We start from the raw sequence: 72,089 nt of genomic DNA on the forward strand, positions 1-72,089 counted from the left end.
TCACAGGTTTAAGTCTAAACATTCAAGAGAGAGCGTTGGTGCGTCCAATTAACGATTGACTATGTACCGTTTCCTGATTTGTAATATTTAAAATTTCTTAAGTGATTACCTTTCTTAAGTTTCTCTTAATTTTGATCAGTAGAATATGCATGCAACCAATGCATTCATTACAAATGCATGTCACAGAAAATATCTAGTGATACCATATTTGTGTAGATCGATGCTCATGCTGTTGATCACTGGACTGTATGCTCCAGTGAGTGAGTCCCAGGAAGACTAAAGTGTATATTTCGGTTTTCCCGAGCTAAGTAGGGGAGTACCGCCAAAAGCTAAAGATAAGCGAGAATTCTTTTCAAAACAATTATAATGTTTGCTTCTTTAGAACTAAATACTTTAACTTAAACTTTTCTCTCATAAACCACATTTGGTGGTTTTCAATATTTACAAATATACATAAATATAAACATGCGTCATGACGATGAGTTGTTTACGTAACAATTTATACAAGTGAGAGATAAAACGTGATTAAACAGTTGCTACCTTTATAACTGAGAGGTCCCCGGGGTAGAATAGGCCTTCAGCAACCCATGCGTGCCATAAAAGACGACTATGCTTGTCGTAAGAGGCGACTAACGGGATCGGATGGTCAGGCTCGCTGACTTGGTTAACACATGTCATCGATTCCCAATTGCGCTGATCAATGCTCATGTTGTTGGTAACTGGTTTGTCTGGTCCACACTCGATTATTTACAGACCGCCGCCATATAGCTGGAATATTGCTGAGTGCGGCGTAAAACTAAACTCACTCACTCACATTATAATTGAGAGAAGGTCGATAAACCATAGTAGCTACAGACCATTAATTTTGACAATCATTTTGCAACACTCATATGTTAGTGTTAATCCTAGAGGTGTTTCTTTGTTTGAAAATGAAAATCTTACGCATGCGAATTCCACGTCATACACCGACAGAGTGATTAATATACAAACAAGTATGGTCATAAGGAATTGCAAATGATGATGCACTCTCAAAACATTTATTACATCAACATTGATTACTCCGATATATCTTAAAATAAAAATGAAGTTCCCCTACTCTTTTAAGTGTATGTATCTGTCCTTGTTACTTCCTACAGTTTGAGTGTTTTCATTGTCTTACACAGGTTCGAATCCGAGATTTTCCCGGCTACTTCATCGTTAGTTTGTCTGCATCATGTAGGTATGTGTTTGTGGCAGGTGAACTAATTTCAAAATCTTTGACAACATGACTATCTGAATGCAGGATCCACATGTACTGAGAGAAACCAGCGTCTACTTGTTCAGAGCACCAACTGCTGTGTGAATGTGTTAAATAAGGGAGTTACGATCGTGGTAGATCAAAGACTGCCTTTACAAGTAGATCAACACGGAAATCCACCGCAAAACCTTTTAACAGAAAAAGGATCCTGTTTTATGTCAGAAATGTGGAAAGGAGAAACTTATATTCCTTATACTTTACATTTTTCAAATTGTACAAACCATCTGTGAACACTTAAAACTAGATGTAGCTTGACAGTGTGTGATTCCCATGAGACGTGAATGTTTGGTTTAGGTGTTCTTTCATGAGAAGACAGATCCTGCTCGGCGAACTTCAATGGTGGATGGGATAAAAGTCATTAATTAATTCATTTATTATAACTTTCATTAAAGAATACTTTGCTAGACAGCAGAAAAAGCTCACATAGGTACGGTCGACAACAGATGTGTCAAGTTTGTTTCGACGTGAAAGCGTGGTCCCTGCGTATTCTGTATTTAGACAGCATTTCTCGGTTAACTCGAACTGTTTATGCACGTCTTTTCAACTTCGACACAGCGGTGTTTGATTGTTCATGCATAGACATGGTGCACCACACCATTTACACTTATTCAAGTGCGGTGGGGTAGTCTAGTGGTTAAAGCGTTCGTTCATCACGCCGAAGATCCGGGTTCGGTCCCGGACATTAGTACCATGCATGTGAGCCCATGCTGTGATATTGCCGGAATACTGCAATACACACGCACGCACGCACACACACACACGTTTTCAAACTTGAACTCTAAATACCATACTATTATTCGTAATAATCATTTCTAATTTGTCATTCTGTCGGATTTATGCAGCCTAGAATGACATTCTAGGTCTTTTTCCATATCGACTAAGCTTCCACGAGACACGTTCGGGGGAAAGTTTACCAACTCGATAAGCAACGCCTGAATCTTCACAAGAACGCTGACGACACTAACGCCTCCGCGTTACGTCATTTCGTGGACATGTAACCGGTTCGTTATTTATATAACGCGTGTATGTATATAAAACGCCCTTCTAAGATGACGTTACTGTGAATCACAAGATAGTATTCCCCTTCCACTAACGATCAATCAAAGTGACACCAAGATATCTGTTTGTTTCTTTGTTTCTTTTCTTGCAATGCATTGAATTTTTCATCGCAGAAAGTACCAGTTATTTTGCAATCTGTAATTTCTATATAATCAGTTCTGGCGTTCAGGGATATGATTCATAATTCTAAGCGAGAAACTCAAGAGGTATTCACGTCTGAAATGCGATCCACTTACGACGCGTAGAAGCAGACGTATTCTTTTATCAATTTTGTTTTTCAGAAGCAAGTATTTAACTATGACTAGAAGTCGTGATGAAGCTTGTCAGCTTGACAGGTATTTTTAAACAGCCTCGTATTCAAGTTACTCACTCGGTAAGTGGAATGTCACGTGATCAAATCAAAGGATGCTTTTACTTTTTGGGTTGTCGTGACGGGACTAACCTAGAAATTAACATGTAAGTAATCAACCGTTTTTTGAAAGACGCAAACTCGGAGTAAAAAAATTATCTGTACTTTAAAGAGTTAAAAGACGAAGTAAAGAGACGTTTCCATGTCGTACATACCATTCCAGGCTCTGAAAACTGATTGAAAGATCGCGCTTGTTTTGTGTCGTTCTGATTTAAGATTTCTTTAAGTACGTTTGAAAGGTTTGCCTTTATAAATTTTCCTTAAGTGTGTTGACTGTGTGAGTGTGTGCGGTCTCCTTTCAGCGTCCATGTAACTCATGGAAGGGCAATTAAATATTTTTAAAAATTAAGTGTGTTATCATTTAAATTTTCGTTCTCCCTTGTAAATATTAATTTACTATATGTTGATCAAATATTATGCTCAAAATACGCACAAATTTAACGTCACTGGACCAATTTAAATATCCGCTCATATTTATTTTGATAAGGTGTATGTTTCATGGATATTGGTGCGATAGACTTGTGGGTAAAGCGTTCGCTCGTCATGCCCGGGTTCGATTTCCCACGTGTAGCCAATTTCTGGCGTCTCCGGAACCCGTGAAAATCAGGGATGGAATAAGTGTTCAGCAACCCATGATTGTCACAAAGGGCGACAAACGGCATCGGGTGGTTAGGTTCGCTGACTTGGTTGACACGTCAGTGATTCCCATTTGTGCAGATCGATGTTCATGCTGTTGATCACAGGATTTGCTGGTTCAGACTTGATTATTTACAGACCGCCGCCATATAGCTGGGATATTGCTGATAGCGGCGTAAAAGTAAACTCACTCACTTGTGTCTTCTTTTGTCATATTGCTGGAATATTGCTAGAACGGCTTAACACCAAACTCACTCCATTCAGATTATCAAACATCAAACTTAAACTGGTAGTGTCGTTAATGGTCGCTCGTTCATATTCGAATCCATCGTCGACAATATGTACGACCTTACCCTGAGGATCATCTAGACCTCTTAAGACCCATGTTCGATTCCCCACATGGATACAATGTGTGAAGCCCATTTGTGGTGTCCCCGGCAGTGATATTCCAGGAATGTTGTTAAACGCGGCGAAAATAAAACTCACTCACGTTCGGGATCACTGCTAGGAAAATTACCAAAATACGAAGTTCTTTAATAATTAGGATATAAACATACTGTGTTGGGAAACCAGAGGTATATAACGGTCTACCATAACCGTGTTATTCAGATTTGAAACAAGTACATGATGTGTTTGAAAATCAGAGGTATATAACGTGATTATATACCTCTGGATGACTTTGATTAACCAATCACAATCCAGTATTTACTGAAGTCATGGTACAATGATATTTTATGCCGTTTTACTATCACGCACCCCTCTCTAGTACAAGGCATACTCGTTAGAGAAAAAGGAATTCGTTGTACTAAGCCCAAACTGAGCTTGAGTTAATCAGGTGCACCCCTCGTTAACCTTTCGAAAAATGTGTCTTAGCTTGCAACACATGTACTTCTTATATATCCTAAGGTGATTGTGTCATACTATTGTCAATCTCGCCCACGCTGCCTGCTGCTCGTGCAACACGCACACTATGACTACGCATGCGCCCAGTATATATTTTCACAAAACCCAGCAGACGTTCCCCATGGTGGAATGCTGCTACACAACACTTTGTGTTTATCAGAAACACAATGTTACCGCCTTGAAAATTGTACTGACCAACCTTGTTTGAAGAGAAGGGATTCTCTGAAAGCAGAGCCAAATATTCTTAAACTTGTAAAACATCAAAATCCAACATATCATTTACTCTCAAGATGTGTTTGATTTTCTTAAAGGTTTTTCTTTCGTTTTTGTTGATTTTTTTTAAAGAAAAGTGTGATAATACACTTGAGCTGAGGTACTCATACATGAAATGACAAAGGATTTGAACCAAGGTCAATCTGACATCATGGAAATAAGGTATGTATGATGTATAGATAATCTGACTCCAGAAAGAGTTCTGCCAGTACCCCATCTTTTCACATAATATATTTCCACCTTCCCAGGTGCATTATTCCAACACTGAAATAAATTCATTGATTGTTTTCAATACCTGTTCTAGTTTGTTAAATGTATATTTAGGGTTGGGGGTGGGGGTACGGGCGGAACTTTTACCCTGAAGCCTAGAAGAAGCAAACATTGGTTAAAAAGCAGTTGGTTGTAGGCTTAATCATTTTTTTACAAGAACTCAAATGGTGGTACTACTTGACTGCAGTGGTGGTACTAGCCTGTCCGTGACTTTGACTAAGGACAGGGTGGCACCAAGTCTTCTGTGGGTTTGTGTTTAATGCTGCCCTCAACAATGTGCGAGCTATATGGCAGCAGCTGATAAATAATCAAATCAGTACCAAACACTCCAGTGATCAACAGCATGATGTTCAATGGGATAAGATGGCGTGTTAACCAAGTCAGCAAGCCTGGCCAATCATGTTAGTCGCCTCCTAAGATAACCATCACTGTATCTGTGAGGTATCCTTGTGTCTGTGGCATAGTATCCAGGTATTAAGGTACTACTACTAGCAGGTTCTCTCACACACTAAGTACATGTTTCTCCCATTAGAATCGCAGAATGTTAACACAATGATAAATAATCCAATTTTACATAACCTGATGTGGCATTTGGGGGACATTTTTCCCATGTCCGTGAAATACTCTACCTTTGTTCTTTCGCTCAATTTAAAAAAAATACAAAAAAACTTGGTTGGTGCAGATAAACATACCCTGTGCACACACTCACACTCAGTACATCAATCACTTGATTATCTGGTCCAAACTCATTACACAACCACTTGCACAGCAGGTGATTATGGGTTTGAATCCCAAGAATTATTTCTAGGTTTGTCTGCACTAAACACTTGTCATGGTTTTCACCAAAGTGACAAAAGTCAAAACACATGTACAATTAATGCTATCGGTCCACATTTATCTGACATGCTTAACTCAAGCATGATACCAAAATGAAAAGATCACATGGATATTGTCATACAAAAGAATGTTTATTTCTGTACACTAAACAGTTACATGTCCAATATGGAACAGTGACCTACAAAAAACAACACTGGGCAACAATCCTGATCTGATCCTCTCTTTCAAAATGTAACTCATAGTTAGACTTGTCCAAGTTATGTTGCCTTCAGTGTTATATAATACTGCATGTTAGCTAAGGCATTTATGTTGGATGAAAGACAATACTGAATAGGATATAAACAACATGTATCTACATAAATAACTCACTGGAGATATATGTAAACAACAGCAGTTCGAGCCTACAAAGGCACCCACAGGAAGCTGTATTCAGGCACTACAGAAGAATGTATTGTACATATCAATGTATTGCGCAAGTCAGCAGTATATCACATATAGGAAATATACAATTGCTGTTACATTTTCAGTAAATTGGGTGCAAATATGTTAAATATTTTTAGTTATTGTTCTGATGTGAGAGTGAGAATATATCAGTAGAAATTAGCTTAAAATCATAATGATATACATTATACATTTACATAGCAACAAATTCTGTTGCCTAACAACCATGTATCAGAGATCCAAACATTCAGTGATGAGTAAAGGACATCACCAAATATGTAAGAAATTGGTAACAAGAAAAAAAAAAAATGATTCATGCAAATTGAAATCACCTCCTAGGTTTGAAAACACAGAAAAAAGACATTAATGGAGAAATAACATAATTTAAAACAAAGTCTCATTCATTGTGAGTTTAAGAAAAAATTACCGGTTAGAACAGTGTATCCAACACTTTCAAAAGAAAGTTTTAATAATTACAATTAATTGTTCTTAATATCCAATTCTTGTTGACTTTCTCAAAAAACAATCATTCTAGCTTACATAATGAAGATTCTTAATCAGAGTAAAATTCAAACCTGAAAGGTCATATAAATAAATCAGATTGATCGCTGTCAAAGCACCATAAACTGAAAAGTTTTGTTATTTCCTGGTACCTCAAGACAACTATCAATAAATGCAATAAAAATGATTTCCCTTTAACTGACTGGATGCATTTCACACGGCTGACTATCTGTACCATAGACAGACAAGATTGATGTTAATTTTTCAAAAGCAATGTTAATTAAACGGCTATGCACATTTGGTAAAGTTTCACACTGCAACACGATAGTCTAGAGATTCCGACATTGTCAAGTATCTGCAAGATCAGATACATTTGGTCACTACTTGATGCTCCCCTCTGTCATGATGCACAATCATGGGTGGGCGTGGCACCTCCACAGGGACAGTGTTGTATGGTGGGGTCACCTTGAACATGCGTTTCTTCTGACACTGCAGCTCTTGGTCAACGATTCGAGGGTCAAACTCTTGCTGGGCCCACTCCTCGAAATTTAACATGCTGGTTGTTCCGTGGCCATGCATTCGGCGCCTGTTGTAGAGACACAGAAATGTATGCAAATCAGAACTCTTAGTTTCTACATGGATCTTGTAATGCGCATGGTCTGTGTTGCTAATTCATCCAACTGATTTTAGAATGGGATGAAACAAGAAAGTCACAAACATATTTCAAATTAATCAAGCTTAAACCCTAAAGCTGAGTTTTTATGCCACATTTTTCTTTCCAAACAATCTTGAAACATACAGCTGATATTTTATAAAGGACAGTCAGTTCTAGTTAAAGGGAGGTAATCAAGAGCCTTTATGGGAAGTGCTCTGTAAAATCACATGTGTTTCTGCATTGATTTATACAGGCATAATTTAGATTATCTTTCGACAACCAGCTTTTACATTTGTCAAAGAAACAACCAGACTTAAAATTATGATCTGACATTTGTAAGTAAATAATACACACGGACTTCATCGTATTCAAAGAAGGTACATGTGAGGATACAAATTACATTAATAACCGCAGAAACAAAATGTTCCAGGTGGTCAGAGATAGGTTAGCTACACAAACCAATCAGTATCTACATCTAGATTTAGACATGGAGGATTGTACAAGATTGCATGTGGAACAGATCAGCCCAAGTTCCACCATAACTGACATTTGAAACTAGCAATTACTTGAATGCCTGGCCTGCTCTGTTAAACTACCTTGCCAAAACATCACCTAATGCTATGTATCAGGTGAATCCCACATTTCATAGACCCAAATCCAAAGATGAAAACAGGTGTCAGTGTTTGAAATGTTTGAGCTGTAGTCAAAGATTTCAACAGAATGAGCCCTGTTGACATGGTGATACCAAAATTTAATCCAGGGAAATCAGTGGAGACACACAGAGGGATGGTTAATGTATCAACCACAGGCTTCCTTGACCTATCCATTACAATCCATGTAAATGTGACATTGCCAATGAAAAGACCATTTACCAGAAGTCAGAGAAACTAAATTATTTACAGGTGTCCATCAGTAACTAGTGCTACATTTAGTGTTCTGTTTGACAGTTACATACACACACATATTCTACATACATCCATAGATTAATCTAAGTGTTATATTATCTGTTAACACTACACGTTATAATTTGCTAACAAACAATGTACAAACAGTACAGTCCTGGTAATAATTCACCTGTATTTTGAAATGTTCTTGATTATTCTAAGTATTACATGTTTATATTGTCTGTTAACACAACATGATATAACTTGCTAGCACACAGTGTACATAATGGTGCTAATTAACCAGTATTTTGAAATGTGAAACTACAAGCTAAAACACATGTTAAAACAGTACAGTACAAAGTTCACAACTTCTAAATTTTAACTTGAATGTACTTTTCTCAAAATGTACTTACAAATGTGCTCAAGAAAATGTTTACAATTTCTTTGAAGAGTTTCTATCACAGAAAAAAGATTCTCTAAAATGTGAAAGATCGTCTGATTCATATATTTCAGAAAATGGCTTTCATTAAATTGATTTCATAAAGAAATTGTGAACAATAGACAAACACCAATATATATATGTCTCATATTACTGAATATGTGGAAGACAATAAGGAATTGCTATGAGTATAGAACCAGCACTGAACTCACTTATGTCTTGGAAATAAGAAAATGCATCAAGAATAAAGATTAATTAAATCCACTCATATTTTCAATCATATTAATGACTGATTTTGAAGAAAAAAATATAAACAATTTCAATAACAAATATTTAGATTTTAGTGGAAGACATCCAATTTCATTTATTACAATGGGAAACAATATAAGATAAGTTACAAAATATAACGAAATTACAGAATGTTCATAAAAATAAAAAAATAAACACATCAACAACATTTGGATGGAACTAATAACATGATCTGCTTTGACATGGATTTTGGGCCTTGTAACTATGCAATTAAACCCAATAAACTGGCATCAAGGGAACTTGCACTGGAATACACGTAGGTACATGCTTCTCAAACCTGATTACTCCTAATCTCCATTCATTGTTTCAGTCAAAGTTTGGGCACATGTGCTTAAGCCCACAAAGATGCCACAATTTGCCAAGGGATATAACTCTGCAGCTGCACAGTCAGAACAATAGTTTCAAACCCCAGATAACCCTGATTGTCTCCAGCTTTGTCAGCTTGATAAATGTTGCTCTTGTGTGATTCACCATAGAAGCAAATGCCTGAAACCTGTATTATTTCACACTTTTCATTAACCATGATCACACACTCCATCAGCTTTATCATATGGAAGTAACTAAATATGGTTCCTTCCATCCCATCCCTGTCAAAACAACACTGAATGCTTTTCGATGTCATACACCTTGCATCCAAAGGAACAAAATCTCATGTCAAACAAACCTTTCACCCCAAGGACTAGGCCCATTTTCCTCAAGTAAGAAAGAAAACATCAGCCTGTCAATTTTCAGTTCCCTCTTGAGAAAATGAACCATGACATGGGGTTCAGATCATGTAAACAGTACTCCATGTAATTATGTCTGATCTTCACATGCTGGTTCCATAACTTGGAGCATCTAGGCTACCTGCTTATCTGTCTTGGAGAGCTCTCTATATTGACTAATGGCATCTGCAGCCACTGCAGACTGTCGGTGCCATGGCGCCCCAGGGGGACCAGTGGTAGAGGGGGCAGCTTGACCTGTTCCAGATCCTGGTCTGTGTATCGTGTTCCAGTCATGCATCGCAAAATGGTCCGTTCTTCCATGTTCCGCTCTCGGCTCTGGGACAGGAGTGGGTCTCGAAGAGCTTCTGTCTCAACCTGTAGGGCAAGAGGTTAATAATATGAAGATAATTTCAGCAAACACTTGCCTGCACAAAATATCATTTTCGGATTCGAACTTGTTTCCTTACAGGATAGTAATACCATATTTCATTTAATAGTTTAAGTTACTACAATCATGTTGGTTGGAACAAAAATGTGATTACTAAAAAGGTACAAACCAGAAAGTTTTAAATAATTTTCGTTGTCTGAAGCTATTTTGGCATAATCTGAAAAATATTTCCTCTGTATTCACTTCATGAAAATTATTTCAAGATGTTTAATGTCCAACGGCTGAATGACTTATTTTATTTCATTAAACTATGGCTGTGTTGATGAAATAGTTTGGTTCATTTTTTTATTGTAAATATAACATGAAAGACAATTAGGTTGCTGACATGTTGATGCTAATCATATCCTATTCAGTACCATTCCTACAAAATTCAATTTTTTCAGGCACTAAGATCACATATACTCTTAAGAAAAGGCAGGGGAACCTGAACTTCGAGTTCTGGTAGAAAGAAAACCCAGTTATGATCGTTACTATGACATTCATCTTGTGTATGAGCATCATTTCACATTATCACCACACACAAACACAATGTATAGGAAGCATGGGCACAAGTGGGAGCCTCCAACACATGAATGGGGTGTCATTATGAATCTTGACATTTTTCAGGCAGGTTGATAAATCACTATAGACCATTTTTTTTCAATAATTTTCTTGCATCTGTGCATGGTTAGGGTTTTCAGACTCACTACTGACTGAAAATTGTAAGCCTGAAAAGTCGTACGCCAGTCACTTAACAAGGGAGATAACTGAACGAACAGCTTTGCTTTGAATGAAATCCATGTGGTGATGCATTCTCAAAACATTCATTATCATTGTATCAACATTGATTCATTCCCATATATCTCCCTATTTCGACAATCATACATTGAAAGTACACTTCCCCTACTTTTTTTGAAGAGAGTAGATCATCACATGTCATATTTGGGGTTGACTTTCTCAGTAAAGTACAGATTCTTGTACTTCCTTCAGAGGGTAGGGAAGTTAAATTCCATCTGAAATGTTAATCCAGACTCTCTGAGTCGGACATCTAATCATATTACCCTGATGGGTGGACATTACCTTGATCGGTGCAGGTCTGTGGCCAGTGAGGGCCTGTGCATAATACTCTCCAGGATCCATAGTGTCCAGGAAAACATGACCCTGTCACACAGATGTCAAAACATGCAAAGCTGTGCAGAAAACATTGAAACAACAACACTTGAAATATGCTGAGTGCTTTTAACATCTACAGAAGCATCATGAAATCTGATAACATCAAACAAAACATAAATGTTTCATCTTCTGACATGATCATTGTAAGAAGGCAAAAAGTAAAAGCATCCAATCTAATGTTTTCAACAGTATATATATGCAAGTGCGTCAAAATAACAAGTTTCAATGTCTTGTTAAATCTACTACCTTTTTGCATGAATTAAAACATATCGATCAAGTTCCCAAACTTTACATAGCTTTCAATATATAATATGTAACACTATTTCTGCTGATAGTCACTGAACGGTCTGATTCATTGTTTGTTTGCTTATAGTGTTAATATCTAGGCATGAGTGACGCAGTTGTCCAAGTTGCTGCCATTTACTATACAGGGTTGTGTCCTTTTGTCACTCAATTGCCCTGTGAAAATAAGTTCAGTTCATCCAGATTGTTTCCAGGTTTGTCATCTTCGCCTGTAGTTCCATTTAAGTGGTAAATGTCTCAGTTCTGCATCACTTCAGGCTTTTCTCAAAAAAATTAATGAGTTTAGAGTTACGTCAATTTTAGCAATATTTCAGCAATATCATGGCGAGGACACCAGAAATGGGCTTCACACATTGTACTTATCAAACTTGGGTCTTTAACGTGACAAACAAATGTGTTAGCCCACTGACCCCTCTCACATTAAGATGTCAGACCGTGATAAAACAGAAATACAGCATTACACCCAACATACTGAAAATATATTTGGACTCACTGAATCCTTAATACACCTTGAGATAATGGTTCCTTTTTGCATTGCTTTTGTAACACATACATCCATGCAATTGCAAATCCACTTAATGATGCATAACTTGCTCACATGCATGATCATTGCAAAAACATGCCAATACAACTGTGAACTACAAATGTTACCTTATCATTCAGAAATTCCAAGTATTGCTTGTGCATCTCTCGTTTCCTGCGGTCAAGATCTGGCCAGTCATAGCCATCCATGACCCCAATGATCTGTTTACGGAGGGGCTCGTACACCTGGTCATTCCACTTCTTGTGCAAGAGCTCCTTCTTCCTGAGATCCAGGAGCTCCTTGTCTCCGAGGTACTCATCCACATCCTGAACAACCATACACAGAGTTAGTGACTACAGTCTTAGGATTAGCAAAAGGGCCAGTTAACAGGTGGTGTTATTCCCAATAAATGTACCCTTGCAGAATTTGTTCTTCTTGGTTAGTGTCAATATATATGCAGAACTTCAACAGGGCCATGATTTTCGGAGCTCTCTTAGTGCTAAGATAGTCGCAAATGCCATGCATTACCATTAACCGACAACTGTCTTAGCGCTAAGAGAGCTTTGAAAATCTAGGCCCAGGATATAAACATTGCGTCTCAAAATCAAAGGGCAGGATGATAACTGTTTTTCTTGTATGTTAATACCCAATAAACTACTGACATAAGTTCTCTATCTTGAACCACAAGCAAAATCTGGAGTTCTAAATACTCCATTATCTATCAAGACTGTTAAGATTCACTTGCATATTCAGTGAATTGAACTGTAGCATTTCATGAATTCAATTTGTTATTCTTGGTCACAAGAACCGAATATTAATGAATATTTACAATTTTTTTTAAGAGAGTGTGTTTTACTTGAACCCTTATGTCCTTTTTTCAAACTGAGATATGCAATAATGGATTATGTACTACCCTTGTGGTAGCACAACTCATGTTAGTTTGTTAAGGCTGCACATGGTATCGTAGACTATAACTTTTACATACCAAATTTGAGTGTCATAAAATCACTGGTTATTGCTGTGACAAATTAACAATGTCAACACAGGCGTTCCATATTGTGCATCAGTCACTTAACTATAATATTGTATTCATGAGTAATTCATATTCATTACCCAACATTCATAACACGTATCATATTTGCGACAGTGTATTTGTTGCAGCACCATTATCTATTCACAACAATGCGCAATTTTATTTTATCAGTGTTGTTTGGGAAGAGTAGTGTTCAAGGTCTACCATGGTGAAATGTGTAAGTTTCACAAAGCACGAGAATTTCATGTCTCAATTTATCTTTACCTTACAGTCCAAAATCAGAATTTCAAAATACTTCAACCTATTCAGTAAACGTATTTTGCCTGAAGCTTAAAAGATGGAATGGTGATTTAGGGTTGGCAAATCAGAAATTTACAAATCTCCTAGCCTACAAACCAGCTATTCATTATTACAGTCTGTATTTCAACATGTACATTCACATATGGATAGAAGAGGGTCTTTTCAAAACAGTTTTTTTTGTCACATGCCACAAATAACAACTTCACACTGGGGCTGGTGGGTTGGTGATTTCTATCTGACCACTGGCGAATCTGCCATATTTGTCAGAGGGTCAGGTGCTATTTGTGAACACTGCTGTGTTATGGTTAAATTGTCTTGTCAGTGCTGGGTGAAAGCAACACCGCTATTGATTATTTTACCTTGACAAAGGTAGTCTCTGTTTCCAGTAATGGTCCATACAATTTCTTCACAGATTTTGATTCAGAGTCAGACTTCTCCTGAAATAAAGTTTGAGAAGGCATGTATTTCAGTATTATTATGTTGCTGTATTTGTTGTGGTAGATGTTTAGTACCTATTGTCAGACTGACAATGTTTATCCACTTTTCACATCAAAGCATTCTGGGACAGGATATCTTATATCCTAACAAATAACCGCATATTATGCCATACACTTTCACTTTACACAATTTTGGAAGGCTTTAGGATAATTTACAAGTCATCTTTATTTTTATTTCTATAGTGTATCAAGTATTCAATTAGGAGATAAACATCATGTGTTGGCCAATTTCCGGGTGTTATTGAGTATTTGAAGCACGGGAATGCATTTGGAACCGACGGCGTCAGCCAACACATGATGTTTATCGACATTGTAAACACAAAAGTAAACCAAAGGGGTTTTAGTGTCTGCACTCGTTTACATCGAATACGGACACAGCAGTGAAGTGTCATCAGCTGGCCGTTTCAGCTGGTTCTCATGGTAGCATCTGGAGTTGCTCATTTGTGACGTCATTCTAACTTTACGTCACAATATGATTTGAATGACGTCACCACTGTTGATGACACAACAAAACAATTGTTTACGTGTCAATACGGGGTGAATAGTCTTTCAGTTTCCGGGAATCTAATACCATTTAATCATGTTTTTCAACCAATCAGATTACAGAATACAGTAACTTTTTGTTTACAATTCTGTTAGAACATTGAATATTTACCTTTCATTAATTCCAATCTCATTGAAATCACATCTTCAAGTCTGATACCAATCTGCCCCCAAATCTGAGGGCATCTGAGAAATGTTCTCACAAGGGACAAGCTGTACTGCCCAACCGACCCGAGAAGGTCCTGGGGTAGAATAGGCCTTCAGCAACCCATGCTTGCCGTAACAGGCGACTAACGGGATCGGGTGGTGAGGCTCGCTGACTTGGTTGACACATGTCATCAGTTCCCAGTTGCGCAGATCGATGCTCATGTTGTTGATCACTGGATTGTCTGGTCCAGACTCGATTATTTACAGACCGCTGCCATATAGCTGGAATACTGCTAAGTGCGGCGTAAAGCTAAACTCACTCACTACTGCCCAACCTAAGCAATTTAAGTGGGTTTCTGACCCAAAATAAAATTTATAAAACAATCACAACACAAAAAATGCTCATAAGTTTTTGAAATCTGTGAGACAAGAAAGTGCAAACAGAGAATGAAAACAAAACAATTTCTTAATCAACAAACCTGTAAGTCTTTTACTGTTTTTTCATTCAACCAATCCTGGATTTTCAGTGACTGACCAATGAGACTTTTTGAGTCTACTCCATTAGTTCCTGTCTGGCGGTGGATGGACACAGATGTATCGGACCTTCTACTAGGTCTGCGTCTACTCCTACTTGCTGACTGGATAAGAAACAATGATCATGATGATACAAGATGATATTTCATTGAGTCTACAATACATTTTAAACAAACAAGAAAATAGCTCCACAACACTATATTTTTGCGCATTGGTTACTGATAACATATACACGGGCCCACGCGTAGAACAATCGGGGAAAATAAACAAAAATAACATTGACATTCTAAAGTGACAGGTGTTTAAATTGTTTCAATCTTACCATGTGAAGTTGCGGTGCATCCTTTTCTTGTGTAAGTTCTTTCACTATATCTTCAGAATGGATCTTAACAGATCCGCCTGGTTGTTTCACACACAAAAGTGAAGACATCGTACATCACAAACACCTGTCACAACATAAAAATGAAAATCAAAACATCACTCAAATCAAGCAAGCGGTGGGGTCGTGGCCGCCATGTATAAACTGATGACGTCACGTGGCAACTGATTGTCCATGATTGTCCAGCAGGTTCTTTGTGTATTTAGTAAAGTATTCTCGTCTACATAGATGCATTTTGTATCTCAGTATATATTGCACATACCAAAGTTAAATTTTGCACATGTGCGATCTGCTGTCGATTCTGAGAATGCATGATAAATATTGATTTTCCGTAGCAACCGATAGTTTAATACATAATATTTTCTTTCCAACTAATTACAGTACTGTATGTAATTACAACAGTAGTTTGTGTAAACAACAGGATGTGTACTTCCATGAATAATTTCATAAATTATCATTATATGGTGCTATTATTTGGTTTTCTTGTAAACTCGTGGACGAGAAATTACAAGAGGCTCCGATTATTACACATATTTGAGTAGTTGGTTGGACTGCGCTTGAATTATTATCACAAGGGAAGTAACTCTCGTTTGTTTATAGTTTTTCTTCACGTTTTCAGAGAAAACTTTGGGTGAGACTTTTATCAATTACGTTTAATGTAATTCAGTTTGGAAACCTCGGTTTTCCATACTTTGACATCAACTAGAGTTCAAAGTCTAGAAAGACCAGTGGGGCCCAAAGCACACGTAACCTAAAGTAAAACGCATCTAAGAGCAGAGGCAATAGACCGTGCTCTCTGCTAAGGCCTTCAACAAAAAAAAAAAAAAAAAAAAAAAAAAAACGGAAAAAAAAGAAAAAGGGGGTAAACTGTATCCCCACAGTTTCCAGTTTGGAGTCAGAATTGTGCATAGGGAAGTCTATCATAATAAGCCAAATTGTCATATCATGTTATGGATTGCTTAATCATACTCGAAAGGAAATCGATATTGTCATGGATAGACAAAATGTATGCCACTAATTGCACTGGAGATACCGCCCTTTATTCAACACAGCGTTTACACCTTTTTCATGTTTTAACTGATTCAGCGAAAATCCTGTACAGAAAAGCAACTTAATGCATGACTGAGATTATCAAGATTGCATTCATTTCTAAATTCTATGAAGTTTTTTGAGTGTCAGATAACTTACTCATTAAATGGTACCATCAAATGAGTGAAAGGTTTCTTCATTAATGAGCGCTATATTGAGAAGTGAAGGTCCCAGTTATGGTACTAATCTAACCTGTTTGTCATGAGAGACAACTATGGGATTAGGTGATCAATGCGTTTAGTTTAATGCTCATTATGTCAACCTCTGGATTGTCTCATAGCCATAATGAACATTGAATATTTATGTTCCTGAAGCAACAACACACTTCACCAAGTCTTTTGTTTTAATATAATGCTTCATTCATATTCAGTTCCAAAAATGAGTTCAGTTCGGGTGAGACATTTATCTATTACTTGGTATAAGGGACACTGAAGTAGATATTTTATATTTTCACATGTCTGTTTTCTCTATACGAAAATTACTATCATACTTTCTGTGGGATCTCATTGTGCCATAGATTGAATGTCTGGGATTGGAAATGTGGTGGAAGTGTTCATAAAATATTGTCATGTTGTCTTTGTACTCCTTCTACTCTGACTTGGTAGACATTTCGTGGCAGTATTTTTGTATTGTGAATTCTTTATTATAAGATAAACAATTCCAGACACAAAGAATTTTAATACAGTTTTAACATGTTTATCATGATAATGTGAGGAAGAGAAAGCTATTTCTTAGGTTTCAATAGAATCCTAAATTTATTAAGTTTCATTACCTACAACATTCATTTTGACTATCTGAGTTCTAAATTGAACGTTTGCAGACTATTATCCAAATAATAGGACACAGGTGCAGCCTCACTCTCAAATTTGTGGCTTATTTCTTTTCTCTATTGCAATAATATTCCAAAAAGTACTAGATTTACAGCTGGGTATATTGATTATCATAAACAGTATATTCATGCCCAAATGTTGGGAAATGGGTTGTAGAAAGAAATTGCTGATATGGCATAAAGCAGTAGTTGTTTATTAATTCTTTGTAAACATTTACAAATGTCAACACATATGCACATATACTCAGAAGACTCAGGTTCAGATATATATTTTTTCGATGTATTAGAGCATTGTTATCCTGTAAATAAAAATATAGCTGAAAAGTAAAACTTCAAAGTGAACTGTTGAATATTTTGTTGACAATATCACATTTTGAGGGCTTTTGACTTGACTTCCCTTTAACAGCATTGAAAATACCTGTCTGCCTGACCACCTTGGATGGGTTATATTTAACACAGACTTCAAGATTCTCAAATTCACCTTCCCAACAGTTAGGTTAATATTTAGACATGTACATGAAGATATTCATCAATTTTAATTTAATTATACTAGGTAAATTAGGTTTTCTTTGTGGTCAAGTTTTGATCTGCTTTGGTCAGGGCTGGCAAGTTTTACATCTAACCAGCTCTGAGGTTTGGGAGTTTTGGGAGTTTCATACCCTGCCTTCAGTATTTTGCTTAATCTGCAGCATATCATTCCTTACATGGGGTAAATTCTGTACTTTTCACTTCTGAATCTGTGTATGGTCACCAGTAGAATCATCCTCTCTATCATTTCTGTTGTGGGATGCACAATGGTATCTGAGCACGTCTGTTCACCCACTGACCTTGACATTATCTTTGAATGTAATGGACTCTTCACAGAATACTACCCAAGTAGAGCATGTTCTGTACACCACTAGTGTAATTTAGTAACAGTCCTCTATGATGTTGGACAAACTGTTGGAGAAGGTAGACAGATAAATACTAACCTATGAATGTTATGGGGTCACAGTATCCTCAAGTCAAGCAACAATTCATGTCATGATGCTTGAGTCAATGTTCCATATGTATTACGATCTTTAATTTTTGCATGTTTTATGTGTTCCATCTAATGTGATGTTTCTGTGAGCAGTCGGACCTGTTGAGATTTGTCCTACACTCTTAAACTTGCAATTTTTATCACTATTTTTCTTGGACAAGTGTAAAATTCCTGGTTGAAACAATTCATAGTCCTTGGTTGAAACAATTCATAGTCTCCATCGGGATTTGAACCCAGGCCTTTGGCGTGAGAGGCCAGCATGCTAACTACTACACCACTGTGAACATGGATTCATTGCAAGTAACAAACATAATTTTAACGTAACAAACTGTCTATCGGAAATCTGAAGCTGATTTTAATACCTTTGCGATTTGAGCCACCTACTGGATGATCCTATTGAGATGATTTAACCACATGACCGTTCCTTCCGTTCAATTATACAAAATGGGTAGTGAAATTGAAGTTTCAGTCTCCGATATCATTCTCAGAATCAACCATGATTTTAAGTATTTAGTTGATGACTAATTTTATGGTCAAATGAGTAATTTTGATCCTTGAAACTACAATTTGCAACTCTGGGGTTGGCATCTTTGCTATAGTGGCAGGATGGGTTAAGGTTATATCATTACTATACTATATTTATCCAAGAGAAATAAAGTGCTTAAATGTTTTGATTATCTGTTTAAAATCTGCATCACTAGCTATGTATGCTTAAAGGTCCTGACCAAGTTGCCTATTTGCTCATCATAAAAAAGGTTTGGGGATAAGAAAACAAATGTGTGTATGACATGGTTGTGGCTGATTGTTTGAGTGGTGATGGTGTATTGTTGGCTCGTGATAGTTGTTGAAGTAGTCATAAAAGCACCATTAATATAGACTTGTCACACTTGTAGCTACAAATGTTTGTCTGTTGAAGTCTTTATGTCAACTTATATGATAATGAATATCATTAATTTTGCACAACAAAACTTTAGTGATATCCTTTAAATACATGAAAGCTTTGATACTGGGACAGATGCCTCCAGGCCTTTGACAAGATCAACCACGGTCCGAGATCATTTTGGCAGTTTTTAGTTAGAAAATTCTGTATGCAAATCAGCGTATGAAGTAAGCTAAATGTCAAGCCAGACATCAGGGCGGGTAGCTTCAAAATGTTTCCAGCTTGAAATAGATTTAACTACACCAAACACCAATGAATTGTGAATTTACTCAGCTGTATGGACCATCTAAATTTTTTACCAGACCATCGGACTGGCTAGCTGTAAATTTAGACTGATCATCACAAGTCTAAGCTAGTCGTGGGCGGTCTGATGGGCCTTGTTTCATCCTACGTACAAATCCTTAATTTTATTCAACCAATTTTGAAAAGAAAGTGACCACATTACACATCTCATTTGCCTTTTGTATCTAAATTCTAAACTTGACGCATTTATTTTTTATAAAAGTGCATATGTAAGGAATATTGATGACAATGTTTGTATTGCATTTTCTTCAGATGAGTGATACTTGTGTGATATAGCAATAATGTTTTGTTTCAGGTCACCTGACCCTTAAGTAAACTTAGATTCAATATGTAGTTGTGCAATATTGACCATCAGTTTCACTGTATGATGCATATTTCACAACTGCATTTAGCCTTTTCTATTTAAGGTATACAGTTTGCACTACCACCATGTATAGTGTAGTAAAGCACACTTTGGCCGTGAATTATTATAAACCACAAGTACATTGCACATGGCATTCCACTGATGCATTGTGGGAATATATACATTGCGAACATTGCCTTGTTACTGTTTGATTTTGTGTCAAACCGAAACATTATACTAATCATAAAATATAAACGTAATGTTTCCACCAATGATGTTAGTCAAATTAAGTTACTACAAACATGGTTCTACAGAGCAGTTACCTGTACGAGACGATGACAACTGACATGCAGCATGATGTCGGTTGCCAAGAGTATGATTGATTATAAGGGTGTGGACTAGAATGGTGCAGTGATGCCTGTACACTGTGATGTAATGCAAAACATGTACATTATCACCTGATGAAGTACTATAGGCTCCTTTGAAGCGTGATCTTTCACCAAAGCATCTCAGAAAGGTAAGTGTAACAGACAATGCATGCAATCACCATTTGATGCTTTTCTTGGTGAAGCATGATCTTTTTACTCTGGTATCTACATCTGCTGTGTACAATTTTATTTTTATTTTAAATTTACACTCTGAATTCACTATTGTACCCATAGGATGCAACTATTTCAGGTGAGCAACAGAACCTCATAAAGTAGTAAAACATGTAATAGTCAGGGTATGACTTACACGTATGGTTTCTATTTGTAATTTGTGTCTTCTTGCTGAAGAGTCTGCTGAGTCTTCATTTCATGATTGACCCATGAAGGTCCTGGGGAAGAATAGGCCTTCCGCAACCCATGCTTGCCATAAAAGGCGACTATGCTTGTCGTAAAAGGCGACTAACGGGATCAGGTGGTCAGGCTCACTGACATGATTGGCACATGTCATCAGTTCCCATTTGCACAGATTGATGCTCTTGCTGTTGATCACAGGATTGTCTGGTCCTGACTTAATTATTTACAGTCCACTGCCATATAACTGGAATATTGCTGAGTGCGGCTTAAAACTAAACTCACATTATTTCCTAATCAAATACAGTCTTAGTGAAAAAGGTGAATTATAACTGCTGTGTGTATTTTTCATATGTGTTGATAAGAATTAATGAAAAAGTGACATATATCTTTACTTCACTGTTTATGGTTTTATAATAATCATGAAATAGTCTATTTATGGTATTTTTGAGTTATGTCTCACATTTTACAATTCCAGAGGAACTCTCCTCTGTGGGAGTACTTGGTGATATACCAATGGATGGCCTTTCACTGTCATACATAAAATCTCTCACCCTGTGTTTACATTGCCTACTTCAGTTTTATTTAATTTTGCAAAGGGGTATATTCTATATAGATTTCATCCTTTATGATAGAATCCCCAGTGGTGATTCTAGTATATTTCATTGTTTGCTGATGAGTAGTGTATAGTTAAATAGAGGCTAGGACAAGTTTATGGATAACTTATGTACTGGGACAAAAATAGTTAGGGATATACGCGAATTTGTTGAAAAACGCGAAAATGTTAAGACTAATCTATTTATTCATTGATGCACTGATAAAATATCAATCACAAAAATACCAATATCCCTAAATTATTTTGTCCAGTATATTTTGTGGATGCAATGTTTTGATTCAGATTCTTGTAAGATTCAAGTTACCATTTCTACGTGACAATGCTACAAGAATCTGTATGAAAACATCTGGCTCACTTCATGAATTAGTCAGTATTATTAGTTAGTACAACAAGGATGACATACATGCATGATCCATGTAGGATTTTGATGTATAAAATGGTACAATAATTTAAAAGGTGTTTTGTTGTGGCCTTTTGGTGATAGTGCTTTGTTTAGAATTATTTTCTGCACCTTCAATACAACAAAAAAAACACTCTTAATAATAGTGATATTGTAAATATAAGTGAATTCCCAAATTTCACCCACAGTGGAATACATACATACCTTGTGAAAAAAACAGAAAGGAATAAAGGAATACTTGTACTTTCTTGTGTTCCCTTATTTGTTTCCATGAGTATATATATAAGTCATATGAAAGTAAAATAAACTAGTTGGAGACAAACTGAGTTTTGGCTTATGTTCCCTGTACAAGGTGTGTAGAGATCGACCTACCTCAACCAGTTAGTCCTTGCCCTGTACTAACCAACCCTGAGCATGGATCATTTGGGATAAATCCATTGACTGAGTTGCCGTCTACGATATGTATTCTAATCAGCCATGTTTAAGCTGCTAAGCTGTCTACAAACATATCACACTAGCTCTGTGATACTGTAGCTTGTACCCAAATATCAGAGTATAGCAGAGCCAAATGTACTGAGTATATACAGATATTTACCAATTTTTTGTTTATTTTGTTTACTTATTGTGTGTATCTGTGAGTATGGATTTCACTGTTTACTTAAACAGTTTATGCAGTTTGTAGATTAATACTGACCAATAAAGAATATTTTTTGTACTTACAAAATGTAACTTTGAAAGGGCTGAGGTAAGGTGTAATTGTAAATTCGTTAAAGTAACTATTTACAAGCTAGTGATTTAAGGACCTTCATTTTATTCCCTCATATTCATCCTCAAGATTTCTGGTTAACCTACACTAACCCTGGGATCCATCCCTGTGATTTGGAAATCACAAATTATATGCCCTTGATTTTCATTAACTATTTATAAGGGAAGTATAAGGAAAGGAGCAAAGAAAAAAACCAAAGGCATTTCAGAATTTTAACAGACCTGAAAACAGCCTTGCCATCAAGAACATTTATTTATTTATTTGATGCATCTGTCAGTTTATCAAATTTAAATTCCTCCCTGACTCGACAAGAGTCTTGCCAAAATGATGAACCAACATTGAGATTTGTTTACAACTCATATTATCATTGGTATCGATACATAAACCTACTAGTGTACCCAGTTAGACTGGCAAACAGAAATCAAGGGCAGGTCATTTGAAATTGATGAAATGGATCCTGCGGTTTGTGAAGGTATACCAAAATACCCTAGCAATAGAGAGGATGATGATGCTTTTAAATACTATGGAAGTTAGTCCAGTGAACACCTGGTTTGGATATCCTGCATGCGTGGAATGTGTGATTCCCTGCTTGCCATCCACTATATTGCTGGACAATTGCTGAAAGTGGTGTAAGACTTGCTTGTTTCAATTGCTATTTCAGGTCTGGTAAGATCATGTTACTGAAAGTGAGGTTGAGGAATGTATCACTTCTCTAAGGCATATGCACTTCAAATGCTGCATGGAGTTGTGTCCCTTTGGTGTTACAGAATCCTAATATCCCAGATCAATGATTGCTTATGATTTTCTATTGGCAACAACATTTACAATCTCATGGAAGCAAAGTGATAAAAACCTAGAGTAGCATTTACTTCAGGTCTTCCTCCCTTACCTAACATTGGTCTCATTACACTTACTATTTCATTAAAGTAGTTATTAATAATATATTTTGTATAATGCATATATATGCCTATTATGTGATGACCATATTCATAAAATAATTAACATTCCTGTGCAACCATCCAAGTAATTTATTAAATACATTGTATAATGCTTATGTGTCATGTGACACTTTGGAACCAGGAAAGAGGTTATGTTTCCATGGTCTGATGGCCATACTCGTAAATTTGGTTAACTTTTCTGTCCAACCTTCCAAGTAATCAAGTTTTCATGATCTCCACATATGTTAGTCCTGCTTTCCCAACTTCCTGACATTGAATTTAAGATTGATTGTCGAGAGACATGTTTCTCAATATTACAAGGGTCTCTTCACTGAAGGTACAGATATTGAAATAACCCAGTGTCTGTGAAGAGCTATTGAACCTTCTAAAATCAATGCGTTCATTTTTTTCAAATCGGCATTGATAGGGAATAGTTCTGAATGAAGCTGTTGTCCTCTTATAGTCAGCATATTGTGTTGACATAATGGGGTTTGTGTGGAGGGACAAGTAGTGGTAGAATGACTACACAAATGGCCAGTGGGTGTTATATGTGATATGTAAGCTGTTTATGTCATGCAACAATATGATTATTTAACACACAGTGGTTAAATGAACCTCGCAATGGGAGTTACTATAAGCTGATGGTCCCATTAGCTGGTCTCCCAATACTTGCTAAACCCATTCTGACTACCCAGTCTTGTGGCTATAGGGTAATTTAACCGCTTCTAATCAAGCGGTTCAAATCTTTATCACCACTATTCAGCCAAATCAATGAAGCAACAAAGGTTCCCCAATGCATTGAACACAAGGATAAAGATTTGCCACCCTTTGTTTCTTAGCATTTAATCTGTGTGGCAACAGTGAGCTTAATATCTCACATTTTCGCCGTATTGATTTGATAAATGCTGGAATTCAGATTAGGTCCTTAGGGTGATTTGATGGGGTGTTGTTAAGCGTGAGTTAACTGTCTTAACAAGTTTTGGGGTAGGTGAATATTGGTGTTAAACATAGCAGGGTCATGCAGGATTGCCATTTTGCTGAAAAAGAAGATTGGGGAACACGGAATATCACAATCAGTTGTGACAACCACCTTGCTTTAACAGGAACGGTGATGTCAACTGTTTCTAGCTCTGTCTAGGGAATAATATTTACATAGACCTGTTTGTGCATTGAGAGGACTGATTGTTTTTATGTCAACAAGCTGTTAGTTTCAGTAGTATGTAACAGCGTGGTGATAGGGTTGGATATCATATGGAATTTATGGGATCAAATTTCTTCTAAGTTGCGAAGGGTAGCTGCTTGTATCAATTCTGAGTCGACATCATTTGTGAGGATTTTGGAAGCAGTGTGTGGACATATTTCTCCTTGGACACATCGGGTGTCAGAACTTCAGAGGATATCTACTGGCAATACCTGTTATTTGTGAATTGAGAGTCCTTTTTTCTCCATAACGGTGACTGAAATTCCACTGGAAGATGGCAGATTTGGATTTCCAGAACAACCCCATGTATCAGATCATGGGGGTGCCTGTAAGTGTGAATATCTTCCTCTCAGGGATTCATTGTATTAGCTCCCTGTTCTTTAACTTCATGTATATTGCTTCATGTGTGTTGCCATGACATTTCCTAGTCTATATAGGGGTGGTGGGGTAGCGTAGCATCTGCTTGTCACACTGAAGACTCGAGTTCAATTTTCCACATGGGTACAATGTCTAAAGCCCATTTCTGGTGTCCACCACCATGATATTGCTGGAATATTGCTAACAAACTAAACTCACTCATTCCTGGCCTATACAGGGACGTTGGGGTATCCTAATAGTTAAAGCGTCCACTCGTCAGTCTGAAGACTTGGGGTTGATTCCCCATGTTGGTTCAATGTGTGAAGTCCATTTCTGTGTCTGCCTGTTACTGAGATATTGCTAGAATATTGCTAAAGCTGGTGTAAAACTAAAGCTCATTCATGACATTTCCTGACCTGTACAGATGTTATCAAAATTTTTATAATATTTGTGATATCATTTTATTTCTGTTTTATGATACAAAGTGATGAATGTAGGTTATGATGATATTTGATATTATATATGTTGAGCAGGTAAATCTACAATATATCAGCATATGGATTATTGTCCTATTTTTCAAATATGTGAAGGGGTTGCTTTTTACTTTTTGAATCACATTTTTTAAACATAGTCTTTTTCTTAAGGCTTTATGTGCTCACTTTATCATTCAGTGGATGTGAAATTGCTCAGACTTTTTGCTTTTCATCGCACTACATACATGTTCCATATTGGGCTCTTCACCAGTCCATGCTTGTATGAAGTTACTAGATGGATCAGCTCCCTGACCTGGTTGATGCACATCATCACCTGAGTAAATTGATGCTCGTGGCATCAATCTCAGTTTGTCTGGTTCAGACATGACTGATTCGAGACAGGTGATACGACGAAGGTAGAGCTGATAATTATAAGTAATTAATGTGAACATTCAATAATGTACTGACTCATGGAAGGCAATATAAGAAAACTTTTAATTACCTTTTTTTAAACCAATCTGAATAATTACTGTGCGCTAATGACAGCTATTATTCAAAATATTTTCTTCATGATTTACAATTTGAACTGAGATAGCAGTAAATGTACATATATATTTAAGTACCTGACTGCTCAGGTCTATCTTTCATGGATTACAAGATTAGATGTAGTAAGCTTATGATATTTATGGCTGACAGTGAGACTCAGTCAAGTAGTGTTTTATTGTTTAGGCACAGTTTTATTGCTGTCCTGTGTGCTGGTTGTCTTATCTACGTGTTGAAGTCTGGAATGTACTTAAATCCCTTGAGACTATCATGACCTGTAGTGTTACTAGTTTTGAGACTAACTCATACTGACTGCAGGAAACAAACACCAAACAACCAGGGTTTATGATTCACACCCTGGACACGCCATGCTCGAAAACCTCATTTCACAATATGCTATTTAACTCCTTTCACAACACAGCAATTCTTGTGATGTTTGATCACAAGATTGTCTGGTACAGACTGGATTATTTACAGAACACTGTCATATAGCTGAAATATTGCTAAACTCGCTCATTCACTATTTATCATCATCATTCCTATTACTATTATACACCAGTGAACATCTGGGTTAGAATGCGTCTTTAGCAACCAGCCCACCGACTATCAATTATCACACAAAATATTCTCCAAATTACATTATAAGTGGAACCCCACTGAACCTGACTTTATTCGGAATTTGACCAAAATATGAAATATCCTAAGGAGTGATTTGGTTTTACACTGATTTAAGCAATATTTACAGCAACATCAGAGAGGAAAGAAATGAACAAAGCATAAGCCTTTCACTCAAGAGTCCACAACCTCCTCCATCCCACACAACAAGCCCTCCAGCCACGTAACAAACCCTCCAGCCACACAACATGCCCTTCAGCCACACGACATGCCTTTCCTTCAGCCACACAACATCCCCTTCAGGCACACAACAAGCCCTCCAGCCACACAACAAGCTGACCCATGAAGGTCCCAGGGTAGAATAGGCCTTCAGCAACCCATGCTAGCCATAAAAGGCGCCTGTGCTTGTCGTAAGAAGCGACTAACAGGATCGGGTGGTGAGGCTTGTTGACTTACAGACTGCCGCCATATAGCTGGAATATTGCTGAATGCAGCGTAAAACTAAAGTCTCTCACTCACTCACAACAATCCCTTCACAACAAGTCCCTCAAGGCACACAGCATGCCCTTCAGCCACACAAGCCGTTCAGCCACACAAGCCCTTCAAGTCATACAATAAGCCCCTCAAGCCATACAGCAAGTCCTTCAGCCACACAAACCCTTCAAGCCACACAACAAGCCCTTCAAGCCACACACCAAACCCTTCAAGCCACACAACAAGCCCATCAGCCACACAACAAGCCCATCAGCCACACAACAAGCCCCTCAAGCCACATAACAAGCCCTTCAGACACACAAGCCCTTCAGCCATACACCAAGCCCCTCAAGCCACACACCAAGCCCATCAGTCACCTAACAAGCCCCTCTAGCCACACAGCAAGCCCTTCAGCCACACAACAAGCCTTTCAAGCCACTCAACAATTCCCTCAAGCCACACAACAAGCCCATCAAGTCACTCAACAAGCCCCTCAAGCCACACAACAAGCCTTTCAAGCCACACAGCAAGCCTCTCAAGCCACACAACAAGCCTTTCAAGCCACACAGCAAGCCCTTCAGCCACACAACAAGCCCCTCAAGCCACACAACAAGCCCATCAAGTCACTCAACAAGCCCTTCAAGCCACACAACAAGCCCTTCAAGTCACACCATAAACCACAATCCCCGATACCACTCTCTGTATTCCATGTTTGACCCCACACCCACCACTCAGGCTCCACAACCACACTCAACATGCTCACATATCACACACCATCCTCAACATCTCCAAGGTATACATTCAGATAAATCTCCTCAATACAGTGGATGCATCAACACCACTGAATTTATTGCCTCCTTATCTAAACTTGGCAACACAAATCATGCAGAGGTACTCTGAAAGAGGTAAAAGTTCTTTCAAAAGTAGAATTCGGACCTGTCAGTTTGTCTGCATGATTTCCCAAAATCTGAGTTGCACTGCAAACAAAGCTTCACAGATGTACTGCTATCCTTGTTGATACTGGCAAGCTCAGTTGTAAAGGCGGCTTAGACCCAGGAGATGTTGAGGATGATCACACACCAGCATAGGACAGAATTAACATTGTACACTCCAGAACCAAACTTCCAAACTCCCGAACCTGGACCCAACACTGCTCTACATTACCCACATTCAACCCCTTTAGTTGACGCTTCAATCCACAAATGATATTCTACTGGAAGTGATAACACAACTGGCCACACATCCATTAAATTTTTAAACTACAAATTTCATAATGCTTGAAAGATGAATGTCTCTAGTAGTGGGGTGATAAATTGAAGAAATGAAGATTGGTTGCAGTGACAAAACGATCAAGCAATCATATTTTCTCAGTATCAAATGCAAACAATTTTGGAACACTTGTTTGCAAGAACAATATTTTTCAAAAGGTTGCTCTTGTCTGTATCTCGGACAGATTTCATAAGCGCTACAAGCTCATTCCAAGTCATGGGTGAATTTATCTTAAAGACTCCGGGAAATTCATGTTCCTAACATACTAATCATCTTTTCAGATGTGAAATTTGTACATGCATTTTGTGCAATTTGCAGAAATTTGAAAGAACTAAGTTTTTGGTATTTTTTGTGCACTAACAAACATAACCTGAAAATTGGATATATGACTCTAACTAGTTATTCACAAAATCAACAAGATTTTGTACCAGACATCTACAGATTGTGTGAAAAGTATGGCGTAATGGAAAATATCAGGTCTTTTCTTGACTACAGTGATTTCCAATGCTATACCTTATGGAAAAAGAAAGTAAAATCTGCAGTGTTCAGCTTTCAATCAAGATCTTGGACTGAGCAGATCCATAGCGACCCAGATTTCCAAGAATTTAAGCAAATTCACTCTTCATTATCAGTTCACCCAGGTTGTGTAGTTGTGCAGAAGAATCCAATCCTTAGGCATTCTGTAGAGTATTTTATGAAAATTTATCTGTTTACAAGCTGCTAAGATCTGAAAAGTATCTTGTGCGAACACTGTGGTAGCTTCTTTTCAGATCCATTGTCCCACATTATAACGTCGTGTGAATATACATCTGAAGTGCGGGATGATCTGTGGTATGAAGTTGCTAATATTGGACCAATTGACCTCAGTGTTTTTCTTCACAATATGTCTGATGGCAATTTGACACTAAATCTATTGTCCTGCAATCCTCACTTTACTTTGAGTGAAAGTGATCGATCACAATTCACTCTTACTGCCGTACGGTACGTGTCCAAGATATGTACTGCGCACTACAAAACACAGACTGTCCACCAGTACTAAGGGAACGATGGAAACAGTCTGAGTCTCTCCCTACTACTGATGTAATCATATTGTATTTTCATTGTATTTCTGATGTGATTTCTCTCTGTATTGGAGGATAATAAAGGAATAAATATACTTTTAAATATCACTTGAGAATAGTAACATGTGACATTTTCATCTCATTTGTGAAAAATCTGTGACACCAATTGATATCAGATAAAAATGGTACATGAAAGTAAATTATGTTTCGGGGTTGCTTGACTTTTTACTATGAGTATATTATTATTCAGAAACTGCAGCAATCATGAACAAAACATTCACAACAAATACCTTCGGAATAACATTTGTTAGCATGGCAATTAAAACTGTCAACTCCATGGCCAGTCAAATCACAAAGCAATGGACAGTCTGTTTGTTAAATGTGAGCAACTGCACATAAAACATGCTGTTTGATTTTTCAACAATAATTGAAGAGCTAATGGGGCGTTAAAGCCTACACTGTGAATGAATATCTAAAATAACTATGTCTAAGGATTGACAGCTCAAAAAGGTGTTTCTGCTGATGAAGATGACATATTTTGTGGTGAAACAATCATCTTCAGTGATCTTGTTTCAACACTCAGGAGGGTGCCCTCACTTAGCACACAATTGCACTAAACAGAGGGTGTCAAGCTATTACAGAAAGATCTGTAGATTTCTAGACCCTTCTGCCCAAATGACAAAACCTGATGTACGTGCAAAATAATGAAAATGCAAGGGAAAACTTAATTTTACTCTTGTCCCATGTGTTCTTTCACTTTTAGGGGCAACTCCACATTTCATGTGGATGGCACTTCCACCCTGTGTGTTATACCAGCATTACTTCAAACTGCCTAACATGTTACACTGACACACAACAATGTGACTGAAATTATACATTTCATTTGTTTGTGAAAACATTAACATTGAAATATAAAGTAATTCTATTGGGTGTTTGAATGTTTCAGTACATTCCGTTACCTAAGTGTGTCTGGGTGGAAATCATCACTGATAGATATAAACCATTCTTGGCAAAGTTTGTTTGCTTGGCATAATCCTCAATACAACTTTTAAATGAAGTCATATCTATCATATCAACTGTCATGTCTTCAAAATGAACTCAATCATGACTGTTACTTTATGAAGCAGCCTTTGTAATCTTTTGACAGCAGGTGCTTTCATTGTCAAATTGAACTAGTTATCTCCATGACTGGCCACAAATATTACATACTTATTAGTTCTGAGTCTGTGACACATGACGTGATTCTGATACCCGTAATCACAACAGGTAACTCTCAGACTCGTCAGCTCACCTGTTCAGGTGTGCTGGTGGCAGGAACTCTGATAGACATTTCAGTGTTCATGGCATGTCCTGTTACTCATTTGACATTCTGGTACTGAATCCCGGGCTATAATCAGTATTGGTTGTAACAAATTACATATTGGGTAGGGCACAGGTCATGAACAAATCTCAATGAGTTTCACCTGTATGTGCATTGGAAGGTGTTTCAATGATCCTGATAGTTATTTTTCTCACCTGCCAGTTTCTCGCTCTGTTACCTGAATGTGCATGTACATTCTGTAAGGACTTGTATACAACACACTGTGGATTGCTGTTTACAACAAGAGGTTAAACACACTGTGGATTGTTGTATACAAGTGGTTGCTTTCACTGAAGACTGTTGTCTATGAGTGTTTGTACATGCACAGCAACCTGCAACAGGGGAAGTGACTTCTGAATACATTGCTGTCAAGGTTTGAGGTGTAGTTTGAGGCAGGACCGTTCCAGAATGTCTGAGAGTGAAGGGGAACCAGTGGCTGTCCAAACTATTGATGTTGTGGTAGGTCAAATCTTGTACTGTCTCTGCCGGAGAGATGGGTAATGATAGTAGTAATATGTATACTGTTACCTTTATTGCCCTTGTATCAAAACCTAAGGTGCAGTTTTCATTCTTACCCAGGTCAGTGGCAGTTGTGACTGTCTGTGACAGTTCATTCTCAGCTCGCTGGGGATCATACAACCCAGCTGCAGTGTCAGCAGTTAACCAGTCACATAAGCAACTCAACCTTCCTAGTCCCTATGTACTGTATGTGTCTTCGAGTTTGACGTGAGATGTTAGTTTTTGTACATGACAAATATACCATGTATTGTTGTTGATAGTAATTATTGTCATTGAGATGACAAAACTTTAGAAATGATGAACTTCTATATTTTGGTGATGGTGAATTTTCAGTATATATTCTTATACTGTCTCCAATACTTGAACTTGAAACTTACAGGAACACTGATATATATGGCCCCCAACAGTCTATAATACTATCATCTAGAACGTAGCTGCTGTGAGATTATTTGCCTGATTGGACATGAGACTTGGCTTCTGTCCATAACCCAGCAGACATTATCTTTAAGACAGTGAGTACACATGCATGTAAACCAAAGGGCACTAAATTTCTTCAACCTACACAAGGAGACAAAATTAAAGACAAAAGATGGCGATCAGATGCCATTATTTGCAAATATTCCTAATGGTGCAAATTGGGGCATTTGGGTAGCCTAATCGATTGGGTGTTTGTTCATCACACTGCAGACCTTGGGGTGATTCCCCCATGGGCACAAGATGTGAAGCCCATATCAGGTGTCACCTGCTGTGATATTGCTGAAAGCACATAAACCAAACTCGCTCGTTCATGGTTCTAATCTGGTCTTAATGAGATATTACAACATTTTGTATTATTACAAATATTCTGTAACTTAATATAATATGTGAAACAGTGTTGAACTTTTTATCTCAGTCATGAAACATGAGATGGAGAAATATTTCTGGGTCCCTGTCAAGGCCATCAAAGTTAATTCATCTATCCTAAATAGAGTGATATATGTACAGAATAACCCCATGAAAATTCACCAGCCAGTTGAGCCAGTAAGTCTGGAGGTTTCCTGGCCCACCTGGATTTTTGCTAGCCATGTACCAGCAGGCCAGCAGCTATTTTGCATGCTGGCTATAAATGATTACTTTGCTGTCGAAAATCCAAACAGGAATTTTGCCTCAGGTAATGCCAAACAAAGATATGTTCGCTTAACTAAGGAATGCTCATCATTAATGTATAGGACAACTGTCTTTGCCATATATGGGTGTCTCAGGCAGCAGGTGCTATAATGGCTTCCTCATCATCCAATACAACCCCCGTGTTTTGCAGGATGCTGTTAAGATGAACCAGCTGCAGAATCTACTCCATGATGCCCTCATCTCCACAGACCATGTACAGCAGTGCGCCATCGTCCGCCGCAAGGACTGCTCCGTGAGGGCTAGCTCAGTAGGCTTCAATGTAAGACTCGCTCATTATCAAATACTCTCATTTATGTTGATATATGGCATGCACTATTCCAGTCCATGAAATAACTCATGGTTTTAGTTTTGCTGCAAAACTTACCATAAAAATACTGCTCATCCTTCATCATTGATCTTCAGTAACCCATGCTTCTTGTAAGAGGTAGCTAACAGGATCGGGCGGTCAGGTTCACTCACTTGGATCACCAGGCACATGTCATTGGTTCCCAGTTGTGCAGATGGATGTTCATGCTGTTGATCCCAGGATTGTCTGGTCCAGACTTGATTATTTACAGACCAATGCCAAATAACTGCAATTTTGCTGAGTGTGATTTAAAACTAAACTTGCTCACTCACTCCTTCATCTTCAGTAGTTCTTCTCAAATGTGCTCCCTAACATAATCGTGTACCCCAACATTGTACAACTCTCTGTTAGAGTGTATCACAGTTATGAATTTGCTTCCTTCATCAAGACATCAGTGTCACAGGTTAGCATAAAGTACATTGTTCCTCCTCCTCCCCCAAATCACTTCTTCGTTTTCTTATGTTTTGTCATACTCCTTTGAACAGCATGTGTGGCCCTGACACTGTTTGATGTGCAGAGTTGTTTCCCTTGAATCTGTCCAAAACCCATGACCATGAGCTCAAATCCCACACTGCCTCTGAGCATGCTTCTAGGTTTCTCAGAATCATACAGGGCTCCAGATAATTTTCTGACATCAGAGGTATGCACTCATTATTTTTTTTTAAATATGGAATACTTAAAAGTTCATATTAGACTATTAAATGGAATTACATAGTAATCTGTTAATTATACGTACAGCAATATGATAACTTGACTGTTTACAAGTCAAGGCATTGTCTTGTGGCTTGTTTCTGAGCTGCATCTTTGCACTCACATTCACAATTTTCACCAATCAATTTTCACTGAGATGATTTGCTGCTTAGCAACTGGGATTCCCAGAACATGACAAGGGAAAGCCCAGTGTGTTGCTGTCAAGTAAATTCAAACGTGGCACAATACATGAAAATCAGATTGATATGTTTTAGATAAATGCATAAATAATTCTAAGACCTTACACCATTGCGCATCTCCTACATTTTCCAAATTATTTCCTACTGCATTGTGCATAGTAATTCTATCCCTACATATGCTGAAATGGAGCCCTGATCATGCCTCTGCTCAACGGTTTCACCAAAGTTGAAAATGACCAAGATTTGAATCACTTCGGTCTTTTTTCTTTCATCAACACCACCTCCATGGTGCAGCGGTAAGATTGTCCTCCCACAGACTGGAAGGTTGCAGCATGAATCACCATCCACGTCATACCAAATTTGTTAAAATATGGTACTTGTTGGTTCCTGGTGCTCAGCATTAGTAGGATTGTTTGGCTTGGAGTAGTGTAATGTGTCTGAGTGAGGTATTCATGCTTAACTGCAGCATGTTATCTCAGTGTGGTAGCACTATAAAATCAACAGGGGCTAATAACAGCAGTCTGACATACAAACGCACGCATGTCGTCAGTGTTAAACCCTTTTCACCTGACGTCTTTCATAAACCCTTAATAGTACTGTAATAAAACTCAAATACTGTTGAATCATACCCACTCCCTCCTGGAGGCTGCCATGCTGAATGCAGCTTAAAACCCCTAACTCCCCCTGTAGGATATCTGATACTAATTCTCTAATCTTCCCCTCATCTGTACACCGACTAGGGGCAAATGTTGATGAACTCCCTCCTGTAGGATATCGTTGACACTATTCTTCTGCTCATCCCCTCAGCTGTACACTGACTAGGGGCAAATGTTGATGAACTCCCTCCTGTAGGATATCGTTGACACTATTCTTCTGCTCTTCCCCTCAGCTGTACACCGACTAGGGGCAAATGTTGATGAACTCCCTCCTGTAGGATATTGTTGACACTATTCTTCTGCTCTTCCCCTCAGCTGTACACCGACTAGGGGCAAATGTTGATGAACTCCCTCCTGTAGGATATCTTTGACACTATTCTTCTGCTTTTCCCCTCAGCTGTACACCGACTAGGGGCAAATGTTGATGAACTCCCTCCTATAGGATATCGTTGACACTATTCCTTTGCTCTTCCCCTCCGCTGTACAAATGTTGATGAACTCCCTCCTATAGGATATCTTTGACACTATTCCTTTGCTCTTCCCCTCTTCTGTACACCGACTAGGGGCAAATGTTGATGAACTCCCTCCTAAAGGGTATCGTTGACACTATTCCTTTGCTCTTTCCCTCATCTGTACACCAACTAGGGGCAAATGTTGATGAACTCCCTCCTGTAGGATATCGTTGACACTATCCTTCTGCTCTTCCCCTCAGCTGTACACCGACTAGGGGCAAATGTTGATGAACTCCTTCCTGTAGGATATTGTTGACACTATTCTTCTGCTCTTCCCCTCAGCTGTACACCGACTAGGGGCAAATGTTGATGAACTCCCTCCTGTAGGATATCTTTGACACTATTCTTCTGCTTTTCCCCTCAGCTGTACACCGACTAGGTTCAAATGTTGATGAACTCCCTCCTATAGGATATCGTTGACACTATTCCTTTGCTCTTCCCCTCCGCTGTACAAATGTTGATAAACTCCCTCCTATAGGATATCGTTGACACTATTCCTTTGCTCTTCCCCTCTTCTGTACACCGACTAGGGGCAAATGTTGATGAACTCCCTCCTAAAGGGTATCGTTGACACTATTCCTTTGCTCTTTCCCTCATCTGTACACCAACTAGGGGCAAATGTTGATGAACTCCCTCCTGTAGGATATCTTTGACACTATTCTTCTGCTCTTCGCCTCAGCTGTACACCGACTAGGGGCAAATGTTGATGAACTCCCTCCTATAGGATATCGTTGACACTATTCTTCTGCTCTTCCCCTCAGCTGTACACCGACTAGGGGCAAATGTTGATGAACTCCCTCCTATAGGATATCGTTGACACTATTCTTCTGCTCTTCCCCTCAGCTGTACACCGACTAGGGGCAAATGTTGATGAACTCCCTCCTATAGGATATCGTTGACACTATTCCTTTGCTCTTCCCTTCAGCTGTACACCGACTAGGGGCAAATGTTGATGAACTCCCTCCTATAGGATATCGTTGACACTATTCCTTTGCTCTTCCCCTCCGCTGTACAAATGTTGATAAACTCCCTCCTATAGGATATCGTTGACACTATTCCTTTGCTCTTCCCCTCTTCTGTACACCGACTAGGGGCAAATGTTGATGAACTCCCTCCTAAAGGGTATCGTTGACACTATTCCTTTGCTCTTTCCCTCATCTGTACACCAACTAGGGGCAAATGTTGATGAACTCCCTCCTGTAGGATATCTTTGACACTATTCTTCTGCTCTTCCCCTCAGCTGTACACCGACTAGGGGCAAATGTTGATGAACTCCCTCCTATAGGATATCGTTGACACTATTCTTCTGCTCTTCCCCTCAGCTGTACACCGACTAGGGGCAAATGTTGATGAACTCCCTCCTATAGGATATCGTTGACACTATTCTTCTGCTCTTCCCCTCAGCTGTACACCGACTAGGGGCAAATGTTGATGAACTCCCTCCTATAGGATATCGTTGACACTATTCCTTTGCTCTTCCCTTCAGCTGTACACCGACTAGGGGCAAATGTTGATGAACTCCCTCCTGTAGGATATCGTTGACACTATTCCTTTGCTCTTCCCCTCAGCTGTACACCGACTAGGGGCAAATGTTGATGAACTCCCTCCTATAGGATATCGTTGACACTATTCTTCTACTCTTCCCCCCAGCTGTACCCCGACTAGGGGCAAATGTTGATGAACTCCCTCCTGTAGGATATCGTTGACACTATTCCTTTGCTCTTCCCTTCAGCTGTACCCCGACCAGGTGCAGATGCTGTTGGACGCCTTCAAGAATCCCCCGCAGACTCGCGAGGAGGGCATCTACTTTGATGACAAGCAGTACAAATGTGTGCGGGCCGACAAGAACTCAATATATGCTAAATGTGTGAGTAGCATCAGGTACATTCCTGTACTATGTCCATCTGGTATATACTCTTCAAAAAAATTAGGGGATCTTCATTTGGTTTTATTTATGATTAAAAATATTTAGGAGATTTATCGGAGTCAGTCAATGTTGATATGATATTATTTTATGTTTTGAGAGTGCATCACCATGTGCACTATTTTACAATCATAGTTATTTGGAATGTAGTTGCTTTTGAAAGATGATTGGTGTATGGCATGTAATTTGCATGTATATGATTTTCATTTTAAAACAAACTACTAGAAACAAACACTAACAAGTGTGTGATGCAAGATGATTTCTCGACCTTCTTGAAAAAAACTCAAAATCAAGAATCAGACTGCATGCACATGTACGGGGCTACTGCGTTGTGCATGTGCATATCATGCGTTGTGTTTAGTGGTGGTAATAGAGGGAAATGGTGGTGCGTTCATAAGATGTCTGTCCTTGAAACGTTTGTTAACGTTTACACCTCCTACCCAAATTGAAACTTCATTATCCCCTAGTTGTTTGTAAGAGTATATATACCGTTTAAACAAAGTAGGGAATATTGGATTTATAAGATTGATAAAAGACAAATGATGAAGTGAAGGAGGAAACAGATGATAAAGAAAATGAAGGGAAAATATGACAGTTTATTCCAGTTTATGGAAATGTTTCATGTGTATGGATATATATTACATTTTTTTCTCATATGAATTGCCTAGTGGTTAAAACGTTCACTAATCAGGTTTGATTCCGCAATGGATACAGTGTGTGAAGCCAATTCCTGGTGTCCCCCACCCCGTCCCAGTGATGGTCATTTTCAGTGCCCCACCCCCAATTCCTTCTGACCCCTTTAATGAATTGCTAATCTCCATTGACTAAATGAAGTTTTACTGGAATTGGTGGAAGTGGTGCAAGTCCTAAACTGGCATAGTTTGTTTACATTGTTTATATGTTTCAACATTAACTTAAATTTGTCAGAAATAAAATTCTGTAGAGATAACCATTTTTCACCTTGCCTTCCTCCCCTGTCGCTGCTTGATCCTGGCTTACCTCCCAGTCTAAGTAAACTTATCCTCAGTACTTTTCGTTACACTCCACCACTGAGTCTAACAAAACCTTATGGGAGGTCACATCAGGTAAGCTTTGAGATTGACCAATCAGAACACAGCTTACCAAATCGCGAAAATGCACATCCCTTCTGAACTTATTATCTTGAAAAGGTTCGTACCCGAACGATTCCGAATGCTATTTAGTGTACGATCGCTTCCGGGTGATGCACATGGCGTACGTACAGCCATGACAACGGTGAGTAAACAGTCTCTGAAAATATTGTTTTTGACAATATTCAAGGATGTTGCGGAAATATTAGCTAATGGTAACCATGCCAACAGAAACTCCAAAGTGTATATACTGCAGGTCAAATAACTGTGTTATATGGTGATTTGTGTTTGTGGAGGGATCTGTGTCAGTGACCTGAATATTTTGAAAGTCCCTCCAATTCCTAAATAGTAGCCGTTGTCTGATTGGTTAAATCTATATAACCGTCTCGCATTTGATTGGACTGTCATTGGTTGCTCAAAGGTTACCTGACGCGACCTTCTACTAGGTTTTGTTAGACTCAGTGGTGGAGTGAAACGAAATACACTGAGACTAAGTTTACTTAGACTGGCTTACCTCCCTTGTTTTCCTCAGCACAAAAAAGGGTTGATCCTGGTGAAAACTGTCTCCCTCCTGCTTGTGGCCACATACACAGACAACATGTTCGCCAGCGTCTGTGTAGAGGCTGTAGAGAAACTAGGTAAGTCGTATAGCACTAACTGTCCATGAATCTCAGATGCCATCCCAGTACCGTGAGATTCTGGTTCAGAATTGGTCCTCACTCCAAATAAGTGTTCCGATTAATTGAAATAATTGAAGATTGGTCACAGTGGCCAGACAACCTAACAATCAATCACATTTTCTCATAGTCATACACAAAGGATTCTGGAACCACTGTAAAAGAGTTTGAAGTACTTGATGTTGGAACATATCTACGACAACGTCATGGCCTGAAAGGTGTTTAATTCGTAGGAAACTCACTTCACTTTCAGAAAAATCATGACTGAATATTTTTTGAAAATGCTGGGAAGGTTATGCTCATGATATACTAGTCATCACTTTAAGGTAGGAAATTGCATCATTGGATGTGAAATTTGCAAATGCAATTTATGCAGCTGCTAAATAAAACAAAAACACAACAGAGAACCAAATAGTTTTTTTACACTATCTCCAATAGCACCCTGAAAAGGAAACTCAAAAATTAGCTTAACCAATTTTTTCAATGATGGTCAATCAACCAATGATAAATCAATCATCATTTGTGAGATTTCAACCAATTCCCAAGACTACTAACAACCACTTGCTTGCAGTAAAAGTCTGAAGACTGATGATATGGGCCCTGTTCCTCAAGGCGATCGTAGTGCTACAGTTGTAACTCCCATACTTTAACATTGACTTACGACTGTCGTAGTGCTACGATCGCCTTGAAGAACAGGGACTTGATGGTTATGATGTGATCTTGACCTCATTACAGTGTCAGTCCTTCACAAAATTCATTTTAACTGTCAACAACTGTTCCTTGTCACAATGTTGTCTTACAGTCTCAACAATGTTGTTGATCACTGTGATTGTTGTTAATGTTATCAGCCTGTGCTCAACCAGGTTTCAGCATGGTTATCTGAAGTCCTTTGTGATAAATCTGGAATGTGTCTGATTACAACATCAGACAGCATTCACCCAATCACTTAAATGTTCCTATCACCCATTGGGCAGGTAGTGCTGGGAATTGGTTGAAATTTCACAATTGATGATTGCTTCATTGCCAACAAACTGTCCAAAAAATAGGTTAGCATCATTTTTCATATTTTCCTGTCGTGGTTGTAACTGCAGATAAGCATAACATGATGCAACTTGCTACTTTAAAATAATGACTAACATATCCTGAACATGACCTTCCTGGAGTCTTCAAGAAATATTCAGCAATGGCATTTCAGTTAGTGAAATGAAATTTCTATGAAATAAACACATTTTTAGGCACTGACAACTTCGGAGATATGTTTCAGACAATAAAACAATTGTTCCAAAATTGTTTTGATTTGATTATGAGAAAATGTGATCAATTGCTTGGTGGTTTTCGTCACTGTGCCCAGTCTTCAATTATTCCAATTAATGGGAACACCACTCTGAGCAAGTACTTGTAGTAGTGCTATCAAGGATCATGGGGAAGTTCATCATTCCAACATTGCAATACAAGTTTTTCTGAAAGTACTTTTGGTGAATGTTAGCCTGAAATATTTAGGACAACAGAAAGTAAATCAGAATATCGTAACAAAATATGGACAAATATTTCAAAATATATCTGTAAGGGTGGTTGTTTTTATTACTTTTAGAACGCACCTTGGTTAGACCGCCTTATAATTTATGTGTTGTTGTTTAATATGTATGTTTGTAACAAGGGCCTATTTGAAAGTCTAACATTGTCATATGTATTGTAACATTGTCATATGTATTGTAACATTGTCATTGATTTTCATTTGCAGCTGAATACTTCAAGGAAAAGGGAAAATAATAGATTGTGTGAGTGCTGTTGTTGGCAGTGTCTGAGAGAGCATCTTGCATCTCTATAACTGTGAGTGATGGCTGGAGACGGTGAGTGAGTATGTGACAATAACCGGAAGTTGATGACTGAGTGACAGTGATGCCAAGTTAGTGAGTGCGTGAGTGACAGTGATGCTGGGTGAGTGAGTGCATGTGTGACAGTCTCCAGTGTCCATGATGGTGACATCCATATCCTGATGAGGACAGCTGATGCTCCTAAAGACCATTCTTGGATTTCTTGCATTCCGCTGAGCTGGATAAAGAGTTGGGCAGACTCCATGTGGCTAAGTCCCACATCTGTACATTCTGTAACTTCATCTTACAGACTGTGTCATACTCATGTGCACCATGTGATGTCTTACTACAGAACGTCCAGTGACGTCCTGTTACAGAACATCCCGTGAAGTCCTACTACAGAATGTCCCATGACAACCTGCTACAGAACATCCCGTGATGTCTTGCTACAGAACATCCTGTGATGTCTTACTACAGAACGTCCTGTGACGTCCTGTTACAGAACATCCCGTGAAGTCCTACTACAGAATGTCCCATGACAACCTGCTACAGAACATCCCATGATGTCTTGCTACAGAACATCCTGTGATGTCTTACTACAGAATGTCCTGTGAAGTCCTGTTACATAACATCCTGTGATGTCTTGCTACAGAACATCCTGTGATGTCTTACTACAGAACGTCCAGTGACATCCTGTTACAGAACATCCTGTGATGTCTTGCTACAGAACACCTTGTGATGTCCTGCCTTAGAATGTCCCCTGATGTCCTACAACAGAAAGTCCTGCGATGTCTCGTGTGCAGATGGAGGTTTAAGATCCTGGCATCTTGTTCTCAGGGCCTGGGCTGTCCCTCTTTCCAAACATTTGTTTTCAATAGATCATTTTCTTTGAAAGCTCTGTTTTCGCTCAGTGTCCTTAAAATAGTACAAGAGATCTGGGAAGGTGACTTTGTACCCAGATGGTCTGGGGGTATGTTCATGACTTCAACCACTTGTTTGTCTGGTCCATCTTTTAAAGGAAGCAGTGAAATAGCTGGAATATATCAGATTGTTGATTTACAAAAAATATGTGGCATTGTTACATAAACTACAGCTGTTCAATAATTATGCTTCATTGTTTCCCAATCTATTTTACACTGGTTGTTTGTTATAGCTTTCTCAGCACATTAAGACTGTGATATGATTCACTTGTCAGAAAGTATGAATGAGAGAGATCTAAACTGTCCATACTTCAGCACAAACCTTGATAGTCGGAAGTATACAATGGATTCTAACAAAACTGTATCTCCACTAAAATCATGTTTTGCTTGTCACAGATGTATTAGATATTAGGATATACTAACGACAGATTACTCTTTGGATTACTGTATGTGCTCATTTTCAACATTTGTTACTGTTTGATTGCTGAACAGCTTGTACAGATTGTGAGGGGAAAATCTGTAAACTTTGCAACTTGAAACCTAACAATGCATTGCTTCAGCAGAATGGATCCTTATTTCAAGTACATGTTAGAATTTATTTATATTTTGTTTGTGTTCATGCATATTCATATGAAATTAAAATATCCACCATATTGGTACGAAAGTCACTCATGTGGTCAGAGTTATCTCCCTTAGACCATATAGTCCATTCCTGTAACATAAATTTATTATCAGGGAACACGTTTAAATATGATGCAAACTGGATATATGTGTAAGGAATAGGGAACATTGAAGCAGGTTTGTGGATTTGCTCCATAAATACAACTTTTCAGTGGTATAAATTATACTCCCTTTTTCAGCCAATAACAAATTCCACACTTACTGAACTAGCTACACATGCAACCATACTTAAAATTGTTTCCAAGTCATGATTCCTTGATTTCTCATAGGCTTGACATTTTTAGATCAAGTTGCAATCAATTATCAGAATTCCATGTTGATGGCAGACAGAAAACATAAAATGCCTCTTGATTTGAGTAATTTTATTTCTTATATAATGACTGAATGTTACAAAGCTGTGCTTATCGACATCCAAGATATCAGTGTATATGGCAATTTGGTGTAGTCAGTTTATCAGACTACGAGTAGTATTATGTACCAAACAATAAATGCACATATAACAAAGCTATAGTAGAATACAGCATCTCACCATCTTGCTTCACGCAAGATGTACAATGCGTGAACTGGTCCAACACAAGGAATTTTCATATAGACATGAAACATCATGCTGATAAACGATTTACAAAGTCTAAGAGCAATGACGGAAGGCCAGGATCAGACAAATACCTTCTGGTATCACAAACTTTGCTGTACACGCAAAATAATCAGAGATCACGTCTGAGAATCCTCACCATATATTTTGTCTTGATTTTCTGTCAAAAATTAACTAAAAATGGCACTGTTCATTACACAATTCTGCAGAAGCCATACACAACAGGCTGGACATACATGGTTGAGAAGCTTATTCAATCTGGTTAACTATGAGACCACAGCGCCTGCCATTTGCAAAATGCAATAGATGGTACTCTGCACAAGATACACAGATGCTAGCTTGACTTCATGTTGAAGTTAATCATAATCATAATAAACACAATCCTAGTGAAAGGGAAGACGGGTATTTGTACATTTCCACTATGTTAATCAGAGACTGGAACAAACTCCTCATTACACAGGTCAGGACAAGGCAATTTGTGGTTATGTTCTATAGATCATGAACAATTACAATAAATTATAAATCAAACACACTCCTCCTGACCCTTGATCGAGTCACCACATCCAACATATTCTGGTTTATAGGAAACTATGTGCTGCTTGTTTCAGAATGATATGGCAGAGACGACATCTTGCAATGTTGGATGTCACAACGTATAACTGGGGTATATCTATTCTTAGTTTCAAGGCTGTATACTGATTCTGTCAAAAATTTGATAAAATTTCATCGAACTATTTTCAGTCCTTGAGCATACTGTGTTGTTAGACACAAAATGAACATTTTGACATCAAGAATATGGACATTAGTAAAACCTCTTACTCATACCATGACAAACATGGGGGTTCAAAAGTTGTAAGGCCAAATAATCAAGGCTAGAAGCTACTGAAAACACAAGGCATGGAACTGAAAGGCCATTTCATTTATCGCATAGACACCTTTCGATATAAGCCATAGTGATGCAGTTTTGTTCACCAAAATGCACTTTTCTTAAAGAGGCTTCCTTCTTACCACAGAAGCTGGGTTGGCTTCTAGGATGGTTCTGAACATGCCAGCCATTTTGATTGGTAACACATGTATGTTGTCCTTCAACTACATGTGTCCTGTGCCTTTCTGGAAAATACTGTCCTGCAGAATATCATCTACAGTAGCAACATGCTTTATTCATGAAACAATTACATATTTTTACTGTACTACCTTAGTGTCATATCACACAGTGTTTGATTTCTTAGAAAATCTCAAGAATTGTTCCAGAATATACTGTTCAAAAGTATAAGAATTACTAGTCAACGGAGTTGTCTCCCTTGACTGGTTTTCACTTAACAGTTGCTTTCAACAAAGGATATACTGACATCTGAGGGAAACAAACACTGTGACAAAATTAATCAACATATATGCTTCTGTAAAATGGTCCGCAAGTGTAGAAGTGAGCAAAAAACCTGCAAAAACATTACATTTGGTCCTGAATAAGACTTATCCCAAAAATTTTACACTGCACGTTCAACATAATGACATGTTTCTGATATGAACCCTTGTAATCAAGGATAAGATCTGAAGACTATCAACATCGTCGTCGTCATCAACGGTAATGACGGTCCATCCACCTGTCCCCTGATCATTATGACTATGCCACTATGTTCCATCTGGGTAGATAATTAACTAACATTCGCTTTTCACAAACGTCTTCATGTCAGTTCAAAGTTAACATGCATGTGCAAGAGATTGATGTCTTGCTGGTTCCCTGACCGGCTGGGCCAATCTCGAGTCACCAGCCCAGCCTGCACTGTCCGCACACCTACAATTCCCTCCCATCACACCCAACAGTGTCTCCATCACACACGTGGAACTTAGTATTCCAATCCATTGTTATCAGCCTGTTGCTCCATTTCTAAGTTTTCTTCCACTTGCTCAACTTGTTCTGGTTCTTCTTCCTCATTGCCAAACTCTTCTTGCCTGATTTCTTCCAAGATTTCCTCTGGTACATACGTGTCATATGAAAACTTTTCAATTGTTGAGTTTTTCACTTCAGGAAATGCAGTCACCTTCTTCTTATAATGAAAGATGATGTCCTGGTCCCTTGGCATGGTAGCTATGAATGCAGGCTGCTGGTACGCATGAGCCAAGAACTTCCAAATTGCTTTGAATTCCTTTGGGATATTGTAGTCAGCATATCTCTGCAATATAATAAGAAATATATCAACTGATCAGAAAATAAAAGCAAACAAGGTGAATGATAATACACATCCACTCCCATACCTTAACACAGCGTCAAGGTTGTTTTGTACAATGGCATTCAGGTCTTTGCAAACCACTTGTTTAAGCACAAGTGTAAACCGATCCTTGATATTTCCAAGGGAGGTAATAAAATTCTATGGCCAAGCCATTGATGCATCCAGAGTGTAGTGGAGATATATCATAACGTAAACCCTGTAGGTATCCATGATGGTGTGCACCATGGTCTAGTATATTTTGGAACAGTTAAGTCAGATGCTGCTGCCACTCTGAACAGCAATTTTTATACATTCCAGATCCTCAGTCTGCAACTCAGGCAATTCCAACCAACAGAATGTGACTTCTATTTTTATGGTATCTTAAATAGAGTGTGAATACGAAAAATCATGTGTAAAAAGTTGTAATAATTCTTTTTTAATTTTCAAAGAACATTTTATATTATGCCCTCTAACATGATATGGGAGAAACAGACAGGAGAAACCTTGGTGCAACATGAATTGTCTACACCATGATGCCCTCACACGTTAAGCTTTCTGTCGAGGCTCTACTCCTGACAATGGAAATGGTCTGTTGTTTGTACAACTATATGAATATCCCAGGTTTGGACCTGCTTACCTTGGCAGCCACCTTGATATGCTGTAACCTAGGCAGTAAGTGGCAATCAACATAGCACAGCATGTCATCTATAAAGAACTTCTTGCCGTTGTCTAAATCTTCATTTAGAGCTCTCAGGGCTTTCGTCAATTTGGCCTCTGGCTGGCCTGTCAGGAATCCATTTAGAGTCTGAAATTACAACAACAGTAAACATAAACATAAACATACTAAAGTTCTCTAACATAATTCCCTGGCCATAATCAAGTTCAAATCGTACAGTGAAACATCCATCCACATACAAAAACCTGGAATTTCTCCTGCATGTTGAAAAACAATGTCAGAAACATGACCAAAACAATTTACATTAACTAGCCCCAAATTACAAGTAGTACAATGCAGTGGCCTAATGCTGTTATCCTTTTAGATTCAAGTACCATGAGACGTTTCAAGGATCCCAACACTCCCTGCAGTTCATAACATCAGCATTGTCATGGAACACTGCTATGAAAGTTGACTAACAGATATTTCAATGTAGATAGGTACAATAAGTAATCACTTGTAGCCATCAGCTTCTCTTCAGTGTAAATCCTACTGTGCACATAGGTAGACACTTCTCCTGTGATAATCCATTGCCCTGGTAGTGACAACACTGCACACATAGTGATGCAGCTGGAATAACACAAAGCAGATTCTGCAAACCATGGCAGCAGCGTTTGTAACCCATGTTAAAAACAAAATAAAACACTTAGAGGCCTCTTATATAACCAGAAGCAGCAAGCATTTGGGCCTATATTTTTTTTTTACTGCTGTCACAGCTTTGGATTATCTTTACTAGAACATCATTTTAATATGCCTAAATAGATCTTGCCAATCAATAATCATCATGCTTTATGCTCACTGCATGACAATGCATATAATTAATTTCTTGAAATATGCAAATTTCCAAAGGAAGTATTGACTTCAATCGGATTCATTACATTACTAGGGCAAATCAGACACAACCAAGTTTATACATATTTCACCACACAACAAAAATGTAGAACGTTTTAAAGCAGATATAGCCTGTTTTTGCCCTTGGTTCATCTCACCAAATCAAATGAAATTCAAACAAGTGATGACAGTTTGGTGTCACATGCTTTAATACATAGAACTATTTTTTTGGTTTTTCTGCCATTTTGCTAAATATTACAAAAATTCAAATACATGTTTTCGAAATGTGTCAGTACGAATTATTTCTGAATACCTTAGCCAATAATCGAGACGGGATGTTGTTTCTTTGGCACAGCTTTCATCAAGGAGAAGGGTATTGTTATGTAGGTCTGTATTCATATACAGTGTAACTGTGCTATGTAACAACTACTTCAGCAATAACACATTTTATACTCCAACATGTTGTACAATGTTGATAATAGATCAATTGTTGCACATATTGGCTACATATTGTCAGTATCTACAATGGACTGCTCTTCATAGATTTCTAATGAAATTGCATTTTTCTTGCTTTTATTTACTATTTACATTATCATCTAATTTCCACACAATGCAGACACAGGTTACAATTATGTGGCAATTCTTCAAAATAACATACAATCCCAATAAGAAAACAAACGGTTTCCAGTATATGAACCAGGCACTCACAAAGATGTTTTCAGGTGGCAATAAATAGAACTGTGCCAACAAGAAAATGTTTGATCCACAGACCCAAATATAACTAAGTTCAACTGTGAAAGTTTGCCCGTTACTTTTGGGTGAGACTGATAATAAATAATACTATTTTTATTTTTCGAACTTCTAAATTGTTTAAGCAGCATTAATCAGGTTCATCGTTTTCAAATTACTTTCCAATGCTTTATTTTTAAAAACTATCCTAATGTACAATAAAAACCAGGGATTTACGGGATGCAAATTCCTTTGTCCTATACGCATAAAAATTGACAATGGACACAACAAAATTTATTACCGTGGCCCCAGGGATGCAGAAAAAGTCCAAATACATTTTGTAAAAATTCCAACACCAAGTTATCACTGAGTTTGCTGTAAGTATCATTTGCAGTTTAATTACTGTAACAAATAATGTGGTGATACAATACAATAACAGTATTAATACTAATATTACATGTCTGTGAGCCCACTTTGTTGTCCAGGAACCCTGAAAATTCAGAGTACGAGTCCCAGGGATCCTCAAAGACAGGTAAATTCTTGTAAAAACACAATTTTACAAAAAAAACCAAACAAATAGTGCCAGCGTTATTTTTTCAATGATGCAACAAGAAATGAAAAGAATTTTAAATGCTTTGAAGACGTATACAGCTGCTAAGGACATAGTCAATCATCATGTCATGTCAAGTGCACCAACTTGAGGGCACTTCTTCAGGAAAAGCTGGTCTGAACAGTGTGTGATATTACGGTAGTGTCCTGTATAAATCATTGTACAGAACTCATGGAATGTGTGCCACCAAACTTTACCCAGTAGTGAGCAATAAGAGCCAGCATTCCCAGAGAATATATGGTACCACTCCTTGATCGTTGTCGGGATCACTGTACATATCAATGGATCAGTCAATGGGTGTGATGTCATGTCATCTTTACGAGGACCACAGCTAGGAGGGCCCTACCCTGGTTAACACTGGCTGTGACATGTGTGAGTGTTTTATCACTACCCACCCAACGGCCAAACGAGGATAAAAAGTTAATACACATACCAAACAGGAATTTTCTTTATACACACACACAGAGAAGAGTGAGTAAAGAAATATGTTAGTGAGCGAGCAGCACTATTCCAGCAATATTATGGCAAGGGGATCCAGAAATGGGCTTCACAGAGTGCACTCATGTGGGAGTCAAACCTGGACCTTTGGCATGACAAGTGAACACTTTTATCACCAGGGTATCCCACCATCCCAATTATGAAAGAGGATTGTATACTGAACATAGGTAGGGGTCATGTGCAACGTTTTCTTGTTAGAATTTTTTTTTAAAAATTGGGTACTCAAATCTTCACTACAACAAAAAAATCTCAAGAAATGTTCATGATCAGAACACATTTCCAAATAATCATCTTTAAAAACATTACCTCAAGTAGTTAGATATGGTTCAGAGTAAGAAATTCAGAACTACCCTTAAAAGACATGATAAATCAAGGTCAAACCTATCCAGTGAAGTACTAGCTGTCACAGTAAGCCTGCCCTCATACTCACATCACTAGGCAAGGCTGTTTGTAGGTCAGGCAAGATAACCTTCCTTGGCTGATACCTCAGACTCATAAAATGTAACCATTAGACATGATCTACAGAGCCCGACAAGGGTACTACCTTCTCTTATTGCACCTACAGTCCCTCTCTGTATCCTTCTATTCACCTAAACTGTTCCATAGCCACATAATACAAGCCCAGGATTCAGGGACAAATCACCTTGGCCTCCTTTCACAACATGATGATTGTAAGTCACTGAGGTAACCTTAGTATATATAACGTTAATGAAAGGGAGTAAAGGTTAACCTTAGTAAAGGTTACTTAATGAAGGGTGCCCCTGGGCCCCTTCTTTGACATTATCTCTGGACAAGACAGCTTGCCTGTACAAAGTTTGAAAAATTAGTTTTCAAGATAAGGATGAGTCAGTGTGCTACAAGATGGACAGAACTTCAACCCTAAGGAAGCATAAAAAACATTAAAGGTTTCTGGGGCATATTGTTTCCAAAGTGAAGAATGCAATAGGAGTTTGGTTTTTTTTAAAATTCTATAGAAAAAGAGTGACAAGGGTTGAACACATTTTTATTTTCTCTCTCTCAGAAATACAGCTTGGAAAGTTTAGGATGCTATAATGAGCTGTTGATTAGGTCACACTCGTTCTTACACACACTCATTCTTATAGTGGACAAATGGACTCGACTGGAACATGGCAAAGTCATTATTATTATTTATACATGCAATAAAAAATTGTTATGCTCACACATAAAAGTGATGCGCCGATGCCTAAGAAATATTTCACTTTTTTTATTCAGCCTAAATGACAAAACAGCCAGGGCAGTTTAAAGGATGAACTAGACACAAGTGCAGTATGAGTAAAATGCAAGTTTCGATACAGTTTGTTCTGTTCAGTTAAAATATGTCTCGCGTACATTTAGTTGGCCGCTATCTTTGTGTAAAATTACGACTTCGAGATTTATCAACCATCCTTAATCATTACAATACTTAACATTATAATAGTTCAAGTTCAAGCCTAATCTAATATAATGTTTATTTATATAATGGGCCTGTGGCCCCTATACAGAAATAAACTCAATCTCACATTTAAAACACAATCCTCTATTTAATATAGATGCAAAATTCAGTGCAGTGGTTGTTCTTAAAGAAATGTTTTAGAATTCATGACAAATAATGGTAATAATAATATTAAAATAATTTTCTTTATATACAAAACTTTCACGTACCCTTACTAATCACACTATGTGTCTGTGAGTGTGACCTACATTTGAAATGTACAGGGTAATATAAGTAAATATACACAATCACCCATGCAATAACCTGATCCACATAAACAGAGTATGTGGACAGCTGACAACATGGTGGAACATTATGAACACATTTATTCAATCTTGGGCTGCATTCAGGCAATAACAGTGAGTCGCTACTAAAGTAGTTTTCACAAGTCAGCTGTATTCACTGTGTAGTAATTCCTTATATAGCTGTATCCAGCCATCACGCATAGGGTAATTATTGAAACATGTTTCTGGCAAAGTGACCTAGTTAAATGAAGTTAGATAGGTTTGCAATGACAATTCTTAAAATGTTTCGTATATTTTAGATATTATATTTACAAAGCTGACATTTCTGGAGAGGTCTGATTAAGCGGTTTTGGAAGCTGTCACTGACTGAATTTGAGCATTCAGTTATAGTATACAACCAATATAGACTTTGCACTTGAGGGCAAATATGTCAGTTATACCACACATGAAGCATTTGTTGGCAATTGTGTCAAAACAAGCAAGGGGACGGGAGTTCCCAATGACCCCATTCACCGTTAGTCAGTTGACACTGATAAACAAATTTCGGACTTCATATTTAACAGTTGATAACATAAATAGTTAACATTTATCTAGTGATCTGTCAGTCCTAACAAAATGTCACCAAGGCCAGTAGTGACATCCATGAACTAGCAGGTTTTGAACAGCATCACAAATTGAACTTGCAACAATTTCTTCGTTGGGTAAGAGTTCCAAATGTTCTCCCATCCCAAACAATACTCATAAATCAATAAATACTAAAACTGTGGACAAACATGACCACAACAATTATTAGAGAACTCGTAAAAATTATTAAAGTACAAAATTCATGTTAGGGTTAAGGTCAGAATCAGCTTTAGGGTTGTGGAACAGACAGAACCCTTTCCACGGTATGATATAAAACTTAAGACTATCAGTTATTTACAAAAGAACCTTTAATGCATAGCTGACATCTTTTACAATCCCAAAAGACAGTGTTAATATGATGAATTTGTGAAACTCCCAGTTTTGACCCAACCATGTTTTCCAGTATTTCCTTCACATGGGCATGAAGAGTCCTAGATAAAATTTTCACACATAATATTTCAAATACCCTATCTCGGACAGCGCATCCATCTCACAGAACCATTCTGAACACCAACATTTACGCTTTTCACACAGGATAAAACCACACTATACTTACAGCATAAAGGGTATCTACTCTGGCCATGGCCTCTCCATTCTCCTTGTTATGCCTCTTCAACTCTGGGCACTCACGGTTGATATTCTCGAAGAAGGTCTCCAACTCCTCGAAGCTGTCATACATACATCCACTAATATCTTGGCCCTTCTTGTCTGTGCAATTGACCGACAGGACCACTGGGAACTTCTTGCTCCAACCCTCAAATTCTTTAGGAGGGCTATTTTCCTGCACGGTGAAAACTGAAAAGTTCACCCCAGGTTGTTTCTGGGCTATAAGGTACGCTATCATGAACCAGTGCTCACATATTGGGCAGGACCCTCGGGTTTCCTTGTCAATTTGTGATGCCTGAAGACAAGAAGTGGATTGGTTAGTGTGAAGGCTGAGTGTTCAACATGTCTACAATTACAAATTTTAACACAAAGAATCATACTGAAAAGTTTCAGAACAGACAACAAAAGTCACACATTCATGTGATGTTGTTAGTGATAACACTGTCGTAACTTCATCAACGCAATGTCTAGGTACATCTTAACTGCACTTAATCACAGTCATCAAAATGTTTCTATAAGTTTTTTTTCGATGCTCAAGCTTAAAATATAATCACCCTATTACAAATAACTGCACGTTTTGTTTTCTTTCTAGTATATTCACATGAAGTTATAGACTGAATGCAATAAAAAGATGAGGTCTTGTGAAAGGCACGTTTGACAATGACAGCAATGTGCATTTAAATCCTACACCACTGCAAGTTAAGGCTACTACATGACATCTACGACAATTGTTTCATGGAGAAAAGTTCCATGCATGGTTGCACACACGTTGCACCTGTCATTCAACATGTTAGAACTGTGATAGCCCTGCCTTATGCAACTTCATTTATTTCGCTTGCAGCGTATTTGTAAAATGTTTTCTCCGTGATCAATGACCCGTATCAACCCAGTTGCATAGCACAGTTCTCAATTCTAGGTCACAACGATCGGATGTGATGAAATGTTTTTAGCTTTGTATCTGTGATCTAATGACAACTGACACACAATAATTATTTCTGACATATTTTTCAAACATCGTTATTTCCCTGTGGCGCTATTGGACACATTGTTCAAAACGAACGAGTATCACATTTTTCTCCATCACTAACGATCTTGTGCTTGAACTGTTGACACGCATAATACGCCGTTTTCAGTTATCACTATTATAAGCGGACTCGTATAAGCAAAACACCCTGGACACCATTCCAAACGAGGTTGAAACTTTTATCACGAAAAACAGATTTTGCTGCCGAATGAATCACGCACAACTACACGCCCTGTCTCTTGTCGACTGGTGCAGTCTCGGACGTACGTATAGCAAATCAATGTATTTTGCATTTGACGAGGATGCGGGTCTGCATCACCATGAACTACCTGATTACTGTATGGATGGGTGGTATTATTCCCAAAACGCTGAAAACATGTTCCGCGGGTTCTGTGGGCCCGGCTTTTGAAACGTGTGTTCACCAAGGCGCAATATACCGCCATGAGTGTGTTCTCCACCTTCGTTCCGCACAAGTCTTAATACATACCTTTATAAACAATTTAAACTCTTGTTTCACAACGGCCTTGCGATCGTCGTCGTCGACCGTAGTCGCGAAAAGAGGTTTATCCACGCTCATTCTTGCGATTTGTGGCTAGAAATACCTCCAAAGTCACACAATTTCTCCACAAGTCGTTGACGCACTGGCCTCGCCCAAAATAACAGCGCTACAACGCATGCGTCAATCTGAGAGGGTCACATGACACACGCCAGCCTACGGTATGAGATCATAAGTCTAGGCACAAGCCTGTCATTATCAGAGCGTTGGGGCATGTGGATTAGTTTGTGAATCTGCTTGAGGACTTTCCGTTGACCGCATTTATACCATTTATAAATAGCTGCCCAACTTACCCTGTCATTATGCTGCAATATGATACAATATTTTTATGTGTTCTCCACCCATGGCAATCTGACGAATATGGCCCGTGGGTGAATTTTTCGATATGTAGTTGACAATCCATTCTTGTGTGTATTACATCAATAGGTATTGTAACCTTGGATAACAAATCCTTTATTGGCATATACCTGAATGACTCTTGAATGTCATACTTTCGAATTTCATATGTTCAGACAGTTCATACATTATGTGGTGAATAAAGGTGTTTATTGCCTTTTATTATTCAACGCCGGTTTTTTTCAAAAGAAATATTTTTGACACACAGCTGAATAGCTTAACCATACAGTGTAAATATCAAACGTAATGGGGCTATATAAATTTTTAACTTGATTAAGTGTTTTTTGTTCAGATGGTGACATGAAGTTGTAAAGACTCGCTTCGATTCCCCACATGGGTACACTGCGTGAAGCCCATTTCTGGTGTCCCCCGCAGTGATAATGGTGGAATAATGATAAAAACGGCGTAAAACTAAAACCTTGCTCATACTAAAGCCGGGGCATAAAAGGTTCCTGACACCAATCCTCAAAAAGTAGCTTACATTTTGTGTTGTTGGCTTTTGGGTTTTTGTTTTTAAAAAATAAGTAAACTTTAAGGTTGTGTAAAATGTAGTCCACGCAGGCATTTCAGTGTATGTCTTAAATGTGTATTTTTGAAAAAATATTCGAAAAATCTAAATAAGTGTCAACTTTCTTTACAGTGAACAGTAATAATTTCTGAATGTTTCAACTGTTATTTCACGCAAATCTATCAATCCGATTCTGACATAAAACCAATTACGCGATCTGTAATCTCTGTATAAATCTCTTCATTCATAATACAAAAACTCCATGTATGGGCATCTTGTTTCTCGCGTGTGATGATGCATCGTCAGGTAACGTACACCGGGTTTGTTCAGTGTTACTGTCATCGATTAGGGCGTTGAAGTATCTGTAGACGATCGATTAGGGCTGGTGCATAGATTTGTTCCCTATTCTACGGCGAAATCTCCTGATAGTACCGCAATCAGTCAGATCAAGAGAAACGGCGCCAAGGCATGACAATGACAGTTTAGAGGAACGCTTATGCTCATTAACACTGCATGAACTTTGTCTTCGTACTGCTGTGTGTACAGTCGCTGTAAGGGGCTTTACCACTGCCCAACCTGTCGCGGTATCTTGTGCATTCTTGTCTATTTGTGGTGTGTATTGGTTATGCAAATAGAAAGTGATGCAATGTAGATTATAGAGGTGAATGATCATAGAAGTCAATAAACCTACTGCTATATATAGTTGAAAATGTCAAACTCTCAAAGGGATCTTTGTCCTTCACGGCCTTATGTCCGCTTCAAGCGTATAAGTCCATGTATTGTAATATAAGCCAATTGTGGAACTAACTAAGTCTGTTTCTAGTTAATACAATAATTAACTGATTGACGTGCTTACAGCATTCCATTCGTGGGACGAAAAGTATTTTTGAGCTTGAATCAAATTTGCTGGGGCTGTCGCATACTAGGGGCTCAATACCCCTTTAAGAAATATGTGCTCTTCATCCAATTGGTAATATAGCTTATCGTTATTGACATATGCCGTCAAGAGATGTTTTAAGGTTACCTTAGAAGCTTCACCGCCCCATCGTTTTGGGCGATGGGGTAGCCCAAAATTAATATTTTTCGTATTACAATTGTCTTCTTTGTTTGTTTAACGCTGCACGCAGCATTATTCCATCTATACTGCACATAAATAGTCAGGGATACATGTACATTTTGAAGTTATTAAGAATGATCTATTTATTCATTGACACACTGATGGAGGATCAATCATAAAAACACCAACAACCATAACTTATTTTGTCCAGTATATACCGCGACGGTCTGTTAAATCGAGTCTGGACCAGACAACACAGTGATCTACAACGTGGACATCGACATACATAGGCAACTGGGATACAATGACGTGTGTCAACCTAATAAGCAAGCCTGACCACCAGAGTATGGGCTTCTGAGAACCAGTTTTAAGCTGTCATATAGATGAAATATTGCTTCGTATGACAACAGTGTCGTATCAACTTAATTTGTCTATTTTATGTCAGTGTAGAGCATTAATGGTGAAAACATCTGTATTGTAAAAAAAGTGATAGGTATTCGCACTTGCAGCACATGCTTCCTGGAGATAAAGCTTGCCATTCCAATAATGGTTCTCCAGGCCACAGTTTCAGCAGCGATAAGTGCAATTAATACTAATATTCAGTGCTTTCTTTGTGTGAACAATATTGATTAGGCACTGAAAATCAGATCGTTCCATGTGCAAGAAACGAGATATGCGTTCTTGCATTTCAACAAATGAACGGAATCTGAGAATTCTTGCTAACAGGTGTCTAATTCGCAGACCGATATTGGTGTGGTACCGCTAAAGCAGAGAAAACATAAGAAACTGTCTTGGATCGTCTTTGGGTCATCGTGACCAGGGCAAGCTGCCTTGACCGATATTTCATGGCGAGAACCACTGCAGGCAATTTACGCCATTTTGCAGAACTGTGAGGTATCAGTTCTGGATAAATTTATTATCTGCTTTTTCTAGCATTTTTTATAATTAACTGTATTTATAGATGTTTGAAAAATGCAGTTTTTATACAGTTCTTCCTGTCCTGTCATGTCATGTGTCATATACAGTTGTTGCATGTGTCATACACAGCTGGTGCTTGCACACACAGTCATTACAGACCCCGCTTAAAGGTACATATAAATACCTTTGAATTTTATATGATGAATGGTCAGCCAACGATTACACCTATGTACGTATATGGCTGTTAAGGACACCTTAAAGGGGTTTTACATATTGTACGTCGACGTATTAACTGCGTAACTCTTGTTTTGATTTGAATGGTCATTTTTTTTTGTCATAATCATGCGAATATTTCCCAAAGAGCCTAAAACGACTTAAAACTCTTCTCGTTCAGTTACCTCCTCCATGGTTTAGTGGACAGAACGTTTGCCTTGAAGTTGTACATTCGGTCGTTCGGACCCCGCTTCGTCAGGTCCAAACACGTTAAAAGATGATGCTTGTTGTTACCCTGCCTGGTCCTCGACGGAATGGCGAAAAATACAAGAACTGGTCGGACCGAAATCTGTGTACTTTGTCTGTGTGGGATATTTGCATTAAATTGCGACATTGCATCTCCGTTGTCTGGCAGTTTTAAACAGGAATTAGTGTTCAATAGTGCACACACACACGCACGCACACACACACAGTCTAATTGTTAAAATTTCGATCATTTTTCATTTTTCCGACTGACAGCATCAAAGTGTCTTTCCGCGAAGTAATAAAAACATTTAGCCAAACATTCTTAACTCCACGACTAAAGTTTTAGCCAGGTGAGCTATAGACTATAAGTTTTAAAACCAGAAAAGCTACAGAATGTAGTGCAAGTTGTTACTGTCTGGAAACAGATCATGTTGTTTTTCCACAGTGCTGATCACTACTCGGGATCAGAGGCCCTTGAGACTTTGTGAAAATTCCTTTCTTTTGCTGTACATCTTTTTTTTAAAATACATAAACATTTGGGATGAGTCGTACTATGAGATATTTTGAGTCGATGGTCATCTAAAAAAAATTCTTTTTTAATCTGTAATCCTGGCAGACACGCGGGCCTGTGCTCGGGACGTCCCCAGAGGCTGGGACGTCCGGGGGACGAGACGAAGCAGTGCCCGTGTCCACGCACCGCCGTACGTGCAGCCGATGGCGTCTCCCAGATTGTCCTCCCCATTCCATTCAACCGCCGTACAGGTGCCTGACGAACGTTTTCTTCTGGCCGTGCGGTACTTTATAACAAAACATTTATTTGGCCGATCCATGCCGTTATTGAATGATGACAGCCGAGATCTTCGCAATGTCTGTCTTTAGGCTAGAAACGTGATACAATTCCGCTCTTTTTAAACAAGGTCCAGGAAGGCATTTTTATTGACTTCAAACCAGAGAGCCAAATATCAATCTCCATATTTGTTGAGGTTCATGAGATACGTTGTATCTCTGACTCTTCAGTCTGTCAATGTATGACAAAATAACGCTAAATCCTGTTTTATTTGAAGAGAAAAAGTAAGCTCAAATATTTTGTGCTAAAAGTTTCGATAAATTTTCTCTTATAACATACTCTTCTAACACGGCTACAGAGAATGGGGTAAGTCACTGCAGCTCGGCGCAGCACCAAGTCCCGTTTGCGTCCGGACTTGTTACAGATTGTGCATCGCGAGCTCCTCACAGTGTTATGGTTGTTGGCTAACAAAGTCTGTGTTTGCAGTTGACGGATGCAGACAGGTTGAAGGGAATTAGGGATTTGGCACACAAATCCGGAAGTGCTTGAAGTCATGTTCGGCTCCACACGTTGTACTCCTCCCTAACAGGTTGGAGACATGTTTTGCCCATCTCCTTATGACGTCATTTCATAACAATGCACAATGGTGATTGTGATATGGGAAGGCGAGTTTCTGTTGTTAACGTCAGTGTTTAAACATTTACAGTGAAACGTAGTTAGTTCAAACCCCCGTATACCGGACACCCCTCTTCTCTTAATGATTACTCACGTGTATAAGAAAGTTGCCACCATGATTCCTTAGTTCTTGTTAATTATACAGCGTTAATTTTGGGCGGCGGAGTAGCCGAGTGGTTAGGTATTCGCTCGTCAATGCTGAAGACCCGGGTTCGATTCCCAATATGGGTTCATTGTGTGAAACCCATTTCTGGTGTCCCACCGTGATATTGCTGAAATAGGATATTTCATATTCTGGGCGAATTCCGTGTAGAGTCCGATATAGAGGGGTTCCACTAGAAGAATATCAGATATTTATTTTTGTGTTATAAATTGTTGGTAAAGACGAATTTTAACCCGGACTTTCACAGGGGTATAAGAGTAATAGGGGTGGCGACGATGATGATACATCACCGAATAAGTGAGTTAACTTTTATGCCGCACGTAGCCACACTCCAGCTATATGGCGACGGTCTACATAATCGAGTCTGGAACAGACAGTCCAGTGTTCAACATCATGAGCATCGATCTGCGCATGTTTCGACCAAGTCAGCGAGCCTGACCACCCGATCCCGTTAGTCGCCTCTTGGGTTACTGAAGACCAGTTTTAATCCAGATCTTCACGGGAACAACACACCAGCAGCAACACCAACAATGATAGTAATTATATGAAACAGTCACGTGACACGTGTTATAGTATGAGGAAGCGTGTCTTTCCTTAGTCTAGTTTCGCCTGTGTTGTAATCAGTCCATATTGTATTGTTTTATTGTATTAATGAAACAAGTCAGATTGACTTTACTAAGATGTTAGTTTTATGCACAAGCTTCTTGCTTTGTCTTGAACATGTTCTGTTTTTATATAAAATTGCATCAATGTTGTATTTTTTCAATTTTTTTCGCAGAGTTTTAATTTTGATTAATTGTTGTAAAACTGTTGAGGAATTCTGGTAATTTCAATTTAAATATTTGCTTCCTTTATGAATACTCTCACATCTCATTGTACACATCTCAGTGAAGCCTTTCTGTAATATCAGCCTGCCATGCAACAAATATATCCAAGAAAGCCAAAACAAGGTAAGAATATGTGGAAAGATTTCAACAGGGTCTGGGAAATGAAGAAAAGTCTCAGGGACCCTCTTCACTAGACAATGTATTTTATTTTTCAACTGTTTTTTTTTCTGCAAAATATATTCATTTCAGAGGCTAGTTGTTAGTCTATATTAAACTCCATTTCATGTTGTATGTATTTCATAGCAAAACGATTACTGTGCATACGACACTTTTGAAATAATATAGGTAACCCATTTTCAACTTATCTCAATACCATCAGACAGCAGGAAGCGTTCTCACTATCACACTCAGACTGAAACACAAATACAAACACACTCTCTTGCACACAAATTATTCTGGGAAAGAAAAAATGAATATATAAATTGACGCATAATTTGGGAGTAACTTTCTTGTAGTGAATACTTAACACACGATTTCATGAAAATATGGGAAAACTATTATAATTCCTAACTTTTGTTGAACAGTATATTATCAGCAAAGACATGTAAAGCATATCGTCACCTACACTATCTATAGAGTGACGTCTATCGCTGTAATACATCATCATATTCACACAACGTAGACATCCCCTCTACATATGAGGCATAACTCTTCGGTGATAGAGGTATATTCACGCTGTTTATACGTAACATTATCACATAACCAGATTGCCTTTCGTTTTCTTACATAACGCTGACCCTGACCCGTAATGGCTGACACATAATAGACTGTTGGTCAACACGATGTCACCGGGTGAAAGAACAAACAGATTATCTCACTCGATGTTGCATCACAAACAACGCCGCCGCCGGCTCTGATGCGACGTTGTGGAAAGGTTGAACGTCAATCTAAAGGTCACATCATCGCCACGATAGTCGTTTTTCACGCATGCAGTGAGATACACGAACGGGATAATGGCCTCACATTAGAATAGTACACTCAGTAGACTGGTTCAGGGACTGGAGATAGACGGGTTAAAGGGGCAGTTCTTTCAAAAGAAAGGTTCATTAACAAACTGATTTATGAAAGAAGTGAGTACGCCGCTTTTAGAAATATTCTAGCAAGATCACTGCTCGGGGATACCAGAAATGACCTTCAATACACCCACTTTATGACGGCCCAGATTAAATTCATGTTGTTTAAAGCCGCACTTACCGATATTCCAGATATATGGCAGCGGTCTGTAAATAATTGAATCTGAAACAGACAAACCTGTGATGGACAGCATGAGCATCGGTCTACTCAGTGGGGATAAGATGACACATTGGTTGGTCTGTTGTTTAACGCAGCTACATGGTAGCGGTATGAAGACAATCAAGTTTGAACCAGACAATCCAGTGACCAACATCCTGGGACACGATGCCATGTGTCAACAAAGGCAGTGAGCCAGACCACCCAAGACCTTCGCTGCCTCTTACAAGCATGACTTATTGAAGACCAGCTCTAACCCGTGTGTTCACGGGTCTTCAAGCGTGGTAGCATTTTAAGAAAACATGAAATCTATACTGGGAGGTCAATAAATCATCCGCAGATTGGCTCTCATCACGGAACTGTTACAGAGCCATTGTTCAACAAGGATTTGCATGCCCTGCTTGACAGTACTGGCAGCTTATGTCATCGGAATCAATGTCAGTCAGTCACGACTAGCTGGAAAATGATGTTAAACATGCAATACAGTTAATCAAAGATTGCCTGTTGTCCTTGCTCCCCGTTCTATATTGAACGTTTGGTAGTAATAAGTCTATTTGCAATGCACTAAACTCCATTCACATGGTGAATGCTCACAGTGCTAACAATCTCACTTTTATTGCCCTGTATAACCAAGGCTGCCGGTGAGGCGCTAGGTTGAGAGTCATATGACTTGTCCCACCGGTTACCCATTTTCTGCTAGGTCAGTAGGGGCAAGTTTGAATAAACTCACTTGCCCAAGGTGGCATCACCTGTATCACATGTGCCTCATTGTGGGACAGTCTTAAGTCCTGTAAAGTCTCAAGAGTCATGCTGCCAAACAAGGTTACCCATCCAAGTCCTCTCCGCACCCAACGCTGTTTAACATCAACGGATTTGTGACCTGAGCTCCTGAGCACAGGACAACGCACCTCCACATTTATTTTTTTTTTATTGAACAGGAAATTCCATATTTATGACGTTTGAATTTATCTACGTGTAGTACTTCCTGTATAGCAACGTGTGAAAATATTGAATATTGAATTCTACTTTTAATTTAAAAGTAATTCTATTTAATTTGATAAGGAGTCAACGGGGGCTGGGACATTCAGAAACTGAACCTGAGGAAAATCTTGTTTCGTTTAGATATTTTGCATTGGCGAGAAGGCTTGGCTTTGGCAAAATAATAGATTCCGTGACTGTGCGACAGACAAGATGGCTCCCATGCACAAGGGGATCACGTGATACTAAAATATTTTTAGAAATTTGTCATTTGTCCAACGTATTTATGGCAGTGAGGGGCTAGAAAATGTCAGGGAAAGTTGTCATTGAAAAACCCAGACGATTTGTTGATTTGTACCCATTGTGTCAGTGTCTTCCTCTTCCGCGTCTCTTAAATTTCTCTGTAGATTTGCACCATGGCTGCGAATTTCTATCTCCAGTTTGATATTGGTTGCTAAGAAACAGATTAAATATCAAACGAAATACTGATGTTTATAAATTTCATTCATTCAGTCATTAAAATAACTGTTTGTAAGCATCATATTCGGCATATTATTTATGCTAGAAATAGCTCACCCCAAATCCCAGACCCAAATAATATATTGATTCAACGTCCCATTGTCAGATTTGACAACGACCAACCTTTGGAAATTATTTTCAAGCCGGCTTGGTCATAATATCTCTGGAGTTGAAATATACCCTCCAAATTTAAAGGGAGCCGTAGTAGTGTCTAAGATTTAGAAATGGAATAGGAAATAAAGACTTGCTTCATGTAAGGCTCTTAAAAGGGCACCATATAGGGTTAGGCTAAAAACTGAATCAGCAACGAACTGAACCAATGCAGTGAATCAGACGAAGGTCTGTAAATATTTGAGTCTGGACCAGAGGATCCCGTGATCAATAGCGTTAGCATCGATCTACGCAAGTGGGCTACGGTGACATGTGTCAACCAAGTCAGCGAGTCTGACCACCCGATCCCGTTAGTCGCCTCTAACGACAAGCATGGGTTGCCGAAGACCAGTTCTGACCCGGATCTCCACAGGTCTCCAATTTAAATGGCGCATAGATATCACAATTTGGTAACAGAGTCTATGGTGCGATTCTATGACTGACAGGCGTTTCAGAAATGATTTAAATATTATTTTTGGACACAGTCTAAAAACGGACGGAAGTGAGGGACATACTTTAGCGTGTGTTTGGGGCCTACTTTGGGGTCCTGAAATATTACCCACCCCTCACAGTTGTCAGTTCAGATTAGGTTTCATATTGTGTGACATGTTTGATTTTGACATGAGTTTTAACCATTGAGCGAAATATATAGTTTCCAAATTATGCTAGCGAATCGGACTAGCCATTGAAAGTTACCATCACACAAAATAATTGACCGGCCCGAAACTTGAATGTAGACACGGGTTTTACCATTAAGCTGATAATATCTATCAGACCACAACCTTGCATGATCTAAAAGTATAATATAACTTAAGAAGTCGGACAGAGTGGTATATTTACAAAATGACCCCATGACAATTCACTAGCCAGCAGGGCCAGTGACTGTGAAGATTTACTGGCCCTGCTGGATTCTTACCAGCTACTAGCTAGCAGGCCAGTGGTTATTTCGGAGCGAGGGAATACTGCTGAAATTTCCAGATGTAGATGCATTTTTCTTGCACGTTTCAAACAGGAATTGTCATTCGATTTAATAGCAATTCGTAATAAAGTTTGACATATCAGCCAATACAAGCTGTAGATGTAACAGAACAAGCTCAGCGTTGTAATATTGAATTCCACGTTTACACCCTCATAGCGAGCGGTGATAACTGCCTCTGACGATATGGCTCCTTTTGTCCAGTCTAACCGTGTTAAAGATACAGGCGTGTAATTCAGGGAGGGTCACAACTCACTTCACGGGCGTCATAAATATTTCACTTTATTGTCCATTTGGGCGACGGCCATTTTGTTCTCACGCCATAAATATCAATGACTGACCCTAAAAGGCAGACTTTCTCAAATCTCTAGGCAATAAGTATTACCTGAAATTCTAATTCCACGATTTTATAGATAATGAGAACACATTGTTCTCACAGAACACTGGGGTCCTCGGATTATGCTGTTATCTGGACTTGCCAGTTATGAGGATAGCTACACATCTAAGGGTTAATCGCATTGTGGAGACTTGGAGCGAGTCTATCTGTGAGATCGCCACAATGGCGACCGGTGGTGGGTGGGTCTGCGTAAGAGGTGCGCATGGCCATTTGTGGAATGTATTCTGTGACTGCATGGACGTCACATGCGTGAGAACTGACAGTGTTCTCACAACAACCAGATTACCAGGAGTCAAGATGTATATATCTTCATACACTTTGTAGAGCAAAATTAGAAATCTAAAATGCATATTTCGCAAGGTTTGTTTTTGTTCAATGACTCATTTTACATAATATCGCGAATCGTACGACTCTCGCCAAGACCAACTATAGAGATAGATACATGAAATGTCCCAAGTGAGTGAACGACTGAGTATGGTTTTACGCCGCTTTTTCTAAAAGTCCAACAAATTTCGGTGTTTATAACCAGAAATAGGCTTCACACATTGTACCCATGTGGGGAATCGAACCCGGTTTTCGGCGAGGTTACCCCACCACCCATGAACCCATGAAGACACGCTGTCAAACAGGGTCGCGTACCCTCATTTCATAGCCTAGTGGTGAAGGCGTTTGCACGTGACGTCGAAGGCCCGGGTTCTATTCCCATTTTGGATACAGTGTGTAAAGATGGATCCCCATTCGTGTCCACCACAACGGTATTGCTAGGATGTTGCTAAAAGCGGAGTAAAACAATACTCACTCATACAACATCCCATGAGGTGATGTGGTGGTAAGCCTTGAAGAAATCTCCATGCATGTCACCGTGTCCCAACTTACTTGTGTTGTTGTTCATTACGCCAGTCACTGGATTATCTGGTCCAGACTTGATATTGGCAGACAGTCGTCATAAAGTATGAATATTGCTGATATTAACCATAAATACTCACTCACTAACTCACCTTGGAAGGGGAATCTAGTCGTGTCTGCTTACGATGATGAAAATAAACAACGTGTGTTTGGAAGGGGGCGGGGAAGAGTTGGGATGGGAAGGTGTGCTTGCGAAATGCCACGTCTAAACTTGCTCTCACTCTCTTACTATGATATGCCAAAGAAGGAAAGTTTAGTTTTACGCCGCGTTTAGCAATACTCCAGCAATATCACGGCGAGGGTCACCAGAAGTTGTCTTCAAACAACGTACCCGTGTGGGGAATCCGGGTCTTTGGCGTGACGAGCGAACGCTTTAATCACAAGGCTACACAACTCGCACGACAGATTTGACAAATCAACACATTACCAGACTGGAAACAGTCACAGAAACAACGCAAGCTAAAGATCCAAAACAAAACTTTCATACTCATGTAAATACAACACTATTGAAAAACCAATGTCTTTAGCCGCTGTCGACCTTACATGTAAACTTTCTGTTGATCGGAGGATGGATTAGATATAGACGTGGGGCATAAGTGTCAAACCAAGGTTTCACGTGACTTGCCAAAAACATTTCTAGAAGTTTCTTTCGTTTCCAAATACTATAACTGTGCTTACATAGGTAAATATAGATATAGCTTTGCGCTCAGTCATTGAGAATGAGACAGCAAAACATGAGATGCGCAGTCATTGCAAATATAATCTGTACACAGACATCGCGAGACGCAATTTAACTACATGTATATGGCGGTATGAGGTCTGTTAACCAACGAATTACACTGCTGACACCAGAGACCAATAAAACTCTGAATGTCAGACATATGTTGTGATTGGTGTGTTTACCAGATCGCATGGGAGAAGTATTGACACATGTTTGGTATATCTGTTTGACACATGTTTGGTATATTCCTGTGTCGCGCAGTGATAGTTGTATGGCACGTCAGCGCTGATCCGATCTCTGACACGTGCAACACGTGTTTATACGCTCACAGGTGGGACTTGGCTTCGAGAACAATGACAACATCTTGAAATAATTAGTTTAAGTTCTAAAACTATTTCTGTTTCCAATATCAATTACGAATGCAGTGGCGGAAACACTGTTGAACAATTCGCTAAGGTAAAATTAATTTTGAAAAAAATCAATGATAATTTCTAAAAAGTAATAAATAAGAGACCGGGGTCCTTGAACGGTCCAGTGTTGACTTGTCTCTTTGAAGGCTTTGAGTTATTGTTCATGCATGGGATCAGCATTCAGAAAGTATTCAGTTCGTTCTTCGTTCCATCCTCCATCTATTTCTGTTTCCTCATCACCGTTATTCATAAGCGCTGCGCTGAGATCTATTTAGACCTAGATTTTCGAAGTTTTCTTAGAGCTAAGGTAGTCGTAAGCAAATTACGACAATCGTACGTAACGTTCCATCCTCCATCTATTTCTGTTTCTTCATCACCGTTATTCATAAGGTTGCAGTTTTAGGATTTGCGATAGTTGTATACACAGCGCTGGGATCTATTTAGACCTAGATTTTCGAAGTTTTCTTAGAGCTAAGGTAGTCGTAAGCAAATTACGACAATCGTACGTAACGTTCCATCCTCCATCTATTTCTGTTTCTTCATCACCGTTATTCATAAGGTTGCAGTTTTAGAAAACAGTCGTAGCTTTACGACTAGCGTAAGCCAACATGATTGTATAGAAAGTTCGATCATCACTGCTCTAAAATGGATTTTAACATGTGAATGTCCAGGTTAGAATTGGTCTTCATCAAGCCATGCTTGTTGTCAGAGGTGTCTAAAGGGATCGGGACTCAGTGGACATAATTATGTCATCGTTTCCAACTGCGTTGATCGATGCTCATGCTCTTAATCACTGGATTGTCTAGTCAAAATTTGATTACTTACAAACTGCCACTATATAGTTGGAATAGGCTATCGCTGATTGCAGCGATGTAAATAGAATAAAATATAAAAAAAATAAACAACAATCAAAAATAAAAAAATATAAAAAAGATACAAAAAATGAAGATGGACTTGTACAACAGTGCGTCGAAGACCCGGGCTCAATTTCCCACATGGGTACAATGTGTGTAACCAGAGACCATATACCGGTATATGCATGGTCTCTGGTGAAAACCATTTCTTCTGTCCCCCGCCGGGGTAAATACTGTTGCTAATACTGCTAAAGGGCGGCGTAAAATATGTTATATGTCAAAAAGATCTTAGTGCATAAGCGATCGCAAACTGTCACACTATCGCATGGACTTACAATGGCTCGAGCGCTAAGATCACTTCGTTGAACGCACGCAGCCGGCTTCGAGGTCGCAGCTACCATGTTTTAACATAGTCTTACGACTGTAGTAGTGCCAAGATTATTTCATGTAAGGGTCCTTACAAAGGGTCTACCAAAGATCTCAAAGTTACGATTATCGCACGTCCGGGTGAAAGTGTAGGATTTGCGATAGTTGTATACACAGCGCTGAGATCGATTTAGACCTACATTTTCGAAGTTTTCTTAGGGCTAAGGTAGTCGTAAGCAAATTACGACCATCGTACGTAACACATGAAGAGCTTCGAAAATCAAGGTCCATGGTGTCGTTGAATGAATGATTGAATGAATGAATGAATGAATGAAAAAAGGAGCCTTAGTGCTACGTCGTATGTTAAGGTATGGAAGTTACGATCACCTTAGCACCTTGTACAACGGCACCTTTGTTACGAGTCTTATCCCATATGTCAATCTATACTGTATATACTCATATACTCATATACACCCAAATGTTCAACCACATACCGCTCAGACCTCGTGGTCACTCAACAGATACCAACATTAGTGCCAGATAATGGCTTTATCTCGCATCCCCAAACGCCAACACTACACCCCCGTCTCGTTGCATGAGCGATAACAAGAACTGCCATTCACCCCGACCTTGCTGCTGAAAGCGTAACGATAAAACAGGCGCACACCATTGATAACTGGGAGGTCGAAGGCCAAGTCCCTGCCAATCCTCATGGATTTCACTCGCGACTCTTCTAAGCCAGATAGATACGCCTTCTTTGGACAGGCAAGTGAACTAGAAAGTATACAATGACTAATTCATTACAGGCCATGATCAATTCTAGAGTACCACTCAAAGACTTGATGACATTACAGACCATGACCAATTCTAGGGTGACACTCAAACACTGATGACATTACAGGCCATGACCAATTCTAGAGTACCACACAAACATTGATTACTACCACTCAAACACTGATGACATTACAGGCCATGGCCAATTCTAGGGTACCACTCAAACATTGATGACAGTAACGGCCATGACCAATTCTAGAGTACCACTCAAACACTGATGACATTACAGGCCATGACCAATTCTAGAGTACCACACAAACATTGATTACTACCACTCAAACACTGATGACATTACAGGCCATGGCCAATTCTAGGGTACCACTCAAACATTGATGACAGTAACGGCCATGACCAATTCTAGAGTACCACTCAAACACTGATGACATTACAGGCCATGACCAATTCTAGAGTACCACTCAAACATTGATCACAGTAACGGCCATGACCAATTCTAGAGTACCACTCAAAGACTTGATGACATTACAGGCCATGACCAATTCTAGAGTACCACTCAAACACTTGATGACATTACAGACCATGACCAATTCTAGAGTACCACTCAAACACTTGATGACATTACAGACCATGACCAATTCTAGAGTACCACTCAAACACTTGATGACTGTAAAGACCGTGGTCAATTCTAGAGTGCCACTCAAACACTGATGACATTACAGGCCATGACCAATTCTAGAGTACCACTCAAACATTGATTACAGTAAAGTCTATGACCAATTCTAAACTACCACTCAAACACTGATGACATTACAGGCCATGGCCAATTCTAGAGTACCACTCAAACATTGATCACAGTAACGGCCATGACCAATTCTAGAGTACCACTCAAACACTGATGACATTACAGGCCATGGCCAATTCTAGAGTACCACTCAAACATTGATCACAGTAACGGCCATGACCAATTCTAGAGTACCACTTAAACACTGATGACATTACAGGCCATGACCAATTCTAGAGTACCACTCAAACATTGATTACAGTAAAGTCTATGACCAATTCTAAACTACCACTCAAACACTGATGACATTACAGGCCATGGCCAATTCTAGAGTACCACTCAAACATTGATGACAGTAACGGCCATGACCAATTCTAGAGTGCCACTCAAACACTTGATGACATTACAGGCCATGACCAATTCTAGAGTACCACTCAAACATTGATGACAGTAACGGCCATGACCAATTCTAGGGTACCACTCAAACACTGATAACAGTAAAGGCAATTTTAAAGGGTCGGGTTAGAGGCTTGGATGCTGTACTGCAAAGATCTGGGTGGGTCGGAGAGTAAAATGAATGTTGTTGAAAGCAGGGATCTGATCCCAGACTTCCTTTGCGCGAGTCTCCTAACGCCAGATCTAGAGTATATTAGTATGAGAGATAGACAAGAGACCGGGTTCTTGTCTACAAATAAGTGCGGCGGTAATAGAGAACTCGTTACCGGGCCACGGGGGCCGGGGGATAAGATAAAGGGTCAAAGGAAACGATATTTAATCGTCGTTTGACGTCACAAGAATATCAACACCTTGTTAAAATCAAACCAAAAAAAAAAAGAAAACAGATTTGGGATCTGTATAAATATAAACGTCTAAACTCGTGTAATGTTATGGACGTAATTTATGATGAAAGAAACATCTGACGTTGATGCTCTTCAAAACAGCAACGCGGAGAGTAGATAAGTAATTGACATGTTGCCCGAGATGACATCTTGTGTTATGGTAAGACAAGGTGTATATTTTGGTATATTACCCCGTCAAAACGACTCAGTGCATACAAACGTTCCCGGAGGCGTGACGAAACGGCGACATACCAGTGCTACTGTGTACTCTGTTTTGCATACTAATCGCACTTTTTCCACATGGCGCTCGACGGGGTAGTCTAGCGGGCTGTGTGTTCGCTCAGGTTCAATGCCCCACATCGGTACAATGGGTCAAACCCATTTCTGATCTACCCCGTCGTGTTATTGCTGGAATATTGCTAAAAGCGGCGTAGAAATAAACTCACTCACTCCCATACGACGAAGGAGAGTGAAAACAAGGGATTCCCTTTATGGAAACAAATAGAGAGGAATATACGTGGTGATTAAGCCATGTTTTATGCCAGTTTACATTCAACATGTTTTGTTAGTCGTTTGAACGAATGAAAGCATTCGCCTTTTTTGGTATTTAAATAAACTAAGTACACATCCAGCGACCCGTGAAGATCCGGTGTAGACCCATGCTTGCCATAAAAGGCGACTAACGGGATCGGGTGGTCAGGTTCACTTATTTGGTTCCCATGCTGTTGACCACTGGACTGCCTGGTCCAGACTCGATTATTTACAGACCGCCGCAATATAGCTGGAATATTACTGAGTGTGGCGTAAAACTAAACTCACTCACTCACACATCAGTGTTTTGATTGTGACTACCAAGTCACAAACATTGTGTGCATGTAGTCTGTCGTACAGACCCTGACGCAAATATATCCAGGAAAGCTCACGCAAGTCTAGAAAATGTGGCAAATCTAGATTTCCTTAGATTCTGAAAATGAAAAATAGTCTCAGGGCTCCATTTCACTGCATTTTTTTTTTAATTTTTTTTTTTTTTGGCTGTGAACCTTTTTCATAAAGTATGTTCATTTCACAGGCTAGTTGTTACTCTAGTGTGCATGTTGCCCAATGTCTCCAATAACGTCTGCTGACTGTTAGAGCGGACTCTTATCGACCCGGCAGATCCGGGTTAGAATTCATCTTCAATAACCCATTCCTGTCGTTAGAAGCTACTAACAGGATCCGGTTTAGATTCTATACTGCTCGTTTAATCACACATATTCATAATCACAATTGTAGGTTTTTGGCATCGTATTTTGCAACATAAAATTATATTCAATATTGATCACTTTTACAAAGTCAATCAGGTATTTTGTGACTTTACATCCTATTTTGATAACCAACACTGGATTAAGCAGCTGGACTAACCTGTTGTTGGTTTAAGGGCTATACATACATATCCTGTATGCCACGTCCATGTGGGATATTTATGTCAACTGCTGAGTCCATGACGTCATCAGTTGTTATCAGTATTGTGATATATACCACGTGACAAAACAGGAACCGGGAGCGGATGTACACTGGTAACTAGGATGTATAATAGCATACACACAGGTACTGACATCACTGTGTAATGACGCCATAGAGAGATTACATTTTAACTATAAAACGGAAGCGACACAATTTTAACGAATAATTTATGTGTCATTTAAAGAATTTACGGAGGGCCCATGCTCTGAATTCACGTGACGCAAATTTTCAGCATGGGCGGATCCAAACGGGAATGGGGGGTGGTGGGGATGGTGGTGGTTCGGGGGCTTCTCATTAAATGGAGGGGCGGTTGGTAGCGTGGTGGTTAAAGCGACCCGGGTTCGAACATGTGTACGATGTGTGAAGCCCATTTCTGATGTCCCCCGCCGTAATTTTGCTAAAAACGGCGTAAAACCTACTCACTCACTCAGTCATTATATAGTGAAAATATGTCAGATATAGCGCTTTACAGATTATGACTTTGGCTGTTGTTTTTGGCATCTAGTAACAATTAAGATATAAGTTGGGAGAGAGTCCGAACAGACTGACATTCTGACAGATAAACAAATCAGCATTGATAACTCTACATACAGCGTAATCACTCATTAACACAACACGTGTCGGCAATGTGAAATCAGTGATATCAGCGCAGGAATACAAAGCAAGCTTCGAAAGTAGTTCCCAAGCAGACGTTCCTTAAATTATTTAGTTTTTTTTAAAACACAGATGAAAAGCATTTGTTTGGTTTTCTTATCAAATGACATCGACTCACAGACAATACATTTTATTCCGCGCTGAATCTAAAGAAGCCCCAGCTCAACCATTCCTTTATCTGCCAGTCAGCTCAGGTCCACTCTCTCCCCGGTCATCCGGCCTCTCATTTACGAGTTCACCTTCTGAAGCTATCCTGATACTGATAACAGTGTATTTGGCTCATACTCCCGGTCATCACCGACATACAAAGTCAGCGAGGTTATCTTCATGAATCATCCTAGTCACACACTATCAAATGTCATTACTATCATGAACTGTTTGACCGACAGAAATAGTCAAACATACCTCAATATACATGATAATCGATAATCAAGAGTATGATATCCATTCAGTGAGGTTACATACTCCGGATCCATAGCTTCGTTTTGAACGATCTTGAAAAGACCGTCGAAATATTTATCTCAACATCTATCCTAACAAAACGGTGATTTATGAAACCTTGGGTAATAGAAGATGCTGAGAAAGCAGGGGACAACAATATCGTAGTGATGGCCCAAAGAAGACGCAACCAATACTTAAGTTGAGTTGAGTTGTAACCACTCCCCCCCTCCCCCCCTCCCCCTCTCTCTCTCTCTCTCTCCCCCCCCCCCCCCCCCCTTTTTTTTGGTATTATTCCGGTAATATGACCGCGGGGGACACCAGAAATGGGCATCACACATTGTATGAGGAATCGAACCCGGGTCTTTGGTGTGTTGAGCGAACGCTTTTACCACTAGACTACAGCACCACCCGTCCAATACTTAAGGCCTGACTGACGAAACGAGTTAAGAGAGCTTTGAGGAACGTCCATTGAAAACATTAACCATGACTTCAATGTTCTTCAATGAACCCGTTTATACGCTACACATAGACAAACATCTGTTTCTGTAATGAAAATACTTCACGAAACGTTGTCAAATTATTTGAATACAACAATATTTACACATTTTAATAACTTCGACGTTTCTGTACAGATAACTGCAGCTCTAAAAAAATTGAAGTTATTCATAAAGTACATGTATGTCAATATTGTAATTTCCAACTTCTAAAATGCCACTGAAAGAAGTTATCATCATGTAGACGTGGCAACGCTGATGAGTGAGTGAGTTAAGTTTTACGCCGCACTCGGGAATATTCCAGCTATATGGCGGCGGTCTGTAAATAATCAAGTCTGAACCAGACAACCTATTGTAACCATGTAATATACGAGTATCATCAGCTTAAAAAAAAAAACTACTACAAACGTTTTGTGGATTAGTGAGTGAGT

The 72,089-nt window shown here is 38.8% G+C and overlaps 3 protein-coding genes across 6 annotated transcripts; 1 reads left to right on the forward strand and 2 right to left on the reverse strand.

Moving 5' to 3' along the window:
* Window positions 1-4,402: 4,402 nt before the first annotated feature.
* LOC137287399 (profilin-4-like) lies at window positions 4,403-42,055 on the forward strand. 4 transcript variants are annotated; one of them, XM_067819665.1, is made up of 5 exons: window positions 4,403-4,739; window positions 32,670-32,798; window positions 36,676-36,810; window positions 38,509-38,614; window positions 40,395-42,055. In XM_067819665.1, exons 2-5 carry the CDS (start codon window positions 32,682-32,684, stop codon window positions 40,421-40,423), a joined length of 387 nt encoding a protein of 128 aa, XP_067675766.1. In that variant the 5' UTR covers window positions 4,403-4,739; window positions 32,670-32,681; the 3' UTR covers window positions 40,424-42,055. The 4 variants fall into 4 exon arrangements, with proteins under 4 accessions (XP_067675766.1, XP_067675764.1, XP_067675765.1 ...); XM_067819663.1 differs by lacking the exon at window positions 4,403-4,739 and adding an exon at window positions 16,041-16,107; XM_067819664.1 differs by lacking the exon at window positions 4,403-4,739 and adding an exon at window positions 20,404-20,518.
* Window positions 5,797-22,263, reverse strand: LOC137287397 (protein FAM228B-like). The gene is made up of 8 exons (XM_067819660.1): window positions 22,169-22,263; window positions 15,420-15,543; window positions 15,043-15,201; window positions 13,736-13,813; window positions 12,172-12,369; window positions 11,125-11,205; window positions 9,760-9,992; window positions 5,797-7,212 (listed from the first exon to the last, which is right to left on the reverse strand). The coding sequence occupies exons 2-8, from the start codon at window positions 15,525-15,527 to the stop codon at window positions 6,990-6,992; spliced, it is 1,080 nt and encodes a 359-aa protein (XP_067675761.1). The 5' UTR covers window positions 15,528-15,543; window positions 22,169-22,263; the 3' UTR covers window positions 5,797-6,989.
* Window positions 42,056-42,415: 360 nt separating the features above from the next.
* Window positions 42,416-53,045, reverse strand: LOC137287398 (chloride intracellular channel Clic-like). Its single transcript, XM_067819661.1, has 4 exons — window positions 52,729-53,045; window positions 51,168-51,512; window positions 45,505-45,672; window positions 42,416-44,831 (listed from the first exon to the last, which is right to left on the reverse strand). Exons 1-4 carry the CDS (start codon window positions 52,816-52,818, stop codon window positions 44,505-44,507), a joined length of 930 nt encoding a protein of 309 aa, XP_067675762.1. The 5' UTR covers window positions 52,819-53,045; the 3' UTR covers window positions 42,416-44,504.
* Between the last annotated feature and the right edge of the window lie 19,044 nt (window positions 53,046-72,089).

Source organism: Haliotis asinina, chromosome 6 (assembly GCF_037392515.1).
Source record: "Haliotis asinina isolate JCU_RB_2024 chromosome 6, JCU_Hal_asi_v2, whole genome shotgun sequence".
Taxonomy (NCBI): Eukaryota; Metazoa; Mollusca; class Gastropoda; order Lepetellida; family Haliotidae; genus Haliotis; species Haliotis asinina.

Excerpts from the sequence above, each read along its gene's own strand:
- LOC137287397 (XM_067819660.1), bottom strand. The coding sequence starts at position 15,527 with ATGTCTTCACTTTTGTGTGTGAAACAACCAGGCGGATCTGTTAAGATC. Across the intron at positions 13,814-15,042 it reads AAACAGTAAAAGACTTACAG|GAGAAGTCTGACTCTGAATC; the intron begins GTTTGTTGATTA and ends ACTTTATTTCAG. Across the intron at positions 7,213-9,759 it reads TCTCCAAGACAGATAAGCAG|GCGCCGAATGCATGGCCACG; the intron begins GTAGCCTAGATG and ends TCTCTACAACAG.
- LOC137287399 (XM_067819662.1), top strand. The coding sequence starts at position 24,976 with ATGGCAGATTTGGATTTCCAGAACAACCCCATGTATCAGATCATGGGG. Across the intron at positions 25,030-32,669 it reads ATCAGATCATGGGGGTGCCT|GATGCTGTTAAGATGAACCA; the intron begins GTAAGTGTGAAT and ends CGTGTTTTGCAG. Across the intron at positions 32,799-36,675 it reads CTAGCTCAGTAGGCTTCAAT|CTGTACCCCGACCAGGTGCA; the intron begins GTAAGACTCGCT and ends TCTTCCCTTCAG.
- LOC137287398 (XM_067819661.1), bottom strand. The coding sequence starts at position 52,818 with ATGAGCGTGGATAAACCTCTTTTCGCGACTACGGTCGACGACGACGAT. Across the intron at positions 45,673-51,167 it reads GAGTAGATACCCTTTATGCT|ACTCTAAATGGATTCCTGAC; the intron begins GTAAGTATAGTG and ends TTGTAATTTCAG. Across the intron at positions 44,832-45,504 it reads ATATCAAGGTGGCTGCCAAG|AGATATGCTGACTACAATAT; the intron begins GTAAGCAGGTCC and ends ATTATATTGCAG.